General features: G+C 43.3%; 1 long non-coding RNA gene across 1 annotated transcript; it reads left to right on the top strand.

Annotated features, from left to right (window-relative positions):
* Positions 1-17,244: 17,244 nt before the first annotated feature.
* Positions 17,245-53,796, top strand: LOC130611787 (uncharacterized). The gene is made up of 3 exons (XR_008975315.1): positions 17,245-17,600; positions 21,426-21,482; positions 53,636-53,796. It is a non-coding gene; the product is annotated as an uncharacterized LOC130611787 (long non-coding RNA).
* Positions 53,797-60,726: the final 6,930 nt, after the last annotated feature.

Genomic DNA, 60,726 nt, shown 5'->3' with positions numbered 1-60,726 from the left:
TTTCAAAGGGACAATGTGAATTACAGTGCAGCAGGACCAGGATAGACTGCACCATGCCAGAGTTTTACGTGATGAGCGGTACTTAACTCCTCAGGAGGAAGTTTAGATTGGGGTATAAAACCTAAAGTGCTTGCATTCAGAGCAAGGCAGAGTGTGTCGTCTATTTTCATTTCCCCAAAAATACCATGAGAATTTCAACTCGCATTCAAATACATGTTGTGACAACCTAGATTCAGTGAGGAGCCAGCTTTAGCACTCTGCGGCGTCTGACTGGGAATCTTCTGACACTGGCGACTGAAGAATCCCAGCTGTAATCGAGTGAGGAGTGAAACAAAGTTGTTGCTTGCAAAGCAGTTTGAGACTCGTATACCTTTCTCCTCGTAAAGTAGGAGGAACATGTACCTGCTGCCATCAAAACACCTTGAAAACACTGCAGTATTGAACCCTGCATCCTTGGCAAGCTTTCCTTATCGGTGTCACTGTTCCTGGAAACTTTCTACACTTTCAGTGTCTGTCAAGAGACGCATCAAACGTCTACCTCAATATCTAAGGGAAATAAATACCCACAAGCAACTGCTGCCTAGTGCCATGTTTCTGGATGCTTGGCCAGCTGGCAGAGGAGGCATTGGGATGTGGAGCTTTTCCAGAAGAGCTGCTGAGGAAGAAATCTTTTTTGTTCCCGCTACAAATCAAACACTAAATATTGTAGCTGAAAACCCAAATGATTTAGCTTCCAGAAATAAGACATCATGGTGTCTTATGGACTCTCTTTGCGATGCTTCTCGGTCCCTCTTTATATAGGAGACGCTTTGGTCCCTTTCCCACGATGCTCCCCACTTCCCATCTCAGGCGTGGAGTGATGCAGTGGTCTATCAAATTGAAATGTACTCGGGATGTTTTCCAGGAGGGAAATCACTGTCATTGCAAATAATGTTGTTTGAAAGAAAGTTTCCTTTCAAATGAAAAAAGGTAATACAATTTTGGCAAACTCCCATCTGCCTTTCGTTCCAGATACCCCACCCTCCAGCTGTGTGGAGTATCAGAAACTACCTTTAATATGATTTTGGAAATCCAATGTCAAGTGAATGGGTCTCAGTTTTCACGGTGGAGAGGCGTCCCATTGTCAAAGAGCCAAACGTTTTGTCAGGTTTAAGGTTTTCTGCCCCTCTCTAAAGCCAAGGTTCTGTTTCAGGCAGGAGGCTCAGTGACTTGAGGAAGCTGATGCTATTCCAACATGTTGCTCATATCCTGAAGTCTTTTAATTTCCCCTGGCTGCTGTTGGAATAGTACCATTTCACTGAATAAATTAATCAGAACATAAGATTTGTTGAATATGAAGACTCAAAAAACCAGGGTACGCTCGTGACTCTGACAAAGCTGCTGTAGTTGGTGGTTAGTCATTATTTTTCCCCCTCTATGGGTGAAACGGTTACAAGAACCTCTGCTATTGTTGCTAGAAAAAGAGGCTTCCTGTGATATAAAGTAATTTTTTTAAATAGGAAACATATGGCTGGTCCCTAACAACAAAGTAATATTCAGGTGCTGATGGCATATGCCTGCCGTCCTATTACAGGAAGCTATCTTGGAAATCTGGTGGCAGAGGCTTATACGCTAATGTTCAGGAAGTGGGGGGGGGGAAGGAATCTGAAACTGATATCAGAAATACATTTGCATGTTTAATTTCTCTGGAAGGGCTTTGCTGTTCCTAGTTGTTGTGGTTCTTGCATGAATAGAGCCAGGCTTATGGGAAGAAACTTGGACTGAACCGTGGTTGGGGATGTTACTTTTATCCTCCACTGCTGGTATTTCTGCCTACCTGTTTGTAGTAGTTGATAATATTTACCTTTGTTGCCTTAACACTGAAGTGGGAGCCAAACTACAACCATTTCCCCCCACCCAGGGCTTTGGCTTAACCCTTATGATGTGCTGTTCCATCAAAGCCCAAATATTCAGGTCCCTTTTCAGCTGGAGCCTGGGTTGGGCTCACAGCCCAACGTAATGTTGGTCAGCAGAACATGATACAGATCTGTTTGTACTTCTAGAGATGTGGGAAACAAACGAGGGATGTATGAACTGCACGTGCTGGTGGTGTAACTCCCCTTGTGCTCAGTGGGAACTGGTGCTTTTGGTGTGGGGCAGTGTCGAGCCGCTGAAATTCATTGTGGTTTTATCTGCATTCACAGAAACTTGCACTTGTGATTGTTCAGTCTCCTTCACCCCCCCTTTCCACCAGCCCCTGTTCTTGCTTTCAGTATTGTTCAGTTATCCAATTAGTGCACTCACACCTGCAGCGTCCTCTTCATCTACAAATGTGCTATTGCTTTAACCCTTCGGAGGGCCACAGCTGGAGAAATGTCAATATGTGAGAAATAGATCCCTGGATTCGGAGCGATTTGTGCGTGAACAAGGGACGTTTGGATTTGGTTTATCCCTACTCTTCAGGAGCTGACACCTAAGCAAAAGTAGGGAGTGACTGTTGTTTGACAGCGAGCTCTTCTTAGGGGGCAAATAGCACTAGGAAACATTAACTCTCGGCATTAAAAAGCCCCAAGGTTCTCTAGTGAAGATTCTGCATTATGTAGGAATCATCTCAGAGTTGCAGCAAGTTGCAAAGAGGCGTAGCAGCTCAGCAGGATTGATTAAGTGTCTACAACTATGCGTCTAAGATAGTGCTATAATAAAAGTGACAAATGGGGAGGAATATTGTGTCTGCTAGAAACTTAGCATGACTGAACGGAAGAAATGCACAGGGTAATTTATTGTCAATGAAGAACCATCAGCAGGAGAGAGTGAACCTAATTCATCCCAATTAATTAGGTAAGGGACTTAAACCTTGGGCTTCCACAGCTCTAGCCACAGAGTCACTGGCTATCTCAGAGGACTTTGGGGTCTGCCTATGAAACTCTTCAGATGAGTTTTAATTGATCGGTTCATATGTCTGCGGTAAGAACCCTCCGAACGCCCCTCGTGTGGGGACATCACCATTGTCAGCACTTTACAGCGGCTTTCACCCGGGCTTGTTTCTGCATGGCCAGAGCTGGTTTAGCACTGCAGTTTTAAGTGTGTTGAAAAGAGCCGTGCTCGCCCTTGCGGGCGGTCAGCCTGCGTAGCCCCGCATCCCCGCTGCTGCAGGCAGCGAGCGTTTGCCACAGGGCTCTCATTGGCACTCATAACAGAGGAGATGGCCAGCGGGGTGGCAACAGCCTTCTCCAGGCTGGGCAGAGCTTTGTGTCCCCCGTGGATTTGGCTGCAGTCCACCCAGACCTGCAGGTAGTTTAACAACGGTCCCCCCCTCCCCAGTGCGATAAACAGAGCGTCCTGCTGCTAACAAAGAAAACTGTAGTCATTCCCCAGGTACTTTTCTCCCCAGCCTTAGGAAGCACTAAGTCTGTGCGGGTACGGCAGGATGGGGAGGGGGAGAACAGCACCTTTTGCATGTGCGGCCAGAAACCCCCATTCTCAGGCATAAAGCACAAAAGAAGATGTTTTTATGAGGCGGGGTGAGGCTGCTGCACACTGAAGGGATCCCACCACGCCGCCCCACACTGATAAAAGGCTCCTTTTTAAGTGATGTAATTCCCAAAGCGGTCTGCAACCCGCTGAAGCTTCAGGCAACATCAGTGTGGTCAGCCTGAGACTGGAGTGGCTGGGGGAGAGCGCAGAGGAGGAGGAGGAGGAGGAGGGCAGCAGCTCAGACCAGGAATGCTTTTACAAAGAAAGGATCTAAACACATTCCACTAAGGCTGTTCCTCCCCTGACAGTTTGTCGGCAGTGCCTGGGTTATGGGTGTGCAATCTCCGCATGAGCCAGTCGCTTGTCCTACAAAAATGATTTGTTAGACAAGTATAGCCGGAGCTGAGAGCAGGGGGAGGTGGAAAGGAGTCAGGGTGGAGGGGGAACCTTGGAATGGATTCAGGAATGACTGATGGGCTTGAGTGGAATTTTTATCCCGCTACTACCTTATGGGGGGGGGGGGGGGGGGGGGGGGGGGGGCTGAGAAGTGGAAGGGGGAGAAGTGAGAAAAGGCGAATGGAGGATGTCTGCTGTAGCATCATGAGGTTTTATTTTTTCACTGCAAAATGCAAAATTGCCTTTTTTTAGATGCATAAAAAGAAAAAAAATAAAAAGAGCCTTATACCACTCTTATAATTCCCAGACAAAGGCAGCTGAAGCAGACACCCCAGACAATGGAGAGCCCTTTCTCCCTAAAGCATTTGCCTTTCTCAGCAGTTAAGGTTAAAAGAAGGGAAAGGAAAAAAAAAAAAAGAACCAGGCAAACCTAATTGAAAGAATGAATTAAAAAGATGACCCCGGAAAACGTGGCAGCCTTTTTATTTGATGAGGAATCAAGTTCGTAGCGTGTCAGCAGAGGTGCTGCAGTTTGGTCTTTCATTTGTTTCCTGGCAATAAGAACATTCCTTTCTTAGGCTGATATCATCCTCTCATCTTCTCCCTCCCTCTTTCTGCCCTTCTCTTCCTCTCCTCGCATCCTTTTTCCTTCCTCCCTTTTTTCTCCCTCACCCCCTGGCCCTTTTTTCTCGTTGCTTGCCAGTTCAGGCATTCTCACATACATTACCCCTTCCTTTCATCTCCAGAATGACCTGAAATGACCTTTTGCCTGGCACTAGACGTGACTTAACTGATAATAGCAGATACTTGGGGGCCTCAAGCGGTGGCTTGTCTCAGCATGTAGAGGGAAGGGGGGGGAAATTCCCCCTTTTTCCTTTCCCCTCCATACGGAAAGCACGGGCTTCTCTTTGTAGCAGCGTTTCCTGCAAGGTAGCAATTAAGGACACTCCGTGCTTTCGATGAGCGCTCCTTCTATCCCAAAGCTGTTACAGGAGGGAGGGAGGGGAAGGGGAATCTGTCTGCAAGTGGTTAAAAAAGTGGTTTTAATGCCACTGGCTACTAGTGCTCTGCATTGCGTCTTGTGCTCCCGTCTCAAGGCAGAGACTTGTTGGAACGGCACAAATGTCCTTCTGTCTTCAATAATCCACACTTTTTAGGTGACTGATCTGGGCAGAAGGTTATTATTTTGCTTCTCAATGTCCCTCGAAGCCATCACGGTAAAGATTGCAGCCAGAGCCGCCGGGTTTCTGCTCTGAGTTTTGAATGTTAACTCTTTATTTGGCTCCTCGGTGAGGCTGGGTGAGTTGCCACAGCAACGACTCGAGTCTTGAACATGAAAGGGCTCTTATTGTGCCATGTGGTGCCTCAGAGATACAGAGAAAGAAGGAGGCGGGGAGGAGAATTCCTCTTTTAGAGAAACAATAGCGAGACATTATGTGAACTTTGGGGGCTTTATTATAAACTTGGGCCGGGGGGGGGCGAAAAGGGGCTACAAGAGTCTGCGGGGAAAAAATGTGCTGACTTACAGCACCGTGCAAAGAGAGGTGTGTGTGTTTATAGAAATATTAATTCACTGCCTGTTAAATAAAAGCTCAACACATACCCGTGTATTTAGTTCTTTGGCAGGTCATTTAGCGAGTCGGGCTGCCCAAGCAGATCAGAGCGCAGGGTCAGACCCCAAGATACGGGGTTTATTTCGTTTTCTTTCTTGAACTTTGTTCTGCCCTTTCTTTCAAGAGAAAAGGAAAGGGGTGGGTGTTAAAATGGCAAGAAAAGGTACCATAGTGCAGGCTGTTTTCCATTGTCCAGAATAATGGGGCGACTGAAACTGCAGACAATGGGAAAACGCAGATAATAGGGTTACTAAAGGATGCAGAGCAGAAATACGTGAATGGCTGCATGCAGAAGCAAGTTAGGTGCAGGGGAGCTCATTAGTTCAGATTTTCCACTACCTTGACCAGATCCAGTCTGAGACTGAAGATGGTACCGCTCGCATGTCCCTGTATTCCAAGTGGGCTTATTTGCTCCAGATGACTGCTGAGCCCTGCGTTTGGCTTTACCCCACCAGACCTGTGCTGGAATGGGGGCCAGCTCAGGGTGTCTCTGTTCCATGACACACCTGGATGACCATCCTGTATAAAACTGGGAGTGTGACTGTGTGCAAATGTATCCCTACGTATAAAGGTATTAAGCTCTTGGGCCAAGAAGGAGTTTCTCTCCAAGAGCCCCTGCTCTTGTGTGTACAGCTGTACCTAGAAATGGATGCTGCTCTGAGGAACTTACCATCACCACACCTCTTGTCATTAACCCTTCTCATTTAATGATTTGTAGTCTTCCACTGAAGGGTCCTTGTAGTTGTAAACCCAGTAAACAGAGTGGCAGCACTTTGCTTGGGTTAATATACTCTGTTTTCTCTTCCCTGGCTGTTTTGAATATGTATTGCAGAACTCATAAGCGCTGGCACCTTGTCACCTACTGTAACTGAGAGATAATGGATTTCCTTTTCCAAGAGCCATTTGCAAGTCAATTCAGATTTTTCTCCCAAGTATTCGATTCATCCCCAAGCTGAGGTTGTCAGTATTTGGGGTGATGGCAGAGCGGTAGGAAGCTGCAGTGGCAGAGCAGGGATGGACCTGCTCAAGGTGCCATCTCAGCAGCTTCCTCCGCTGTTCCATCTTACAAGGCTTGTTCTGCTTGGCATGAGTTAGCAGTGAAACGTTAACCATTGGTACTGGACAAACCTCAGAACTCCATGTGAAACTCGTCCATATCTCTTACACTTTGATGTATCTGGAGTGATTGTGCAGCTTGCCCTGAAATTCACGTGGTTTCCACGTTTCAATCACTACAACTGAACAAGGTTCTTCGGGTTCCCCTGAAATTTCAGAGCAATATCGCCTTTTGACAAGGGAAAAAAGGGAGTCATGGACTTCACTGAAAGTTAGCATTACCTTAGCAATTGGAAATCAACCGTGTGTCGTTGGTACAATGCTTCCCATTCCTCTCTGCCTTGTGGGATGCAAATCTCGGTGTATTAATTGTCAGTAATGTTGGCATCAGCCATCAGAGGTATAAAAATATGGCTGAATTATTATTGTGAGAGGAGCCATTTCTTTCTGAAGTCTTTGACTGTGGAGTGCTTAATCTCATAATCTTGTTACACATTTGTATGTGTATTGGGTGTGCATGCAATGCTTACTGTCCAGGGATGCTTTTCTAACAGGATTGCTTTTCCCCCACCATTATAGTGCATGTAGTTTAGAAACTTTAGATTTTGGATAATGTTGTACACCTACTTAGGATTGCTTTCCCTCTTCAGTACAAGTTCAAACTCTATTCTTAATGAATTACCTGGGTTTCCAGCTCTTCTTTGTATAGGATCATCACTAAGTGGATTAAATTACTGTTGCAGGTGAAGGACAAGGCAAACCATGGTTTATTGCCTGAAAAGCATGACTGCCTGAAGTGGTGATGATTGTATATGCCTAAGGATGTTGAAGTGTCAGCTGTCTAAATGTCTCCAGCAGTGTTTTCTTTCATATATAGGATGCCTGGAATTCAGGCTGAGATCTGTCAGGATAATATTGGCACTAAACCTTTCTGTAATTCTCAAAATACATGGGAGTGTGAGATTAAGAATAAAAGTTGGGTTAAATCTCTGATCTCTTTATCAATAAGGAAAAAACAATGCAGTGAAAATGTGAAGTGTATTTGCCTTTGATGGCTGGTCAGGTTAAGGAATAATGGCATATTATGTGTTAGCAGCCAATGGAGTTATGCCTGTAACTCAAGTGGCAGCAGCCTCTGCTGAGTGTTTCAGGTTAAAAGGCTTTTAATGGTGCGAGAAGGAAACACAACACATGAACACCTGTGCTTGCAGACTGTGGCAATGGCCCTGCACCGGAAAGGTCAGAGCCTGTGTTTCCCTACTGCCCACTACAAAGATAAGGTCTAGGCTCAGAAGCAGCATTTGACTGTTTCCTACACTTCTTACACTTCAAGTATGTCATCATCAATATCTTTGTCTTCCCTGCTCTTCTTCTTATGGTTAGACTAAAGGCCACATCTAGTCACCAAAGACCCTGAGGCTAGTGCCTTCTGTCAGCACCGGCTCCTCTGAACACCTGGAGCCAGCCAGCCAAGAGGTAACGTTAAACAGAAAGAGGATATAAGGCTTTGTGAATACCACTGGTAGTCTTTGCTCCAAACACATCCAGTCTGTTTTTGATTCTGTATTTGCAGAGTATCCCTCACTGTAGGGTAACAGGCACGACGCATTAGGAATAATAGCAGCATGCAGTGTATGTCAGAAATGGTTATAAGCAACAAAATGACCTGCTAAACTCTTTACTGCTTAATATTGAAATGCTTATGTGTTTAAGGATGGACCAATCAAGTATTAGCTGCTTGTATGTGGAGCTTTATAAATGGAGCTGTTCTCTAGCTGTAGAACGTAAAGGGAAAGGAGCGCAGCGTCCCAGAGAACTGAGAGGAGCCCGATACTCGGGAATTACCCTCCCTGTCTACCCAAGCCGTGGCCTCTTGGTGGAGACCACAGAAACCTGCCGCTCACTTCTGTTCTGATACAGACAGGAACTTGCTCAATACTTTGAGATCTGGAGGCTCGTTTCATATCAGACGCCAAACAGTTGTTTCCTCTTTAATCAAATGCTTAACTTCTGCAGGTTAACACCACCAATAAGTGATTTAGATAAGCTTGGGTTATTAGGAAATCTTTTCAGAGTACATGGAGCATGTGGAAATGGCTGTTAAAAGCATTTGTATTACCTAGTCATTTGAAAATAGAGAAACATAAAAAGGAAATGATGGCCACAGTGAGCTGGATGCTATTTGCACATCTCAGGAGACACGAGCTGGAAACTGGAGCATTACTTAAGAGTTTTGACCCCTGAAAGTTGTGTCTCCTTCCAACTGGCGAGTGAACAGTGCTAACCATGTAACAGCGTGGGTCTGCTGTGCTGAGTTCTCTAGCAATACTCTGCTTCCTGCTTCCTGCAGAGAAAGGAAGCTTTCCCCTCTACCTCTTCTCTTCTCATGTGTCTCATCTTGACTGTGAATGCTGTGGGCCTGACTGCTGTTGGAAGCTGGGACTCCTGATTTATGCTCTCATCTTTTCCATTGATTTCAATGCATAACCTTGGGTGCGTAACTGCAGACTCTCATTTGTGAGTGGGAGCAGAAGTATTTGGGATGTCTTGAAGTGAAGGCTCCCAGCTGTCTGTGTGCTCCTCTGCCCCAACCCTCTGGTATGCGTGAGCTCTGTGCTAAGCCACTTCAGTTAACAGCAGAAGGTGCTGGTGGTTCATTTAAGCCATGCTGCAAGCAGTGACATTCCAACACCTGATGCTCCACCAGCTCAGGTGAGGGGCAGGCAGACAGCCGGAGCATCCCCAGGAACTGGAGCATTCAATCTACACATGCTTTAATGAACCAGCTGGAGATGGTAAGCATTTAGGATAACACTTTCTTAACTGAGGTTTATGGAGCAGGCTGAGAGCAGGTACAATTTGTGTCGTACCTGAGAGGCCTGCATCACTGTGCTGTTTTAATTATATGGGTACTGATCTTGTGAAACAGATTCAGGTTGAAGGAGGCTCCTTTGGGAGACAGTTGTTTTCCCCTGGAAGCTTCAAACAGAAGGAAGATAAGCTGCTTATAAAGCAGGAAGGCAGAGATTTTTCCCCTCCCTGAAATCATTTTTCTTCTTTAAGAAGTTATTTGCGCTGAGAACTTCGGGTTTAAGCTGACTCCATGCTCTGCCTGCCTGCGGAAGGTGGTGTACTCTACAGAAGAGGTTTTAAAGGTCACTAATCCAGCAAGAGGAAATGTGATTCTTGAGCCAAGTGTAGTGACACTCCCCTGATGAGGGGGAGATGCTGGTGCCAGACCCCATTCCAAGCACTTTTCTTGGTGTTAAGCCATGGCTGCTTAATGCAAAGTAAAAAGAAGTATGGTTAAATTAAGCCTATTGCATTTTCAAATGCATATGGATGGTAAATATCTGCATTTTGAACGTGCATTCCCTCTTTATTGACAATTGTGCACGTCTCAAGTCTAAGATAGAAATCTGTTTTAAACCGCACCGGTGTGTAATACTGTGTGCTTTGTAAGTTGTTCTTGGTTGCACGTGGTAACTACCTTTGTGGTACCAGACAGGTAAACAAGGAAGCATACTATAGCAGCGCTTTGTGCCATGGAATTTGAATAGAAGAGCACCATCTATTGCTCTTGCTTTGTTATAATAAAATTGCATCTTGAGAAGCTGGGCTTACATTCGTAGGCGCGTTTCATTAATGGTTATAATTTAATTGCATAAATCTCTTGCATGCTGATAGAAGAATAAGCCCCCTGTGTAAGTATCGAAAGCATTCCGGAATGTTTTTTCCTCTCCTGCCCCGAATATTATGACTTGTTTCTCCAAACGAGGTTTTTATATTATTGTTTAAATGTCAAAAAGCTACAAATCCTCCAAACATTTACCACTAGGTGTAGCACTCAATACCAGCACTTTTAGTCCTGCTGACTCTTTTACAATCACCTATTTATGGCAGAAGTACATCTCAAAGTGGTTTCCAGGTAAACACAAGACAAAATTCTGCTTGCATGAAAGCTTTGCAGACGTCTGTGTATTCATTGCATTTACCTGGGTAACAGATGAAAGGCTTTCACTGCCCTAGCAGGTACTGAGGTAGTTGCTTCAAGGTCTGGAGTGATGTGGAGATATGTGAATTCATTCAGACACGTTGAAAACTACTAAATCACTAAAGGGGCTGATCAGAAGAAAAAATGTTATGTGCAGTGGAGTAGTGCATGGTTAAAGCAGTGATGATAGCCACATAAACAGACAACAGCATTTGCAGGACAGAGTACTTCGGAATTCATGGGACATAAGGCAAACATACCACGACTCTCGCTTTGACCCTGCAAACTACCTAAGCAGGATAAGCTAAGACAAGCTGCCAACAGCCAAAGAAAGGCTAAGGGAGACATTAAGAAGAAAGGAGAGTTCTTGGAATAAATCAGCTCTCAAGCAGTGGCCTGAAAAGGGAGGGAATGGGCATTTGATGGCAAAAGAACCCAACAAAACAGCGGATGTCTTCAGGTGAAAAATAAAAACCAATTGGTGCAAGCTAAAGCTGGGAGGGAATTTCTGGATAAAGAAATTTGGATGGTAAAATGTCAATATATCCAAAATTAAAGTTAGCTTCAGTGATGTTTTCCATGAGCTCTTTCGGGTATGATGTGCTACTGTAGAGCTTACAAGACTTAGGGACCCCCTAAATCACTTCTTGGAGGCGTCTGCTGCCTTTTGCATTGTTCCATGCTTTTGCAAAGTGCTTGGGGAGCCCTTAGCAAAGCAGTGACATCCCCAGAGGCAAGCTGTTACAATCCCAGATATGTGGAAAACTGCAGCAAAGCCTCATTAAAAACAATCAAACATTGATATGGGTCTGTTCTTGCAAATCTCAAAAATGAAGTGAGAGAATGAACCTGTCACCTTTTCCCCCACTCTCTGCCACAGACTGTTCTGAGTCAAACACAATGATACATCAAGAAATGCAGTATAAAATCCAGAGGTAAAGCTTAGCAATTCTCTAGGTGCTGCAAGATGTGCTTTATAAATGACTTTCCACTCCTCTCGCCCCACTCTGATTCCAGAGCACTGTGCCTGCTGGCAGGGAAGACTTCTTCTGTTGGAGTGCCAAAGTTGAACTCATCAGCGACTTTGAAGTGGAAAATATGAAATGGATCCATTTGATTCATGGGGATGATGCGTATCCTGTGAAAAGCACTTGGAGCTGAAATTTAAGGCAGACTGTACAGGCTTTTAGCTGAGGGAGGTGATTAAGGAGATGGATATTATTGCCTTGTTTTTTAATGTCTTGGCTCTGTTGTCGTGCATATAGACAGTTGTCATTTTAATCTGAGATGTTTATGGACTCACTTTTACTGCTAGCTCCTGCAAAGTGCCTGGGAAGTGCTAAATCTGGAGGTTTGCATGTGGGAACTGGTAGACTGAGGTTCTAATTCTGGCTAACCACACGTGTTTAATTTACGTTGGAAGAGCCCGTCAGAGGAGTGGAGCAATTGCTTTCAAAGAAATCTTCCATCTTTGCTAAGGTTGTTTGATCAAGGGGACCAGAAAAACAAACACCTGACCTTGTCTAGGATTTGTAGGAGCTACAGTTAGATTTAGCATCCAGCCTCATTCCTATGCCTATTCCTATGACTGAAAAGTCCTGCTCTTTGTGGTGGTTATCTTAACTTTATGTTTAGATGCTGATATGCACTGCACTGTGTTCTGCTCAAGTGAAGCATCTTTACCAGACCGATGCCTTTGCTGGGATTAGGTACCAGCAAACTCATTAATCCTGTAGGGATTGATACATGGCAAGTCTTTTTATGCTGGCAAGAACACATCCAACCCATCCGGTAAGATGCAATGGCTTTTAGTTATACTTGATTAGAAGCAAAACTCTAAACCTTTCTGCTTTACATCAGAAACCAGTAACAAATCTTTATTTTTTCCTTTTTTCCTCTCATTTTAAGCATCATGTCTTATTGAAGTTTAGCTGGTTTGAGGTTAGAGACATAGCACAAAGGATGTAGCTCAACTCCTTCAGAGCAACTGCACTTCAACATCTCTCTACAAGTATTTATCATATGTACCTACGCACACAAAGCATTTAGCCTTGAGACAGCTCTCTCCTGTGAGAGGGGAAACATTACATTCCCTGAGCTCAATGCTGTTGCTGGTGCAGTTTGTCTTTTCTCCTCCCTCAATCAACTTTATCTTGCCTGCAATATAAAACCATAGGTTGTCAGAGGAAATGCTTGCTGTTGTTTTTTATCTTACGGTAAGACTCTGAAAAATCATCATTAATCTAATTCATGGAAATGAAAAGTATCGTAGGCCAGGAGGACACAATCAGTCCGGATTCTTGGGAAATGCAAAGGAAAAGTCAGGAAGGGAACGTGAACCGCAGCTCCTGATTGCTGTGAAGTCCAAATGATGGACTGCTGACCAAGGCTGGCTCAGCTAGTGCAGCTGCAGCCACCCCCTTTGACCTTTGCAGAACTACACCCCTGTAGCAGGCTGAGCCGTGTGTGTGATGGGGTCATTTCTGGCAGGTAGTCTCCTGCTCTGTTGGGAGACAATTCACTGAGGTGGTCATTTCCCTTGCCCTTAGCTTGAATCGCTTGCTTGAGAACGCTTATGCTGCAAAAAAGGCCTGCAGTCAGTTCACCTGGAGCTGCAGAAGCAAAGGGTGAGTGGTATGAGAGCACGCAACTCAGATTAATGTTTCGTCAAAAAATAAATGCAATAACCCCTCACTTTTAGCACATTCTGAAGTTGGACAGGGTATTTAGACAGTTTGGTCACTCTTTGTATACAAACATACAGTTGATTTCATCCCTCTGAGTCCAGTCTCCTGATAGAAATCACATACCGGAGCAGGTTTATCCTTCAGGACTGCAGCCTCTGGGTGTCAACCCATGAGCTTTTTCATCTGACTTTTCTCCCTTTGTCCCTCGAAGAAGGAGTGAGAGGAGCAGCTGAGTGGTGTCTGGAAGCTGGCCAAGGTCCACCCTCTATGACAGGCTCTAAAAGTCACTCTTGAGTTATTCCCCATCTGCCAGACCTCCCCTGCATGCCCATAGCATCTCCTGGGGCTGTTAAATGGGGAGTGTCCGGTGGTTTTCCAGCTCACAGGCGGAATATGCTTTTCTGCAGTTCCAGCAGAACCTGGGAGCCCAACTCCCACTGAAACCCAATTGATTTGAGGCCTTTGAGTCACTTAAATCCTTTTGGAAAGCTGCTCTATAGCCAAAAGCTAATGTTACAGTTTAGGAGGACCAGAAATGGAACCCCACCCTTTACAGTCTTTCTTTCATTTGTCCTTTCCCATTAAGAGTTGAAGAATGGATGCGTCTGAACACCAAGAACAATGAAGATCAGAGCCAGCAGACAGCATCCCTTGGGAAATCCTCTTCTTTCTCACTGTAGTGCTTCAAATGGCCATGAGGAAGCATCGACAGGTAGGGCAGAATTTGCCATATAGTAGTGCTGGCACATGCAGTGGTGCCTGCTGCTTGCATATGGTGGAAAAATCATGATGTGTCTCCAATTCCTACGGGCAAAGAAGATGCTGTAAATAGCATGGCCAAGTTTCAAGCTCTCACAGTACAGTGGGAAGCAATCCAGCCTTTTCTGGTGTCAGGAAGGAGAGCAAAAACGCATTTTATGCATCCTACGGGGATAAGAGAAGCAAAGATGTCCCAGCTGGAGTTGTTAGCTCTGGGAGGGGCAGCCATTTGGCTCTCATTAAAAGTGGCAACATCTGAAGTACAATAGTTCCCTCTTGGATCTTGGTGAACGTGCACTGGTGGGCTCTGTCTTCCACCCTGGGAAGGACTGTTGCCACGCCAAAGTCTGTTTCAGGTCTGCGCCTTAGGGCACAGCTTACTGGTTAAACAGAATATGCGGGCAGCATCCCAAACCTCAAGTAGTTCCTCTGTCCAAAGCTTGTGCCATTCCCTATGGGCTTTTCACTTATCCAGGCTTCCCCCAGTCCTTGTCCTGACTCATGGACTGTGTTCTCCTCTCCCTGTTGCTGATGGTCCATCTGGGAGTCACCTAATAGCTTCTAGGCACAGGGCATCTTTTCTGCTCCTTTGCCAAACTCTTTGCCCTTTCAAGGCCCTAATTGCGGAGCCTAAAGGGTGTTTAAGTGCCTCATTCCCACTTAATTCGATTTGGACTGTTACCTTGCATGTCATCCTGCAGCTGAAGTTACAGGTAGGACTGATCCCTGTTTCCCTCAAAGAAACCAGTAATCCTGTGTCAGGACAGCATATATACATATTTTTATATATATATATATATATATAGCTGAGCTTGTCTGGAGGTACAGGCATTGCAGCTTTGGCATACATTGGTCCATACAGTTTTCCCTCACAGGAGGGAATAACTCTGTGGACTTGAATGCTCCACATGGTTTTTCTTTTAGGAAGGAAACTGGAAGTAGAGTGTTTTCCATTTGGACACAGGGCTCGTCTGAAAGCTAGGCCAACGCTGTGCTAAATAAATCGGCGTGCCAACCGCTTATGGGTAATTAGGCATGAAGGGAATCGGCAGTCTGCTCCCTCCGGTGTGACTCACAGACGGCATATTTGCAATGTGCCTTTTGCTTCCAGGGCTTCAGCGCTGTGGTACTCGCAAGGAAAATGGATCCCGAGCTTACAGCAGCCTTGAGGTACTCAGTAGCTCTATCACTAGGAGTACAGGGAGGAGATGTGGGGTGACAGTGTGGGGTTACGGCTTCAGTATCTGTCCATACAGCCAGGGAGGCTGAAACACTTGTTCGCTTTGAGGGCAGCTGTGGTGTTCATGTCTTACTATTTCTCTAGCGAGTTACCATCCCAGAGCCATGCCAAGGTGATGTCGCACACGCACATGCTCCTGAGGTGCACCAGTGCTGTGTCCTTTGGTTTGGCCCCTACTTCTGGTGGCAGTTCAAGCTTCTGGATGCCACGTTAAAGGATGCGCATCCCCTGCTCATCCAGCTGTGCTGCAGAAATGGTAATGAGCAACTGAGGGAGATACGGGCGTCTAAAATCACCACAACTGTTTGCTAAAGGAACATGGCTTCACCAGTTCAGAGCTTTAGGGTAATTCCTTTTAGTTATGAATAAGATGTACTACCCACTTGCTTTCAATGTCTCAGGCTCAACGAACACCTAATAGGTTTAGCTCATGGCACAGCCAACAAAAGTGTCTGAAAGATGGTGCAGAGATGGCCCAGAGATAAAATTCCAGTTTATCTGCCTCTTAGGAGCATTCCTGACTAAAGGAAAGCTTTGGGATATGAAGTGGAAATGAACCAAAGTCTTTTGGTTAGTGCATTTGGGTTCAATTAGCCTAACATGGCTGCTTCTCCAAACTGCAAGAAACTTTCTCTGGGGATTTCCAAAATCTCTTCAAGTTCAGGATGCTGCAAATAACAGCACGGCTTGTTTTTGTCATGCACTTTTGAGGCTTTTCCTTTTATGATCTTGAATGAAACCAGGAAGAGCAGGGATGTGTGAGCAATAAACTACTGGAAAAAAAACCCAAACCAAAACCACACCAAAACCCCAAACCCACTTGGTTGCACTTCGGAGCAAAGGACCCACAGTGCTTCTGAAACCTATCCACGTGAATGCAGTCCCAATGTGCACTATTAAAGTTTGCAACCTAAACTGCGTATATATTCTAAAGGTCTGGGTCGTTTGGAATCCAGAGATTTAATCTCTGTCATGGTCTGTCCTGTTCAAATCGGGACTCACAGCCTTGTGAAGTCTGGAGTTACTCAGACGCAGAGGTCACGATCGAGTTGTAACCTATTTTACAATGCAGAGCAATATTCATTATCTTAGAGGTCTTAGAGCGATAATGGTCCATTCAGTTGTAATTCTGCTTAGTGCTCCTTCCTCTGACAACGTTATGGCTTTTGTTATTTCATTATGATTCTTACAACACTTGGTGTTTTTATGAAGGCAGTGACACAGCAGCCGGGGCCAGCATAGGCTTCATTACAAAAAGGCTAAATTTCTAAGTCCTATTACGGAGGAGAATTGAGATGTGAGAGCTAAGTGTAACCTCAAGGAAAAAATTGGAAAGCGGCTGAAAAGCTCGAAATATAATGGAAAGCTTTAAAAATAACACATGCAATTTTGTAGAATTGCTTTTCTTCAGCAGCTCCTGTGAAGTCTCGGGGGGGGGGGGGGTCTGCTGGAACACTCAGACACAGCAATAGAGTAAATTGCAAATTGAAGTGCCAAAACCAGTCCGTCCTGTACAGGTCACTGAAGTAGACGCAGCTCTTGCCTGAAAGCATTTGTAATCTAAAACCCCAGCGCTATTCCCATTGAAGGTAATGACAAAACTCTCTGTGATTGCAAACGGAACAGGATTAGGCCCTAAGTAAATAAAAGGCACCTTTTTTTTTGGTCACCAGATACTCCTTACCTATGACAAATTCAAATCACTGTTGTTCAGGAATCTAGTGACCTAATTTTATCCGAAAAACTTCTTTCTGCAGCGTTCTTTCCTCACTTTCAAGCAGGTTTGGAAAGACAAGATTTGAAAGAGAATTCCCATCTGTTATTGAAGCATTTAATCATTCTTTAAAAGCCAGTGCAGTTTTATTTTCTCTGGGGAGTGAGCAGCATTAGCTGAAGCATAAAGCAAACTATACCAAGTGTAGAAAAAACTCACCCTGATGTCCTGTTTGACAAACTGACCTGCGGGTCACAACCTGAGTTTATTGATCTGTGGGGCCTTGTCTGGGTGTCGGGCATGTTTTCTGGACTTTGGTTACAGCCGCATTCCTGACTTCTGAAGAGTAGGGGGTGTGGATTTCTACTAGGAGTAACCACTGGGAAGGAAGTAATGTTCATTAAGTGTGCAGGCAGTGCAGGACTAAGCATGCTCAGTGAAAAAGCTTTTCTCCTTTGCCTGTCAAGCTCTACGTTTGAACTCATTCCAGAACGCCGGATTTACTTTTCATGAAGAAACAGTACCTGGCTGGAGTGCACTTTTCTTTCCCTCCTTAGTCACCGGAAGATTGGAAACACTGTTCTTTTGATGATCACTCTCAGTAATGCAGTGCGCCTGCATGCAAGTGCGAATCTTGCAGTGGAGAAGGAAGACAAACTTTGCTACCTGTGAAATGAAGACTTCTTAGGTCAGTAAAGGGGTGCAGAGAAACTAACTTTCCCAGCAGCTTTTGAGTTTGAACTAATGCTTTTGGTTCCTGCTCCCCTGTATCCCCTTCCCATCTTCAGCAGCGCTGAACTTTGCCAGAGTTTAGCAGCTTTCTGATTGTTCAGCCTCTCTGCTAAAGGTAAACTTGGTCGAAGTGAAAGCGTGATGAGGTTTGTGGGGAGCTGAGCTTAGTTTGTGAAAACCTGAGCTGCTGCTTAGCGGAGAGGCTCGTTCTCTTTCCTTTCCCTTTTCTTTCTTCTTTTTCAGTGGTTCCTATAAATGCAATCCTTTGCTTCCAGCGTGCGGGTATGTGCTTTAAAAGACTGCTCCCGCTTCTCTCCCCGCCCTCTCCCTTAGAGCTGAAAATGAGACTCGTTCTTGAATAATAAACTCTGTATGTTATCAAGCAAAATCTTGTGGCTTGTTCATGTGATCTTTTCCAGCCTCAGCAGAGATGGTTTGCCTTTTAATACATTCGCAGTTCTGTCTGGAAAATGAATTGCAAAACTGTGAGAGGGGTGAGAGAAAGCAATTTTTACTTGATAACAGCATGGTTTAATGTAGCAGACTATTGCGCTTTTAACTTTGTAAGTGCTCTCTACTTTTTGGGTTTGAAAGGCGTATTTCGAACTCCTGTCTCTTGAGGCTTTGAAATATTCCCAGCCTTAGGAAGGGGGGGGGGGGGAGAATAACTTTTTCTTGTGACTTAGTGCTGCCTAAAGAAGATTTTTCTGAGCATAGGCCAAATGGTCAAGAAACAAAGTGACCACTGAATAAGAAGTGAAATGGACTCAAATCATTAGAAACTGTCTGTAGTTAATGATTATTTGAAGTAGGCCAGCGGCATTTGGCAGTTTCTGGTGTTGAATTTTGTCCTGTGCTCTTCAGAATGGTTCTCCTGCTTATCAAAAGTTAGCATTTAATCCTGTAAGTGTGAAGACTCTATACAGCTTTCAGTATTTGAATTCTATGTGTGTTATAAACTTGAGATAACCAAAGGTAAAGCTATACATGCAGATGTATCAATTTGGTGTGTTGAAAAGCTCTGTATTTCTTATTTGGTTATTCTAAGCTGGAAGTTGATTTCCCATGCAAAGAATAAAGGGCATCAGGTTAGTTATGACGCATACTCCTCGTTTCAGGATTAGAAGTGCATATCTTCTCAGACTACAATAGGTTCTGCTGCTGCTGCTCACCGCTCTGCAAAAGAAAGCTCAGCATCTCTTTGCAAAGGGTGAGAACAGAGCAAAAGTGACTGGGTTACACTGGGTCTCTCGTGTGATTCCCACCGGGATTACCTGCGGCGCATACATGGAGGGACGGGGAGCAGCTAGGCCAAGCAGAAGGAATCTGCAAATGACCAAAGCTGAAGCTCTCTGATCTTTCCTTACGTTTATCCCCTGAGATCCAAGGAAGTTTTGGGTGAGAGGAGGCTGGGAAAATTTCTTTGCATTTTTCCTCTTTGATTTAGCAATCTGCAGGGGATTAAGGAGGCAGGCAGGGTTGTGCTGCAGATGGACAGAGTCTCTCCCCTCTTTGCATGCAGCACCTCCATTTCCTTAGCTGTGAAATGGGGAGGGTGACTGGGAGGGTCTTTTGTAAGGTACTTTGTGTATTTATGGAAGGAAAATGTCTTGTGCTTCCAGAGGAGTGATAAGCCCAGGCTGCAACTCTGCACATCCTGATTTGAGTTTTGAATGCTAACTTTTAGGCCCGCAGATTCAGCTGAGATCCTTTTAATGACATTAGCAAGGTAAAATATTGTCCTTATCCAGATGAGAACAACATGGCATTCCCTGTGCTATTGTTCATTTTCAGGTATACAAATCCAGCAGCTTTGCATGAATCCGCTTCACGTGCAAAATGTAATTAGGGACAGGAAATGTTTTTGGATTATTTCATTTCCGTTCCTAGGGTTGAGATTTTGCAGTTTCGACACTTGCAGAAGTTAGAAGTGGAAAACAACTCTTAAGCCATGGAGCCCAGATCGTAACAACCCTACCTGTGATGTATAAAATGGTCCATTAAATGAGTATTGGCCAGGTTTTGGCCACTAAGCTATTTAGCATCTCCCTGTCTTTGTTTTCATTCTTCACCTTCCCAGGTATTCCAGGGCAAGCCCAATACTGTTCCTTTGTTTCATTTACATCCTTCTTTATTCTTAAAACAGAGGAGGGGAATTCCATAGTTCCTGGAAATATCTGGGTCTGCCTAAGCTTTCATCTACCTCCAGAATGAAGCAAGCTGCTGCAAATGTGTGTAGCATGGTTTTCTCTTTCATTTGTGTGTTGAATCCTGGCTTTTTGAACAACTTAAATGGGGAAAAACTTCCAATGCATCTCCTCCAGGTCCCACGTGTGATCTTGCTCTCTGAAATGGAAACATATCTTCTGAAACCAGCGATAATCAACAGGCAGAGGTGAAATCTGAATAGAGAAAGCAGGAAGTGCAGGAATGGGATATGTTGTTGAGCACTAGGTTACCTTTGCTGCGAGTTTGTTCCTGTCTAGGACGTGCAGAGCAGAAGCACGATGGTCTTGGGTCTCTGGAGTGGTTAATCGTGGCAGCTTCCTTGTTTCAGTGCTTACACAGAGACACCCTGTCAAGGCCTCTTTTGAAGATGGTGGTTGCTCAGAGCGTTTTGAGTTATCAGGATGTCAAGACCCATCTGAAACACCCTGGCTAAGTCACTCAGCGAAGTAAGCCAGCTTGTGTCTGGCACTGCAGTAGAATAACAGACCCCAAATGGGTTTATCTGTAATGGGTCATTCTTGACCTAGAGATGCTAAACGTGATCTGTTCAGATAATGTACCCTTGTGCTTACTGGAATGTTCTCCAAAACTGTATCACTACGGGCAGTGAAGTAAAACAAATAGGGGATGATTTGTTTTAGAGAAAGCTACACTAGATGACATTGCTTCTCTTTTGAGGAATCACAGAGTTTGCACTACATGTGAGAAGGTGCAACTGTATTTTTTCATATCTAGCATAGAAGTGCAAGGCAGAAGCTAATAATGGTACCTCAGGCAGTAACCTGCCCTTGTGTCCTTGAGAAGAACCAAGGAACAGCAGGGCAAGTCACTGCAGGCTGTTCTGTCTAATGTTTGTTTTGAGGCAGATGATCTTGGGTCATTCTTGGGAAGATCTCGAATGTGCCTTTCTTTCCCTACTTTCCTTGACCCCAAGAGTACTGTGTGAAAGTAGCTGCAGGGAATGAGCCATGTGGGAGCTGAAAGCCCACTGTCTTTCTAAAAACATCTTTACACATTAACAGTAAAACTGATTCCCTCATCTATAAGTTCTGATGGAGGCTGCCTATCTACAAGTAACACCTTTCTACCAGTGGGGTTTTACAGATCCACTGCTCTGGAGGAATCGCATCTGGACCTGTCCCCTCGGTCACCACTTGCTGAGGTCTGTTCCTTAGCCAGTCACAGCCACAGGTGGAACTTCAGCACCCAGGGTTACTGTAGGGCCAGGGCTCTACTCTTACGAAGCGCTTAAGTAATGCGTCCTCTTCTCCACTGACCAAAGTGAAGCAAGCTCTTTCTTTTCTCTGTGTGCTGGTGGGTTCAGGTAGATGTCTGAAGATGCAAAGGTGTTCAGAGCAGAAGCAGCAAGACATGGATGATTTCTGAGGAGCACTTTTCCTCAAGCTGTTGATTTTAGTGTAATTTCTCCTAGATGTTGCAGGTACTGCCACATGCAACCATGCCTGGGATAGAGAAAAGGGACTGTAAGCAAAAGACAATCCTCCAGTGCAGCACTGGTATTAATGGTGAATTCCTCCATTTATTTTTGCAGGTAGCAGTGGAAATGAAAGCAATTCTATTTATCATATTGTTCACAGACTCCACAAATGTAAGTACAAACACGGCTGAACACTGCGCTCTGTTTCGCCATAGGTGAAAGTGTGAGTCTAATGATCAAATAAGCATTCATGTTGCGAGTGGTTTAAAACCAACCGAACAAGGAGCCTAGAGGAGACTTACATGTGCAACACTTTGTTGCTGGCTTTGCACAACATCAGGGTTCATTTGGATTTAGATCCTGTTGCACTGGGGCCAAAGTTGTCTCTGGAGAAGTGTGGGAGGGACAGAAGAGGAGAAAAGCTTTTAGCTCTGTCTATTGAGAACCCCCTGGGTAGCAATGTCAGAAACTCCTGCAGGACTGAGGTGTTGAAGTCCTATTATTAGGAGTATTGTGAGAGATTAGATCAGGCTTTAAGGCTTTCAGGAACCTGAAAACACAGGTAGGAACCCCGTGGGATCCAGGAAGTGTCTGAACAGGTTGTGTGCCTCAATCTGAGAGTTAATACTTAACTTACCGTAGGGGCATTAACAAAACCCACTGGACTTCTGCATGGATCTCCCTATGTCCCATGTCTTGGTATCACCTCATTTCAGAGGAACTGTGATTCGTAGATACTGAAGCCTGAGTTTAAGGTTCTCAATGGGTAATTTTGAATATATTACCCGTTGCTTTAAAATCACAGAGAAAGTGATGAATACAGCGCACAGTATTAGTGTCTGTTGGTGCCTCCTGGACTCGTTTCTGTGTTCACCGAAGTTCAGGGATTCTTTGTCTGAGTTCAGTTTCAGCCACTTAAGAGACTGGAAAGTGCTGCAAACTTTAAGCTGAAGTTCAGTGCAGATTCTGCTCTCTGTAGTTGGGAGTTGCAACCTGGGCCAGAACTCAGCATTTGGATCCCCTTCCTTCCTCGGCAGACATGCAAAGAAATAGGATTTTCTGCATCACTATGCAAATTCCCCAGGGAAATGGGTGCCTTTCTGAATCGCCTCTGTGTTGCTGTTGGGGTTCAGGTGGTTGAAGAAATGAGCTTTGTGTTCACAAGGCAGCAGGGACTAGGGTTTCTCCAAAGTGCCTTTGTTTGGGTATATGTAAAGCTATCAATGCATCATTCTTTCTGCTTCAGCTGTTAGAGACTCCCATCTTCTCCATTGATTTTACCCAGAATGCTTACTGCCCTTGAAGGTGTGACCTGTACCTCAGGCTAATTTATTTCTGTCATGGCTGCAGCATATTTTAGAGGGCAGCGGGGGTAGGAGAGAGAACAATGAATTCAACATGGAATATAAATCCCAAGCCTGTAGCTTTCAGACATTCCACTGCATCCCCTGCTCCATGCTCTCATTTGGCATTCTGCATGGTCTTGGATTAAGAGGGGAAAAAGAAGGGGGGGGGGAAGGCATTTGTATAACTAATCAGGTGAGCCATTCTGGGGTAATCCCTTTGGTCACACATACTGGCATGTGTATTACCATTTTGCTAGGCTTCTAAAGCATTTCCAATGACGTCCTAGTTTATGAGCCTGAATGAAAAGTCTCACCTTGATGGCCTAGAAGTGTTCTGGATCTGAGCACAGCTGCTTTAATCTGTTGAAATTTGTGTCGCGGAATGTGGATAGACAAAGACTTAGGGTTTGTGCTGAAAGCTCATTTTGGACCATAACGGTGGTGGGGCTGATGGATTCCCTTTTTTGCGTGTGTATTTTATTTTGCATCGTATTGCATGTTCTTTCCTCTTTGTTTTTTATAGACAATAACGTGAAACTGAAATGATGTGTAAGCACAAATACTAAGCTTCAGCACTGGACCCTTTTCATTATTCTATTGAAATAAGTGGGGTGTATTCTCGTGACCTGCTTGTGTAGCTGAAGTCTTCCCTGCCCCATGTGGTTCATCAGTAGCATAGGATTTCTTTAGGGCAAACATGTTGCTCCCAGTTCCCCCCCACAGAAAGGCTGAGCACTGTGTATTCAGTGGGTTGTGGGGAAATCTGTTGGAAAACCCTGGACTTAGCACCACGTCCTCGGGATGCATGCGAGCCCTGGGATACACTGTGCAGTGTTTTACAGACCCACCTCTTCCCACCTTGGATTTGTGAACGATAGCCAATGAGTCCCGTGAAACTGGAAGAAGCACCAAGAGGCGAACCCTGGCTCTCCAATATGATGCTACTGAATGGTTTCATAGACTGACTGTTTGGACTCTGCAGTTCAGACCAAAGTTTGGTGTTCAGGTCTGAGTTGATTTTGTCCTCTTGCAGAGGAGAGGCAGCTTTAAGGAGCTATATCAGAACACGAGCTTCACATAAAGCACAGTTACTGCCTTCCTAGGAAATTTAGGGCTCATACTTCAGCGCTTTTGACGCAGGAGTACCTGGCCTGGGGTTGCTGCTGTGGGTCAGGGCAGTGAGGCCAGCTGGGTAGGTCAGGCTTCAGAGGAATGCAGAGGGCTCTGGAGTTGAAGTGTATGAGATTTCCAGGTGATTTGCTGGGAGCTGCTGCCACAGAAAGCTCTAAATTAGCCTGGGATGGCTGAATGCAGTGAAACTTACACCGGTCTGGTCCGAATTCGAAGCTTATAGTTAAGTCTTGTTACTTGCTGTGTGATTTGGGTTCTAAGTGGGTCCATGTCACACAGCCGTAAATGTTGTTCTTCCCCCAAATGTTTTCTGCACTGAATCACTCGGAAGCATTTCTGTAGCACCTACTGCTGTAGAGACAAGAAGAACTGGGACAGGAGGTATCAATTCAAAGGAGAGCTGTGAATATAAAGAAGGTTTATGATTTGTGCAGGGGGCAGAGGGATGCTGTGCCATAGGAAATGAAATGATCCTTTGGCATAAAGTGTATCTTTTCGCACCTCCGCTTCTTGCACTGTGGCAAACACGTATATATATGACCTCCGCCAACGTGCTGGTTATTACTCACGGAACAAAGCAGCCAGGGCTGGGCATTCAAGCATGGAGGCTCCTTGTATCTTGGCATCTTTGTGTTTATAGGTCTCACTCTTTTTACTTTGCCCCTAATAGCAATAAAATAAAACAAGATCCGGTCTTTTCATAGCATCGCCACTCTCCTAAAACAGAGGGAGGGAGGAAAAGAAAGCAGTTCCAGCACAGAAGAGACCCTGTGCTCCTATAAATGACTTTTTGGGCCTCCAAGATAAAACTGGGAGAGAAAGGGGAAAAATACAAGTGCTTAACTGCAGTATGGTGCTGCAGCCATCCTGTGACTGAGCACAATACCTTGGGGTCTGATTTCTTAATAGCCCAGGGTGCCTGATCCATACTGGTTTGTCGCCAGTGGAATAAGGAAAGGAAAATCAGATGCTGGGTGGGAAGATGACTATGGTTTTTGGTTCACTATGAGCCTGTGATGTGCTGGCATCATTTTGGAGTCTGTCACCAGGCAGTGATGAAGCTCTGCTTGCTGTCTTCTCTGAGCCACTGGTGTTGGCAGCGCCTTCCTGAGGAGCTGCTTTGCAGTAGGAATTCTCCTCCTCTGGTTTTAGAAACCCCTCAGACCATCAGCACTGAAGCCATGTATGAATCCAGTTCATTTCCTTCATGTCTGCTTGCTGCTCTAGAGGTCTTGTGATGTTTCACCCTTTAATATCTGTCCTAAAAGGGTATTTGTGTGCCCAGTTTAACCCCAGAGGCAGCCTCTTGTCAGAAATGAGTCACAGGGCTAATGGCAGAGAGGACAAGCATGTCAAAGAAATACTGCAGATAAGATGCATAAGGTGTAGTGGGATATTTTAGGAGTGAAAAGCATCCCAGAAATGCAACTTGGTGGTTATTATTTAATATCTTATAAACCAAAAACATCAGTCAAATTTTCCAGCGTGCAAATGAAGGAAAAGTACCTAAAGCTGTGTCAGCGAGAGATGCTTTGCAACATAATTTTATATATGAGAAGACCTCTCATATGCTTCCCAGATGTACAATCCCATATGTCTGTTCTGTTAGGCTGATTACGGAATACATGCATTTATAGCTGAGAGCAAAGGGAGAATTGATTTCTTTCTAGCGTGGTGTGGATATCACTGTGTTCAAGATAATTAAACATTAGAACTGCAATACTCACACACAGGTCCGCCCTGGTGTTTTGGTGTGGGAGACCATGGATGGAGCTATTGGTTTTAGTACTGCATATGTGAGAATGTGTTTCTTGTGATGCTACGCAGCTTAAGGTTTTCATTTGTCATACCTGATGCTGCAGGTATGTGTGCGAATAACTTGACTCACAAGAGTAGTCCAAAGAGGATACTTACTGCTTACGTGCAGGAGCTGTATGGATCTGAATCCCAGCAGATCCCGGCCTAAGTGTAATATGACTTGTGTGTTTAATACAATTGCTCCGGAGAGCTCACTGTTTGAACTGACAAGACAAAGGGAGTATTATTACACATTTAGATGTAAAGAACTGTGGGCTTGTCTACCCTGGAACAGTCAGAAGTTAATTCGTATTAAACTAATGATGCATACATAAAATGCATTAGTTAAACTGCACTGAACCCCTTTGTGGTCACTCTTGTTCCTGGTGAAAGTGTTTTCCTTTCATTTAAACTTGATTCGCTTCCAAACTAAATTTAGTGCAACCTCATTAAAGCCACTTTGGTTGTGAAGTAACAAGCCTATACAGGGATTTAAATGGTGCTCAAGTAACTTACCTCAAAAATTGATATGATTTCAGGTTTTTTGAGTGCTCTGTTATATGTTACATGCTTTGTCCAGACTCCACTTTGGGTACTATCACTTGCTTCTAGTAGTAGTTGGATTTTTTTGTCTTTCAGACTAAGCTTCAAGATAAGGTGCTAATTTCAGCTTTCATAAAATAAAGGCATGATTTGGTGCAGAGAAGACCTTTGGGAATATTAACCCCAAGGGTGTCAATATCTGAATTCAAGTAATTTGAGACTAATTTTAAGAGTGTACTTGCTTTTGGATGTTGGTGTTTGTAAGTGCTGAAGATTGTTCAGTACCCCGGAGGGAGTGATGGATATTGGATTTTACTCAGTATCCTAACTGGAAATCTAATCTCTGTAAACTCGAGCTTGTGGCTTACCACTGAATTATTCCACACGTAGAGGGAAAATAGCTTGGCTGAGTGATGTTTGTGCTTATGATGAAATTCAGTTAGGCATTGGTTTGAACATGGCCAAGTCCAGCTGAATCTCCCAAAAGTGAGCACACGCAGGGAGCTGAGTCCAGAGCATGGGGAAGTTCAGGCTAAAAACAGGAAAAATGGAGCACATTCCATGGCTTAACATGTAAGCAAACTATTCCATGCAGTACAGAGGCTTTAGGCTGCCAAAAGTGGGTACCTGCAGCTTCTTTCTGTTAACACACGTCTTGAGCTTTAGAGGCAGCACGGACCCCATGAATCTGAACTAGCAGGCAGCAGCAAAGAGTGAAGGCACACAGGACATGGTGATGAGTGTTCCTTGCAAGTCCGTGTAACGGATATCTAAAGTTTTGCTCCTACTACTGCATTTAGAAATGCAGGTATTTGACAGACCTGTGATGGGTAGAGTTATAACAATTTTATATAGATTGGGACCAAGAAAAACAGAACTCTGTTGGGTTTCATTTCCACTTGTGTTGCTGGCTTCCTCTAAGCTGGAGGGGCAAGTAATTGAAGAGCTCAGTGTGTCTCTGAGTTTCTTCACCTGTCAGTTGGGGGAATTACTTCACAGGGGGACTGGAAGTATCATTATAATGATAGTTGCAATATGCTTTCATATGCTAGGTAGAAGAGCGGGAGCGTTAACATGTACAAGAGAGAAAGAGAAAAGTAGGTTAGCCTGTCTGAGCTTGTCATGCTTCTACTGTGTCAGCAAACTCAGGGAGACAAGAGAAGGAGAGGAAGAGAGATCAAAAGAATAGATTAAATTAAAAGTAAACAGGCAAAGTTAAACTTAAAGTGGCAAGTAAGGAGTTGCACAGGACCTGTTCTGTGCCTAACTGCGTTGACTTGGTCCTTCATGTGCCAAGCTCTTTGTCATCAGCAGTTCACCACCAAAAATCACAAGGCAATCCCAGTGTCTGTGTGTGGTTTTGGGCTCCCCTCAGCTCTTAGCTGGCCATGCTGAGGCTGCTCTGTATGTGAACAAAGGCCTTTTGAGGAAAGGCAGGGATTACTCCCTGATGGTGGGGAAAGCCAGGATGCATCTCCCTGGACTGATGTGGGACCTGGATCTTGGAGACCTTCACTTTGAGTAGGACTGTTTTTTGTGGCACATTAGGATGTGATGTACAGCTGCTCTGTATTGCAGCGGTGATGGCAGCAATAAGCAACGTGGTTTGCAGCACCAAGTCCTTGGCATTGGCAGTGGCATTGGCACGTGCTTAGGGAAAAACTGTGTAAAAGTGGGGTTTAAATCTCCTCTCGGCTCTTGGCTATCTGTACTTTAGGGACTGCCCAAAGCACGTGCTGCATCTGGTGTGATGTGCAAGGCTAATGTAGAACCTTATATATGGACATGAGAGAGTTAATTTACCTTGCTGTGCTTGCAGTGAAGGCTGCTAGTTGCACAAAGCAGCAGCACTGGGAACCTCTCAGAGCCTGCACTCTTTTCCTCCTTCTTTGGTGCAGGGGGAGTAAAAAGTCTCTATGTGGGATAGCTGTTTCCTCTGAGCTTTGTCAACACGTTCACACTAGGTTGGGCTTCTGCACAAACGTTTCCCTCTGCTTCAAAAGTCCATGTGTGAGGAAGGCAGCTCTGTAATGTGGTGCTGTTGTGCATCATGTTGCAGTAGCTCAAAACATGGTGCTGTCTCCTGTTGGAGGGCAGATCGGACTGACTGATTTGCAGCCTCCCCATTTGTGCTCTTACAATATGGATTCAGTTTTGGAAGTGGTGAATGTGTGGTGTTGCTGCTGTTTGGCATCTTTCAATGACACAGGCCACTTAAGTGCTCTCTCAGCTTTTTGGACACAAGGAAGAGACGTGATCTTTCCTTTTATGTCCTTTCCTCACCCTGTTTGTTTTCAAGGCACGCTCTCTTGGGTGGTTAAGATGACCAGGCATAGTTCTGAACTGTATCTCTATTCTATTTAGTACAATCTATTCTGTCTGATCGTGAAGTAGGCCAAGCAATCTTCATATGCAAATTTTCCTTATAAAGGAGACTTAAGAAAAACAGAAAGCATGTAGGGGAAAATTCTTGACAGTCAATATATGAAGGGGTTAGTTATATTTTTACAGCATTATAGGTCAAACGCTCAGCTGCTGAAAGCAGTCAACCCAGCTGTAATCTTCTTTAACTGTATCCAGTCAGAAAAGAGGAAAAATTGTTTTTCTGCCTTTGAAGAATGGAAGTATCTTTTTCCATATCCACTTCTACCTGTTCTACTGTAACAGACTCTGGACCCACTCAGCGAAATCATCACAAGCAAAGTTTGATGGAAACAAATTGCACCAGAAAGTTAATCCTAAAACTGCCTTTTGCATCTTCAGCAGCTGGGTAGGATTTGAAGGAAAAGTGCTCAATTTGCATCCTAAGCCTCCTCAGCCTGCCTTATCTGCGGCAGAGCTGGACTGCTTGGAACCATGGGCTATGAGCTATAATCTTATTTTTACACACGGTCAGACTGTTTTACTGTGTGTCATCTGAAATGCACCCTTCCTTTGTGAAAGCCACCAGTAACCACAAGCTTCCGCTCCAGTGCTGGAGAACAGTAAGTTTTCAAACGGACTGCTGAGTAAATAAGAGTGGAAGGAACATGGCAGGAACCTCTGGGAAAACAAAGGGGAAGATGGCATCTGTCAGAGACCTTATTAACGTAAGTGCCTATTCCCAGCCAAGTGAAGTGAAAAACACCTATGCTGGGATAACACAACCCAAATGCAGGAAAGCCAGCCACTTTAAGTGTGGAGGGCAGGACCTGAAGCCCACACATCTCAAAGACATTAGGAACAGAGCATGGAAAGCGTCATTTGCTTTGTGATCTGCAGAATCCTGCAGTGTGGGGGAGAGGAAGAGGGCAGTGGAAACCTCAAGCTGCCTTACAGCAGTTTGTGTGGCACTGGCAAAGAAATGGGGTATGGAAAGGTTTTAATGCAAAATCGAGCCACTTGGATGCATAGTAGCAAGAACATCTTGGTCATAATTTAGTAGACTTGTGTAGTGGTGGTGTTGAGGATCTGGATAAGTTCTGTAGAGAGATACAGTGATGAAGTAATGGGATGGTCTCCATCTTTCAAAACTTGCCATCTGCAGAAGGAGGTTATTTCACCCAAGAAAATGTTTTGGAAGGCATGGGGCTTCGAGTCATCCAAGTGCCTGAGGATTTTGATTACTAGTTCTCTACGTTAGAATCAAACGACCTGATGAAGCTGATCATCATCTTTGATGCCAGTGAAATAAGGAGATTACATTGCACAAATGCTCTCTTGCTGACATCTTCTTGCCCAGTATGGTGATACTTGTACTATAGCAGCATAAAGAGCTGAAGTGCTATTCTTGGTGGTACTGTACAGATACGTGGGGTGTTGTATAACAGATCTCGTGTTAGTCCCTTTTATTTTTGTCCTAGTCATCATAAATAACAATCTAAATCATGCAAAATGAAGAGGAACTTGAGAAGAAGGTTATCCTGAGAAAAGGGCTCGGGGGAGATAAAGGTGACACATCACTTGATACAAACCAGATGATTAATGGTGAGGTTTGTAACTCCTACTTTGAAATGTTAGCATTTAATGCAAATGTGAGCTACATCACAGAGGAGAATATTTTGGCTTCTAATTCAGAACTGTATATGGCAAGTCAGTAGTACCTATTGTATAGAAGAAAATTGGAGTTATTGAGACACCCTCCCAGCCTCTTTATTTCATGAAGGCATTCATTATAATGTGCTTAGTTGGTTGATTGTTAGTGATGCCATAAAATAGAGGCTATACTTGGTGTTTACAGACTTCTGCTAGTTTGGGTGATTCCCTGATTATGCTGTATGTCTGCTTCCCCTTTGTACCATCTTGTGAGGATGTCACACCATCATCAGTTGAACAGCCCGGTTCTTGTTCCTCTTCAAAGACTTTGTTCTCTTCTGTGCTTTTGTGCAAACCAAATGGCAGCCACTTTCCATTTTACTAGTGGTACCTAAACAGTAAGGAAGGCTGGCCACTAGCCAATTCATTTAAGTCTCTAGAATAATAGTTTGCTCTCTAATGAATAGTCTGGCTTTAAATCTCTCCATTCAATTGTGGTGGCACTCCTGAAGTTGACAGGTACTTATAAGACACTGAGGAAAGGTCATTTGTTGGGTGTTAGTTCCATTGATCTGTGCAGAGAACCTTCTAGTCATTCCTCTCTGCTCTTGGAAGGAAACAAACAAAAGGGACAAAAAAAATCAGGCAGAAAATTAATCGATTTTCTCATATTTGCTTCAGAAGTCACAAATAATCCATTCCTGGTAAGCAGTTTCCTTCTTTTCTGCCACTAAGCCTTGGTCTATCCAACATGAATGTATTGGTGGCCCATTACTTGTGTTGGTAGTGCAGCAGCTGAATCTGAGGCTCTGTCAGTTCAGTTTTGTACGCATATCCAGAAGGAATCGCTTTCTGGCCCTATGAGCTTGTAATGCCGGTAGCCCTGAGACAACAAAGCAAATGGGGAAGGATGGATTGGTTTTCTGTTGTACAGATGGGGAAGGATTTGATGATTTGCCCAGCCTCACACAGGGAGTCTGTACCAGAACAAAATAACTCATGGGCTAAGGCAGCGTCGTAACTGTAGGACGACCTGAATGTCTCCACGTTGGTTCTTCTCTATGTATCCTAGAGACATATACAGGTGTGTTGCTTGATAACACTGTCTCCATGGACACTTGTGAGTAAATGATTTCCTATTTGTATGTCTGGCAAATGTAATGCAATTCAGCTTCACAGTTAGCATCGTCTTATTCTGAGCAGGGAAACTGAGGCAAGCAGCAAAGGAAGGTTTTGCCCCAGACATCAGGTATATGTGCTCATCTTGGACTGCAATCTAGGTGCTCCTTGGGACTAGCTTGCAGTGAGTTGGAGTAACTCTGCTGTTACTAGATTTATTGCTTACTTCATCCTTTTCCCCCTGTACCAATAAATCAAATGCTACCATTTTCTTCCTGAAGCTGGCACTTAATGAACTTAAAAGCAATCTGAGGAAGGAGTCCTGTAGTATAAAACTGGCTGTGCTAATGCCCTGTTTCATTTACAAAAGAAAAGCAAGAGCAGTGGCAAAGTCATTTTTGCTCTAACTGATTTACTTTAGACTGCAGCCACACGCAGGAGCTGCCAGTCACATATTTCAAGACCTGGCTTCTTGATGCCCAGGAGAATAAAGCCTGGAATGACTTGGACATTCCTTTAACCATGCTGGCGGGGAGCTCCACGGATCAGGCTTTGCAGGGGTGAGAATGGTGGTACAGGAGAAGACGTGGGAAGGAGAAGGGGACAGTTTTGACGCTGTAGGGTGAAAGCTAAGCCTAAATTAAGAGGGAGGAGGAAGCAACTGGAATAAGGGCGTGCATGGGCTTGCAGGTGAGGCTGGGAAGTTTGAACCTGGAGAATAACGCAGGGGGAAAGTCAGTGAAGCAAGGAGTGCTGTGGTCAGAGTGGACCATGAAATGAATGGGAACATTTCCCACTGCAGATAAGAGCAGAGCATGCCCGAGGTGAAGAGTTCTCAGCCCAGGGAAGTTATTATGTGTCTGAATTCCTGTCAGCTGGCCTGAGGACATTGTTAAGAGAGGAATGAGGTAAAGTGTGGACCCCCACTATGACTTGACTGAGTGATATTTAATATTTAAGCCTTTTAAAGTGGAGAGAGCTGTTTAGGGAGCACCTTTTAAAGAGGAAGGAACACAATTCCTATTGATGAACTGTGTGCATTCTACATCATTTTTGTTCAAAATGATACTAGCAAATTAGCTTAGTCTGAAAAGAAGCTTTGGAGAATTGATGCTTTCCAGTTGCTTCACAAGTCCTAATTACTCCTTCTCTCTCCCCTTTTTACCCAGTGTGTTTTTCCCTCTTGCTTTGGTTTGGTTGCAGCCAGGGAATGGCAGAATGCACGGCTCTCAGGTGGTGCAGTGTGAAGCTGCTCAAAAGCAAACCAATACCTGCAGCAGTTTTAATTCCTAGAGGACAAAGCATTCGGTGTTATCCCTGTTTGACAGAGGGAAGTGAAGGACTGGGGAAAGGAAGTGACTTGTCACCCGGCAAAATGATAGTGTAACTGAAAATGCAATCAAGGTCTCTTGGTGGCGAGAAATTGGTCAGACGGCAGCATTTTCTCCAGGGAACAGAATGGAAAGTCTGCTTCAGAAATTGCTCATTTTAGACATCAGACAGTACTGGGAACTGGAGGTTATTTTGTAAGGAAGCAAAGCCCTAGTCCAGAGATGACTGAAGCCGCTGAATTGTTTCCATTGCTTTCTGTGGGAGCAAATCTTTGTTTAACAGTGGTTGGTAACAAGCAAGATAACACCTGATGAACTGTTTCCCATCTCAGTCCTCAGGCTCTGCAGTAAATACTGCTCTTCACTTAGAGCATGGTCAGCTGCTGGATTTTCCATGGTCAAGTGAGTTCTGTCTGAAGGAGGAGGGAAGAAGAAATGGAGGCGAGTGCAAATTGCAGCAACAGGCAGCAAAGAAGTGGAAGAAAGAGGAAGCAGAGTGTATTTACTTCTCACCTGCTCCAAATTACCCTGCATCAGAATGTGGTGAGGAGGAGGAGGAGGAGTGGTGGGGACAGGAGGTTGTGCAGCCAGCACGCTGGGGAACAAAAGGCTTTTCTGGCTCAAAATGCCATGCACCAAGGTGGAAGCCCTGCTGCAGCTCTCTGTCTCGGGGCTTTGGTTACACCAGACACATGCGCACTATGGAAAGGTTCAGAAAAGGCTGCCCCAGAGATGTTTCTCTCCCTAACGACACTCAGGCTGCGTCCTGCCATTGCTGGTCAGCGTTTTGCTTGCAGGCTAATGTTACAGTTGTACCAGAACTCGTTCCATATTGGCTTTTGATCCTGGGAGAACGGGAAAAATCTGGTCAATGCGGTTCTCATTAGCCAAAAAAGCTGTAACATGCTGGAGTCATTAGTAGTTTGTTGATTGAGTTAACCATGCAAGGCGGGCTGCAATTGATCATCTGCATTCTCATTAAATATGCCATAGTCCAGGAGAGTTTGTTATGAAACTAGTTGGAGTACATGAGGAGTCTTGCTTGCAGCCAAGAGCGCCACTTTATATCTTTCGGTTTAAATCTCAACCTATGTAATTAATATCAGAGATGGGACTGAGGTGTAACATAAAAACAGCCTTTCACTAAAGTCTTACTACGCAGGGTCTTGTTTCAGCTCAACATGGAGAGAGAGAGATTGGGGCTGAAACTTGAATCCCAATCTAAACTTAGTGCTGCAAGAGGCAAGGGAAGTGGTGAGGGTCTGTGGCTAGAGGATTTCCATTTGGAACTAAGTAGGTATTTGAAGGAAGGAAGCATTGCTGTGCTTCATTTAAAGATAATGAGGCATAATAAACCCTAACCAAAAGTCAAATTCACTTTGTCTTTGCATTGTTCTTAAGACAGTCAATATCTTAGAAAGATAGATATAGAGAGAGGTGACAGAATTTCGTTTTCAATAAATGGGTGAGCAGGAGTTGCTGAAGAGTGTTACCTTGAAAATATATCGTGATCACTTTAAACCTTGTCTATGTCTTTCAGCTTTTGAAATGCTGAAGATCACATCTTGAGGGAATTTGTTAGAGCCTTTGAAGTATTTTTATGTTAGGCCCCTATGGCAGAAGATTGTACAGATCAAGAAAGTCCCGAGTAGATTTATTCACAGAAAATGCATTTAAATTACCCAGTTATACGGGCACACATTCTTCATTTATAGCCTGGTGTCTGGTCTCTGAAATCCTCCCAAGAATTGAGGTCATGGAATCTGAAAACGAGCTTCTGTACACCATACTTCTGGCCTTTCAGATGTAATGTAGTCTGTACTGTGTGGTAAATTGGACACAATTCAGAGAAGAGCAACAAAAACAATTAAGGGAATAGAGGAACTGACTTACATGGGAAGATTAAAGGCATTACAAATTTGTGGCTTGGTGAAGTCAAGACTACTGCAAGTTATTGGAAGTTTCTGGAGAGAGGAATGCAGCTTCAAAATCCCCGTTCTTGTCTAAACCTGTTTTTGTTTGTGTGTTTGTTTTAAAGCAAAACCTTTTTAGAGCAATATCCTCCTCTGGTGTAACTTACCACAGTTCCAGTGAAAACAATGGGGCAAAGGGATCTGTGCCGAATGAGACTGTCTGAAAACGCAGCCCTTGTGCTTTTAAAAACAGGCAACAGCAGGAGTGGGATCAGTAGTTTGGTGGTGTAAATCCTGGAAGTTAATTCCTGGTATATTCAGAGTACAGAATGCATAAATGAAAAGGATATTTGGACATCTTCCTTCTGTAGAACCTCTGCCTTTGCTGATGCTGTTCTGGGGCAAGAGTGGTAAGGAGCGGAGCTGGTACTAGAAAGCTTAAAATTGAGTTTAATGCTTGAGCTCAATATTGGCAAAAAGATGGACTGACAGGACCCTCTGTTAAATTTTGATTCACATGCTCTCACAGAAATACAGGGAGCTTTTAAGTCAGTAAAGTCTAACATAGTCCCAGAAAATGGAGGGACATAGCCGCAGAGAATGGAGGGACAGAGAAGCTGCAGGTGTAATCCACCAGTGAATGTATACGACGTGCCTCCTTCTGTGCACCGTTTGCACAGAGGAGCAGTCTATAAATACCCCAATTAGTGAGTGCAGCTAGTTGAAGTAGAGTATAGCAGCTCATGTTTTCAGCCCTAGAAACCCTTAGTTCTGTCCTTGCTGAGTTGATCAAGATGGTGGCCACTTTGCAGACACAAGGAGCGGATTGTTCCCGATGGTCCATGGGGATTGAATTACAGTGAGACTGAGCAATTAAAACCGTGGGCTGACTCTTAGGAAAATTAAGTGTGAAGCTCATTGTGCTGTGAAATAGTCTCAGAAGGGAAGTGATGGAGGCCCTGTTGCTTGGGATGTGGTACTTTCCATAAGGATGGAGTGTTAATTGAAGCATTATGGCCAAATTTTAACAGTGAAGTTAATTTCTGGCTCCATTGCATGCTCCTTGTTCCAGCTGGGGAGGGAGTTGTTCTGTCCCAGGGCTTAAGTGCAGTGGGACTTGGCTGCACATGATGTTCAGGAGCTCACACCTTTCACATAAGTGATTGCTTTTATGAGATAGATGAAGTTGCCAGGAGCAGAAGACGGGAGTGTGGTAGCTTCTGGATGGAAGTTGTTACAGATATTAGTTTCCATTTTAACTTACGTGTGATCTTCACTGAGGATGAAAGTGGCCAAAGCTCTAAAACATAAATAGGACTAATTTGCAGTCTTTCCAGTTGCACCAAAAAAAAAGCAAAAGCCCTAAAAAGGAGTCACCTGTGGAGACTGTGCTGCTCTGTTGCCTTCATCCTGATTTCTCTGGGTCAGGGTGGGACACAGTGACCTGCCACATCCCTCATCATCCCTTTGATATCCAGATTGATGAATGAATAGGAAAAAGAGGAAAACACACCCTCCTGAAATGAATGTTTGGAAAATGGGGATTTTGAGTGTGTGAATGAGGCGAACAGACAGGAATACCGAATGTGGACCGAAGATGCCAGGGGAATTGTTTCCATAGAAACACAACCATGGAGGCTCACATGGTTCCCCCATCTCAGACTTACAAATTCACATGATTATCTTAATGGTCAACATAATGGATTGAAAAGAGGTAGGTGATTAGTAAAATTTGATCCAAGTTTGTTGCAGATGTGGGGAGCATTGTGCTGAAGTCTCTGTCTGAGTGCAACTTAGAATGGCTCATATGCTGGGCGCGTATCGCTCTGATTTGCTGCACTAAATCAGGATTAACTCCCCAGCAGTGAATAGTGTCCTACTGGTATCAAACAAAGGGAATCAGACCTGGTTTCTTTTAATTAACTTGAAGAAAAAAGGTCTACATTTGTTTCTTGATACATTGTTTGTTCACCTTTGTTGTCCAGGCCCTTTTGCATGGCTGCAGACATAATCTTTTGCATGTAAATCAATACCATTCAGAAATGCCTCAGGAAATATTGTTCTGAAATGTACTCAATGGAAGCACATGCCTTTCTGTGCCAGAATTTATGAGGGGCCCTGGGAGTCTGTTTTCTTCATTTGCCCATGGAAATATTTCTCCTCAGAAAATCCAAGATGTTTAGGACTCATTTATGTTGTTCCAGCCCCTTCAAAGCAGCTGGAAGTGGTGGTTTTGCATTGTATCGGTAGGCTTCTGAGTGTAATATGGATGATGGCATGTTTAAATGAATAAGCTTGAGTAACATTAAGAAAGGGCATTTATGAAATGAAGGTGTTCTAGGTTTTTATGTGTGGCACCTCAAGGATCTGTGCATGATCTGCCTTCTGGTGTGTATAGGGTTGCCAGCTGAGGTTCCTGTGTGGCACTGTCGACCAGTCCTGCACAAGCAGAGTGGGTTGCTGTGATTCTTTAGAAGCTGCTGTTAAGATGGTAGGTATTTCTGACATGCTGGAAAGCAGGAAGGATAAAGAAACATCCTGTGGGAATCCTAAATATTAGGGGTTTCTCACCCATTAACCAAAATGTAGCCTGGTAGCTCCCATAAACCCCCCCCGAAGCAACACCCATAGAGCAGTCAAATTCCATGTGGGAGAAGAGGCTTAACCACATAATCTAGGTGGGAGCAACCCCAAATGAAACAGTGAGGATTCAAACCGTAGTGCAGATGTGTGTGAAAGCCCATGGTGGCCTGGCCATCTCCTGTGGTTCCAGGGTTTAATTTGGGCTGAGCTGACTCGGTCTGTCTGATTTTTAAAGCAGCCAAAGCTTCACAAGCCACAAGCTTCATCTTTAATGTTAGTTATTTGTGCCCTTTTTAGAAGAGACTGTGTGGAGTGGAAGAGAGGAGCAGGAAGTGGAGACAGGACAATTTTGTACATGATTTCCAGTAACTGATGATGTTGGTAAGCAACAGTCCTATTATCCAAGCCAGTAACAGCTCTACAGCCAGAAGAAAGTGTGGTGTTATCTTTCTGGGTGCATGTGGGGAAGAAAGCACAATAAAAGCTAACATTATGGGGAAGATGGCTCCCATCTTTCCTCCTGGTTTCCCAGCTTCTCAAAGCCAGAAAGTTGCTAAAGACCCTCTAAACCTTAAAACTAGCCCAGCTCCAGGCTGCTCTCTTGATAAGCACACGTAATGCTCCCGCAGCTCCAAGAGGAAAACATCTGAGGTTTGGGAAGGGTCAGCCAGAAATGACATAGCTGCAAATACGAAAGGAAATCAAAGAACTGCAGGGTTCCACCCAGGAGAAGGGAGAGCAGGAGAGGTAGCTGGGCCAGCCAGCACTGAAACAAGACGAACAGGAAGAGACGCCCAGAGAGAAGCATTCTTCCTCTCCGACTTCATGTGTGTGAATTCACTGCTACCCTTGACCCGTGCTTTCAGTTACCTTGTTTTGACATGCCCTTCCTTGAACTAATTTGTGAGACTGCTCTTCCAGTGCTCCTCATTCACGTGGTTTTGTGGTGAATTGAGTAATGCTTGGTATTAAGAACCTGGATTGCAGAGCGAATGTGTCAGTAGCACTGAGGCACCCTATTTTAGTTGGAACCTCTGCATGACGCCACCATTTATAATGGAAAGTGGAAGTGTTTCTGCATTTCCATACATTAAACCTGCAAAGTGTTGCCATGCGGGCAGCACATTGATTCCCTGATGGGTTTCCTTCGTTTCTCCCATGCTGTTTCTTTTCCATGCTGTAGTCTTCTAGGACTTTGCTTGAGAGCAAGGTAGCATTTACAAGAGCATGTAAATGCCTTGGACTTCCTATTTTAAACAAAACAGTGCTGAAGGGTCAGAACTTGAAAGGTATTCAGTTGATAATGACAGGGATAGGTTAAAAATGAGGTGAAAGCAAACACAAAGGAAAGACTTCTGAAATGAACAGGAATTTAGTGTTTCAGTGTTGCAGAACATTCAGTGAGGTCCCTAGCATGATCTTTAGGACCCTAAATGCCTTTAAACTGCTGGTGACTTGAAAACCCATTGTGCTGGTTTTGGTTGGGAGAGAGTTAATTTTCTCCTTACTAGCTAGTATGGGGCCATGTTTTGGGTTTGTGCTGAAAGCACAAGGATGTCCTACCTCCGGTGCTGTCATTTTTGGGCACATCTCGCCACTCCTGATTTCCCAAAACAAGGAGAGAAGAGGTGCAGTCTCTTCAAGAACCCTATCTCTGAACTAACATCCACTCTGTCATCAACATTATTGGTAAGCAGAGGTTGTTAATTTACTCAAGGCTTTTTGTCCATCAATCAGTGAGGAGTGTAGCTTGGACCAACTTCGTCAAGCTTTTAATCTGAGGTGACTTCCTGTTACTGAGCTCCTCTGCGTACGAAATGTAATGGGTTGCCAGCTCACACTTCCCTGACCCATTTCCAAAGCTATTTCATTTGATTGTGTTGGGTGATCTTTCTGAAATTATGTCTTGATTTTTATCTGAAATCCATTGATAATGGTTATTTAAGCTCTTTCTGTGCTATCTGGTTGTTTTAATTTCAGGGAGTACATTGAGGAGTTTAAGTATGTATTAGTTATCATATTGATGGATCAGCCAAGCAAGGAACATTTGGAAATTCGCATATTCCTTTTCACTGACCTATGATATTTGAAAGATAAGCCTCTTGCATGCCATTAGCGGTTTGCACATCTATAAACATTTCTCAGTATGTTTAGATTTTATTTTGGAATAGTTTGAGGATGTACGTGTAGATTTTTCCTTTAATCCATCCAAGAATATTAATTGCCCATTTGGTTTGCTGTTTGCCATTTATTTAATACTTTTTCCTTTAAAGCAGTATTGGTTTAGTTTGTGCTGAATCAAATACACTGGAGAAAGCCAGTAAGGTCTAATGCACTGAGGACTTAATCTGAGCAGTTGAAACTGGCTAAAATTTGGTAACTTGATGGTGCGTGATCCAAGGAGATCTTGCCAATCTTTAGCATAGGTGACCCAGATGTAGAATCAAAAAGAACTGTATTTCCTTCCTCTCCAGGAGTGTTGTGAGGCTTAATTCACTGAAGTTTTGCAAATCACCTCATGATCCTTGGATAAAAAAAATGCAAGAACACAGAAAAACAGGCATAAGAACACAGAGCTGTAGGCATGTAAAGAATATTCTTCTCTTTAAAATTTCAAAAGCAAGTAAGGTCTCCGTACGCTACCTCTCTAGATTCCCAGTAACTGCATTAGGAGTTAGATCTGGTCCTTGGGCAGAGAATTAATCTGGATCCTTGTTACAAAACACATCTCTCAAGTGAAACTTTTGCCTATATTTTTCCCAGAAGATTCTTCTCTTTCAGTCCAGAATTTTATCAGCAATTCTTATGCTAACAGGGGTCAGGAGATGAGATGTTTCTCACGTTACACTTGAAGCTTCTCATGAATAATGGCCTGTATCACCTCTATTGTCTCTCCAAAACGTAAGCAACCAGACATAAGGCCAGAGGAGAAATTTAAAGAGTCCTGAATACGCCAGCAGGCCAGACCCAGAACCAAGATAGTCAAAGAGTGAAACAAATACAAGGTAGAGCAGATGGTTATTTGGGGAAATATCTGAGCAGATTAACTACTAGGCAGCTAGAGAATGAGTCAGTCTCTAGTTAAAAAGTATCCTGGAATCTTCAGAGTGAGATTAAGAGAAGCACAGATGAAGATCACTGTAGACAAAATAAATTAGAGGTCATTATTCCCTAGTGAATTTTCTACAGTGTTAAGTAGAGCACATCAGGCTTTTCACACGAATCTGAGGGGGGTCGCCATACTGAAGACTGTCACTTACTCCTGTGTAAGGGCAATCTGTCCATTTGGAAGCAATTTCCCCCATCAGGATTGTCCTTCTCTTCTTTCTCAAATGAATTTGTCTTTTTCATTCTCATATATATATATATGTGTGTGTGTGTGTGTGTGTCTATATTGTGTATGGAATAAAACCAGCTGCAGTTTGAGAAGGATGGTAATGCCAAAATACATGGCATTGGCAATTGCCATCATGGAAATCTTAATTCCCCCCTAGCCTTCCAATCTTTTTGTTTTACTTCAGTAAGACTGCAGCTGCCATCTGATTTGTATTTATATATGCTCTTTATAGATATTAATGCAATAACAGATTAAACCTAAAGTAACTGTTACTACACACAGAAATCTCGGGGTCTGATCTTGCAAACACTAATGCCTCTGAATAACTATAATCTTGTGCATTGTATATTTGAATTTAATGGGGACTCTTGCATGCCAAAGTGTCTCACATATGTGAATGTTTGCTGCAACTTCAGACTTTCCCCATATGTTGATGTCAATTTGTTTTTGCAACCTCAATACGGTTTAGAAACCTAAGTCTCTGATCACGGTTTGTATATGTTTTATCAGTTCTGCAGGCTTCATTGTACCCGATTTTCAATTGAACCCTCACTACTGCTAGTGAAACCACCTACTTCTATCAGGCTAAATTTGGCTTGCAAGGGGTTCTTCAGGCACTTTCTTTGAGGTCTGAGCAAGCTCATAGGTAACAGGAGTTACAGAGCTGTGACGCTATTTAGGCAGTATCATCTTCTCACCATGCATTCTGAAGGTGGATTCCTAAAAGAAACTGGATTGTAAAACTTGGGAAATCAGATGAGAGGCCAGTAGCAATTTTGGTGCTTGTAAAACCAGCTGAAACAGTCCAGGAAACAGGCAGTGGAGTTGTATCAAACTTCTCTAGTGTAGCTGGCTTCTGGTCTCTGTGTAAGGGCTCAAGGTAAACTGAAGAGTTCAGACTCACTGTGTATGTTCTGTAGGGTCTTCTTTTCTGTCTCAGGAGGGGCTTAGATGCCAAAACCTGTGTAGAGAATATTAGTTTTCTCTGATTTCCACTACAATATAAAGCTTTGATAAATCCACTTCAAGACCGAATGTGGTTGGTCTCAGAATACTTTGGGGGAAGAAAAAAACCCTGTTTCTCTGGAGCAATAATACACAGGTATTTAAACTCATGCACATCCTACAGTGAGCTAAAGCAGCCTGTAATCCTTATATTCTGCTTTTGAAGGTATGAATAACACAGTGCATGGTCAGCCTGTCGTATTCTGCCACAGAAGGCTGCTGAGTCAAAACACCAGTGGTTAGTTTTGAGTTCAGTAATAATGGTAATTTTACAAGCTAATGTAAGGGTAATAAAGTCTTCCATAAGGCAACTACTGTGACCATCAGGAAAGTTTTATTTCCCCAGGTTCAACAGTTTACATGTGACTAATGTACTCTCGGAGAAGAGGTGACTTCCATTTAAAACACGCAGCAGCTTACTTACAGGAACACTGATACGTCTGTGTTTGCAGTTAAGGCTCGCTAACCATTGGCATAAATCTGATCAGCATCTGATAGTACCTCAAATTATCCCACTTCTCAGCTTTTGCATTAATAACTTATTTCTTAGCTCACGGAAGTGTAAAGCGATTTCTTCTTTTCTGTATCCTGGCATTATTTAAGATTAAACTCCTTATAATAGTCATCTCCGTATCTTCCAAGACCAAATGTACATATGAGTGTGTGTGTGTGGTAGAGGTAGAAGAACAATAAAAAGGTAAGAACAAAGGTAACAGACACAAGAAAATGATTAGGCACTTGACATAAAGAAGACATTTGCTTAAGTAGCATAAATAACATCGTCCATAACCTCTTTCTCACAAGTTTCCACTCCTGAGATATTAGAGTAATGCATGAGACGTTAGTCTGTATGTCAGAAAATTGTGTGGGACAGTTGAGATACTGCCAGTTGAGATGTTTTCTTTTCAAATTACATAGGATATGAAAGAGTTTTATTAGGTTTGGGTTGCTCCATCCCAGTGTTAGTCTTACTAGGGAGAGGATCACTCTTGTCTAATTTTATATGCCTAAAAATTAGTAGTTTAAGGCTATGCTGGTCAGTCCAATCTCTTTGTAACCAGTGGGGAGAAAGGGGCATTTCCAGAGCGTGAATGATGTTACCTCTTTTAGAGCTAGGAAGAAGTCAGTTGCCTGTCGGATATGTTGCTCTTTCTCTTCACCGTAGAGGGGGACTACCTGAAACATGTCAGCAAGTGGCTTTTTTGGTTAAGAGTTATATGAGATAGTGCAATGCTGCTGTTTTGAAAGTTGTTCAGCTGTTGAAAGATGCAGATAAAGGTCCAGTCTTGTTGCTGTTAATGAAATAACTGAGAAAACACCCCTGAGGAGGGAGCAAGAGCTAATTGCTTCTGTCTGGGTGATGATGGACTAGTGTCTGCTCCTTTCTGAGCTGGGTGGGACTGATGAGTGGGTAGGGTGGTGGTTATTGCTCTCTGCTATGGAGCAGCCTCTGTATTGCTGTGACCTGTAGAGCAGCTGGGAGTCCTGGTTCAGTCTGCTATACCTCCAGGAGGCGCAGTGGAAAACTAAATCCACTGGAGAGCTTTCACCAAGCCCCATGGCTTTGAGTAGAGATCCCAGCAGGGACATCAGGAGAGACCAATTAATAAACTCCTTTCTTTGCCTGCTCCCTCCGTGTGTGTTCTTCTCCTGTTTCAGATGGGCCTGAGGACCGGAGCTTGTCCTCAGAGCACCACGCGTACTGGAAGCTGCATTCTTGTATAAATTGGGAACAGAACTGGCCACCAGAGATTGGGAATCTGGCAGGCAGAGCTGATTAGACATGCTCAGAAGAGCTTGCAGTTTCCCTGCTGCCTGCCCTTTGGGCTTGCAATGAAAAACAAGGCTGAGCGCTGCCAATATTTGTATATGCGATTCTATTGTTTTATCTGAGGATGAGATCGGCCCAGAACAAAACTGAAGTGCTCTGTTTTTTTTTATTCCATGGCATCATGAGGAATGTGAAGCTGGGATCACCCCACTCCACCCTGATCTTTGACTCCTAAACCAGTGCTCCTCATCCTTTTTGCACTCCATTGAAACACACTGTCCTTTCAAAAGGATCCTGTGCCTCTGTCTCATTTAGGTGCCTGGGAAATGTACAATTGTCCCGATACACATCCCTGCCTCTTGGAAAACTCCACCCTTACTTGAGAAGTTAAACCATGCCTGACCTCTTCCAGCCTTGTAATCCCATATGCATCCTCAGAGGATTTTATTACCTAGACGATCTTTAAAGGTCCCTTTCAACCCAAACCATGCTCTGATTCTATGATTTCACTTACCTTCATGTTTTTCTTTATCTACCTTTTAATAATACTGTGTTGTCAGATAATCATTTGTGAAATGCAGGCATGAAATATACCTGCTTTCATTTTGATGGAAAGGAGTGATTGCAGTGCTGCGGTTTGAATAAGGATTTGGAAACAGCTAAGGGTAGGATTCCTAGGTAAGGAGGCACAGGGGAGTTTTTATAGGTGGAGGCTGACTTGCAGCATCCTTGTTGAATTGATTGTTTTAATGCTGAAATGTAATTGTAGAATTAATCATGTGCCGGAGCACCAGGAGCGTTGTGGAGGTGTCTTTTTAGTTACTATTTCAGGAGAAAGAAGGAAATTGAATAATGACTATTTAAACGTTGTAATTAGTAGGGATTGGACCCCGGACCATGGTAGCTGAAGCTCTGTGTTTCTGTGGCTGACTTTTGCATCCCACCTCATGGGAGAAGGTCTGACTCCCAGAGCTCGGATTTGGTCACGACTTTGAGCAGCACAGGTGGAATTCTGTGTGCCTGCTTGTACATCAACAAGACAGGTAGCTGACTTTCTCTGGTGACAGGGGCTAACAGAGGCTCTGCAGCTTTTGTAGACAGATGCATTACCACAAGGCCAGATGCTGGCACTGAACAAGACAAACAATTATAGAAGCCTTCTCTTCATCAAATTCATTTGCAGTGGTCACTCCCAGAGCTCCTATGAGAGGGATGAGATAAAAAACCCTAAGGATACCTCCTGAAAGCTTGTACAGACCCATTCCAAAGAAGGAAAATACCAGTGTGTAAGTCTGTCTGCAGCTACAGCAGAGGGAAGCAGATGTAAGCAAGCCTGCCCGTGCCTTCTGAAGCTCTATTAGTTCCTGGAAGGCAGCCAGCACTGAAATAATGGCTCGAGGCGGCACCCCTTTCTCCTCTCTGCCTGACCTACTAGCAGACAAGACATTTGTATGTTATTAAGCTGTGGAGCACATACTGTGCTTTGCAGCTGGACAGTGCAGGGCACTGTTGAGAGCTGTAAATCTCCAGTCACGTATTTGCTGTGAGGCTCTTTTATAATGTCAGAAATGTTCCCCTCAACTCCCGCAACCTCCCTGGGCTTTAAGACACCTCCCTGGGCAGAGATGCTGACTTATGCACAAAAGCTAGTTGGGATTGTTGTCGATGTAATGTGTCCTGCAAGGCGAGTGAGGTGACCTGGGCTGACTTCTAGCCTGAGTGCTGGTTGCACTCTGAAACCTGCTCCTCTGAAGTGTGGTGGGATCCCAAACACTGATGCCTGTGTGCTCTATAGAGGGAGGGTAGGATACAGCGACATACAGTATAAACGCTTTGCATTTAGCTTCAGTCAAAGCTTTGAGTTTTACAGTTTTCTCATCCTAGATTTCTTCTTTTCTTATTTCTTTACCATGCATTCAACTCCTACGTTTTAACTGTAAATGAATTGTCTTTGCTTCTACATGATTGAGTTATTTATTGTTCTTGTGGGCATCTCTCACTGTGCTTTAGCTGCAGCTGTTTTGCAGCTCAGCTCATGGGTATGGTCCCATTTCATTTTTTCATAGTGCTCTCAGTTGCCCTTCTAGGCCCACAAGCTTACAGCCTGTGTCTGACTGCATGTGTGGCATGGCTGGGTATGTTCAGATGCAGCATTAACAAGGCATCTGTTTATCAAGGTGCTGCTAAAATTCAGAACTGCTGAGACTTGATCATAGATGATGTTAAGAGGCGAAGTCAGAAATGATCCTTTACAAGCACTTTCTGATATTTGAAAGGTTTGATGAAGTGAACTTCAGAAAACTCCCTTGTTTTCTGTGGTTCCATTTCTTGTTTTCTGTCATACAGATTTCTTTTCATTTGCTGGAGACTTCCAAAATACACAACCTCCCTGAAGGTCTGCTGCTCCCAAAAGAAGGCCTTTTTGTAGGTTTTGACCTGGCTCCATCCCCTATCACAGCTGCAGCTTCTTTCCTTTGAGGTAAAGCCAAAGCTGCTAAGTGTCAGCGCTGGAGATTGAAGGCTTCATCTGATCCAAAGGAAAGCTTAACGTTGGTAGGGGCAGTTTATGGCCAGTTTCCTGTCCAAGGCAACACAAGAGGATCTTTCTGTAGGCAAGATGTGTGTTTCATCACTTGTGACCCACCCTTGTCTCCTGCAAGATCCTCCAAATCACTCCTTCCTTCTAAACTGCTCATCAGGCTCAAGGTGGTAAAGCCTTTTGCCTTGAACTCATTTCCCTGCATGACTCAGAAAGGGGAGACCTCGTAGCTTTTTAGGAAATGTGCGGCTGAGTAATATTCCAAGCCAGGGTATTCTGTAAGTGCAGCATTTTGAGGCCAAAATGCTACCTTTTGGGAGAAAAAGACAATTCCAAATGAAATCCTTTTAATAACTGCAATGTTCTGGTTAATTGCAGTTTTCTTTTTCCTGTAGTGTTGGGCTTCCCCAAACAATACCCACAACGTTAGCAGCATAAGGGGATTGCAATGTGCTCAGCAGCTCCGTTCTGCAAAGCCTCGGTGATTTTTGTCATTGATCCAAGCTCTGATGCCAGTTCACTGGCGTGAGGTCACTCTAGTTTCATCCCATGGCTGCTGGTAGGCTCTTTTTGTCCCAGCTGCCCTCACCCCCTGCCCAGCTATATCCCCCACCTCGTTTTGTTGGAGGTTAATCACTGCGTGAGGTAACTCCATCCTTGGCATGTTCTGTGATCTGGAAATGTGGTCGCTAATTACAGGCTTCACACCAGAGGACCAGTCTGTGGAGCCCTGCCCTGTAAGTGACTGCTCTCCTCCATGGCTCGCATTGCAGACAGGACATTCTGGCTAACAGGAGCATGGTGGCGGTTGACCAGCCTGAGCCTGGAAGAAAAATGGAGTCCTCTTAATAATCAAGAGTGTCTGCTGAGAAATCACAGCAGAAATACCTGCCTGGGAGAGAGACTGTCCTGCTTTTAAACAATAAAGCCTATGTGCTTTTTGCTTTGTGCTCTCAGGACTTATGGTGAGAAGGGAATGTAGCACTGAGGCTCATCCAGAGTGGCTTAAACATCACCCAAAATCTTGCTAGGAGGATGAAATTTTCTTTTCTTTTCCCTTTCTGGTCACGTTTTACCACTGGAGTTACTCAGCGAATTAATAGGTATAGAAATGCAAAGCTCTTTTCTTATTACACGCCATCGATCTGATTGCAGTGTCATTAATTGAAAGACTCGGGAAATGTGATGGATGGTTCAGTTCAGGATTCCACATTCGTTTTGGCATAGCCCTGCAGGAGAAAAGCTGCATGAAGCTGATTGAAGGGCTCTTTTTGTCTGACATGAATTATTCTTTCATTGTCAAACCTTGTAACAGCATTCAGACATAGGGAGATTTACAATGTGAAATCCTAAATGGGGTCTATTCTTAAAATAAAATCAGAAAAAAAGAGGAGAGCTTTATCTTGCAACGTTGAAAATAGCTACGTTTAAAAAAAAAAAAACCCAACTATTTCTACAAATTAAATCTCTTTAGCAAAACCCAAGGGGCTGATGTTTCTCACTTAATTTTGAATTATTCCAATGGTAAGGCCTTAAATGAAGAAAACAATTGCTTTAATCACATAACTGTTGTCAACGTTTTTATTGCATTCAAATATATGTGTTTGTATGAGAGGGTTGGTTTGTTCTTTCCACTGTTGTCATTTACCTAAGCAGACTGACTTGTTTGTTAATCTGTGCCCTGTAAAATAAGAGGAGGTTTTCTTTTTCCAGGTAGATGTTGTTTAAATGCTTGGTTTTAAGGAGCTCATTCTGCATTTTAGAAAGCGTAAAAATGGATGAGTGTTGTGTGCGGACAAGGTTTCATCTATTCCTGCTTGTGCCTGGAAGCAGATCTTATCAAATAGCTTTGCGGGTTTCATTTTTCCCTGTTGATCCTGGGCAGTTCTGTTGCTAAATTCCTGTTGCTCTTTTGTCTGTCTCAAAATTTGTGCCACGCTCTGAGGCTTGCCTGCAACCTTATGAAATGCAGCAATTAAAAAGGAGCAGAAAGGTGCAGATCAGCTTAGCTTTAGACATGCTAGCGTGTGGAAAGTTGATGGCGAGTTTTGAATGCAAAGCAGCCACCCAACTTGTAGTCTCATTTAAGAATAAAATACTGAAATAACATTATACGAGATCTGAATCAATGTCATGCCTATTACAAATGCTGGAGCTAGTAGAATAGCTAGATTACACAGAGCAGACAGATTAGATGAAGAAGAGCATTCGATTACATTACATCTGATTAGTGCTGTCTATTCATCTGTGGTTTGGTTTTGTTAAAGAAAGCTGGCTTATTTTATCAGAATGTGCTATGTTTGAAGGAACAGCAGTATCAGGACTCAGCCTAGGAGAACTGGGCATAAAATACAGTGGTAAAAATACCCAGCTCTCTGGTTTAACCACCTTCCTCCCTTAGCTACCATCTGACGGACCTGCGTGCCCAAGCGCTGCTAGCAGATAGATAGCCACGGGAATGATTACAGCCTTTACTATCCAATTTAACTACTTCTCAACCCCAGATAAGTATCGAGCGATTAGTTTCTGTTTGAACTCCTAAACAAATGCCCCTTTTCACCTGGGATGTACATTTGCAGGCAACAGACTGGCCCGATAAAAGAGATGAGTAATTCACATTAAAGTGGGAAACAGCCCTTTCAGACACCAAGAAATAAAACGCATTGATGGGAAATGTTGTTCTCATTCCACCACCCCCCTCCCCCCCCCCCCTCCCCCTGCCTATTCTGCATGTAATATCCTGGCGTACATATATTTTAAGGTCTCATTGTTCAGCGAAGGGTGAGATTATTTGGTAGTTTTTGTTATGCTTTTGTCTGCCTGATAGGACCTCTGGCAAAGGGACCGCGCGCGTTGGTTGTGTCTGGTGGGAGCTGCAAAGCCGGCCACTGCTCTCCGTGTTGTGCTAGTCCTCTATGCGGTGCCTGTCTTTGAGAGAGCAAAGAGCCTACGGTAAACTCAGCGCTTGGCACATTGGAAATCTTCTGTCTCCATAGCGCCTGCAATTCCCAACAGCTAAGTTTTGCAATGAAACTGCATGGCGGGTCAGCACAACACCCATTGAGCGCCGCTTCTTTTCAAGCCCGTTACTGCTTTATTTTACGGTGTACAGTCAGCTCTGGGACGCTTGCACTCAGGGCTTCTGTGGGCAAAGACGTTGTTTTGCTGCAGCTTTGCTTTAATCTGGCTTCATTGTGAGCACCTTCTATGTGGCTCGCAGTGGCCGGCTGTAATCTTGTAGCCACTAGCCTGTTCTTAAAAGGTGAGGGAGCTGGGGAGTGATTTCTTTAAGGAGGTATTTCTGTTGTATTAAACGTAAGATGGTTTTTTTCCTCTTTATGCTGTCTAAAGCTAAATAAACTTGACAGTTTCTTGGAGCCCAGTATTGGGAAGAACGTTTTTCCTTTGGTGTCACTAATTAGCCTCCCATGGAAGCTGATATAAGTAGAAAGGGAGCTAACGATAGAGGGTTATGCAGCAGGACTCTGAGCATATTGAACGTGGGGAAAAACTGCTTACTTCTCAGCTCCAAACTCTTTCTGTCAAACCGCTTGATTTTTGGCGTTCCCTGCACTTGGAAACAGGGGGTATAATTCCTGAGAATTGAATTGCAGTTCGGAGCCGTAGTCGCTCTCCTCAAATCTGTGTAAATAACATTGTCCTTAGACCGTGTTGTCACCTTTGAAATGCTCTCTGCTCATGGACAGCAGCCTAGCTCTGTCTTTGCTTGTGGTGGAGTCAGGGTGGAGCTGGATTTTGGAGCTTATTTCTTTTTATTGCTTCTGATTTTGTTCAGGGCACTTTTTATCTTTTTAGTTCATTTTGATTCTGATGGTTTTTAAAGGCTCTTTTTTTTTTTTTGGAGGTTAATAAAAAAGGAGGGAGTAAAAGGTACCGTATCTTGTTTCTTAATTGTTTGGTTTAAGTCTAAACCATCTGCAAATACACCCTTAAAATGATCTTAAAAGTAACAGTCGCTTAATTAAAACAAATAGGAACAGAATGAGCTTACCCTCTTTATGGACTTAACTTCAGGAAATTAGGCATCCACTCTGTCTGCTCTGGAATAATCAGTTTCTTATCTAATATATATGAAATGACCAAATACATCTACATCATTTGCATCTTTAACCCAGGAACAATTGATCAAAAAAAATGGAAGCACTGCTAGAGTGCTTTTATTTTAAAGCCTTTAAGTCACCATTTATTTCTATCTAGTTAAGCTTAATTTCCTTCTATTGTGGTGTTCAAATGAAAATATACAATGCCATGTCTAATTGTGTTAGTATTCACATTAATAACCTGTAACTTTACATAATAATGAGCAAGAAGCACCGAAAAGGCAGAAACAGATGCAATTATTTGTTGCGAGATAAGTTACTGTACGTGACCCAGGTGCTGTAGTACTATTTGCATGTGTTTCTCACCTTTGTTCACCCAGACACATGGGGATCTCAAGCTATTGCTGACTAATTGATAGTTGTAGTAACTGCTATAGGCTCCTTAGATTAGAAATGCATGCGGACGTGTGTCTTGATTCAAACATTAAGGAACACACACTCTCACTTACTTACATGGGCAGAAAGTCTTCATACTATTAGAGGTGTGTGATGGAGATAGCAGGACATAAAACAGAAGAGAGAGAGACACAGAGAGAGAGAGAGAGACAGAGACAGAGAGATGGCATGCAGCATATATACCCCTACAAATAGTTCTAAAATGCGTTTGCAAATGCAGAAGTCTTCAGAACCATCCAACAGTTCAGCACACCCTTTTTATCTCTTCTCTGCGGGACGTCTCCATCCAGATTACTCGAAAAAAAGCGGAAAAGGTGAGAGCTCTGCCATCTTAGCTCTGAATTCATCTGATTTCCTTCTTTCCTCTTTTTTTTATCCCCCCTCTCCCTTGTATTCCTCATGCCATTGTCCATTCTTATGATGGCAGCCGCCCTTGCTCTTGAATGCAAGTGTCACAGCGGGAGCAAAAAGGGTTCAGGGCTGCATTGTCAAAGCCATGGTTGCCTATTGTTTCTTAGCCTTTCACTGCTCTGCTTTTCCGAGCCTCTTTCCCTATCAGTGGCCCCTGTCAAGGGGAGGAGTAGGGAGAAAATTGCAAGAGTTAGTCGTCCTTTTTATTGCACACTGTTATGATAAACAGCCCAGCAATACATCCCACAAAATTAGGAATTATAACGACGGGACGGGGGGAAAAAATTCTTTGTAGGTTTGCGTTTGTCGCTGCCCTTATGTCAAAAGCTTGGTTTCTTAGGAAAGACTTTTGTATTGGTGTTTTTTGCCCAGCAAAAAATAGAGGCAGCTGCAAAGTGAACAGTGAGCTATTTAGCCACAAGGTAAAAATTTCCTGTTGCTATTTGGATACTGATGCTTTTCAATTTTAAGGCGGGGGGGTTGGGGTGGGGGGGTGTCGGGGGGAGGAAGCATGACTGAAAGCATTTCTCTAGCTGTCCATTCATTCATCCATCCATCTGTATTTTCTGTTTTAAAGCAATGGAAAATGATTTTTAAAAGGGCCAGAGACACTGTTTGCAACTTGGGTTTGTTCGAAAATCTCTCAGTGCAGACTGAGGTTTGTGTTTCAGATGATTGAATCTTGGACTGGGAAATGAAGGGGGGGATGACCGTCCTGCTCGTGCCAGGAAGTGCTGGTGTCAGGTCATCTAAAAGTAAAATCTTGTCACAATTTCTTCCTTTCATGGGGGGGAGAAATAGATATACAGGACATGACTTGATGCTTAGGTATGTGTTTGATTGTCTTGTGTGAACAGGCCAGCTTTTCCCGTGTTCAAAACTTTGGGGAGGTTACAAAGTCATGGCCTCAAAAGTTTTTTGTTTTACTGCATTTGATATTAAATTGTCTAGAGAAAGAACTGATTTCTAAGATATGGCTTCCAAGAAGAGTACAAACATAGTTACATATCCAAGGTGTAAATAATCGAGTAATTGCACTTCTAGGATTTTTTTGGTCTTAAAATATCTGTCAAATTTAAAGGGAAGCAAATGTAATTTGGTTTATGCTTTTAGCTGCTTTTGTAAATAGGAGCATCTTTTCAACCCTTAAATTTATATTTACTTTAACTGTACAGTATATTTAGCAGGTTGGAATTTCATTTTAAAAACCTATTATTACATTATTTCCACTGAGTTATTGCATTATCAGAAATTATAAAAAGAAAACACTACAGACTGCTCAAATGTGTGCTTCTAGAGTCTGAATATCTAAGTCATTGCAAATGTCTAGTGCTATTTTCTCATCTCTAATAATAACAGGCAGAGTGCTTCCACAGATGTAAATATGGGTTAAGTCTCAAAGAAGCTAACAGTGAAATACTTCTTAAACTAACGAATAGTTAGGCTACTGTTCTGCTTATGTTTAAGAATATTTAGTTGTCTGAGCCTCCCAGCTTATAAGTGTTTGCTGTGAATTTACTTTGAAAGAAATGGGTAAAGATATTTCACCTGAATTCACTTTTAACTCTCAGAACACTGAAATAGAAGTGATTTGATGAACAAATTCTCTCAGTCCATCCTACAGGCAACTTGCTGTGCCTTTTATTATCCGTATTAGGCTTTTTTACACATATATGTTGTCTTGCATTGCCAAGTTCTAGGTCAAGTATGTGTCTGTTTGGAATATCTTTAAAATTGAAACTTTGAAGAAATGATGAAAGAACTCTGGCCTTGTTTTAAATCAAACTGAATGCAGCCGAGGCCACCCTGGGAGCACAATGTTTAATTTCCATTCGACATCTGCCTTATATTTGCCATTGCAGACCAGTGTCTGTGTGCAAGGAGCACTTATCGTTGATAAAAGTTTGGAATCTCTTTTGTCAGAGGTTGTCATTTCTGTGCTCTCAATCTGGACTGTCATTTTGTAAAATCTTTTGTCACTGAAGCTGAATGGAAAACCTGGAATGTGTAAGAGATTAAAGAAATGGGGAAGAGGATTCTAATGTGTAGAGCAGTTCTGGTCGCTTGACTCTCCGAGACAGATGGTGCCTAATCCTGATTTTCCTTACTCCAGTGTAAATACCGAGCTGCCCCACTGAAACCACTGCTGAATACTGATGCAGCATCAGAATCAGGCCTGGCTCATTTCTTTGCTTTTTGAGACTGTGGGCTTATCTTGCAGTGCTTTATGCATGCAAAGCTCTCATTTTACACTTCTGGTGAGAGATGCCCACTGAGTGACTTCGTGCTGATTGCAAACACACGGGTGTAAATCCTGAGTTTCAGTCATTGCTCCAGACTCACGCCTGTAGAAGTGATATCAGTCTGACCTCCCAGAATCTAGGGATAAATATTTGAATAACTTCATGTGCTTTCTTTAGGTAGGTCTGGGTTAGGGAAATACTATCCTCTCCAAAGAGCCGGGGTGGAATTTGGCATGTCTGGACATTCCACAGTGTCAGTGGGAATCCGATGGCTGAGATATTAGGTCTACCTGGGAGGAAAAAGTAGTTTACTCAGAGCAAAAGCAGACATGTTTGTCCCCACAGATGTATTCTGCTGTAGAAAGAGTGATTCAGGGGGACTGACTGGGGAGCTGTTACAGCCTTGGGACTGAGAGAGGAGTGTTTCAGGTAGTGAAGGGAAAACTTTGCTGTGTGTTTAATTGTTTTGAATGGATTTTATCTCCTTGCTTATCAACAGAACTTGTGTTCATGTTGCTTTTAATGTTAGAAAATACAAAAGCTTTTCCCCTCCTGCGAGATCCATTCTGTGATCTGAGGTTGAAATGCTGTGTGTGTAGTGTCAGCTCAAGAGCCAGGCACCTATTTAACTTTTCCCTGTGGGATTTCAATGAAGCTCAACCCTTCTATTCCTGCTCTACATAGGAATAAATTTCTCTCTATTTTTTTTTCTCCCCTCTTATAGGATTAACACGATGACTTCAGTGGGAATTGCTCTCAGAAAGAGAAAAATCATCTGGATTCTTCTGAAGGTAAGAGTCAAGGACAGAAGTCTCCATGAAAGACCTACCCATGACACAAGAAGAGGATCTCGCCTGCTGCTCTTCTTCAGAGACTCCATCCCACATTGAGGTTCAGGCAAGTATTGCTTTCCCCTGCTTGGAAGTTCACTGGTGAGTCCTTAGAAGTGCTTGCTTCTTACATAAATAGTGTCAGTAAAGTTTTGTCATGAATCAGAGGGCAGGTTCTTGTAAACCAATGTGTTCTTTCACACCTTGCCACTGGTTTATGTGACTTTACAGGCTTATGAATCTGACAGGTTTATATAAAATGCAAGAAGAGCTATCCCTAGTGAATCAGGAAAAGATGAGCCATTGGATTATTAACATTTTATTAATTCCAAATCCATATCCTGTTATGACCTGAGGTGCACGTAGGTAGAGCATTGTCGCTATAAATCACTGATTAGGTAATCCACTGCATTTACTGGCCTTCTGAGTTTTACAGACCAACAGAACCAAGCCATTGCAATGATTTCTGTGTCCAGGTAGGCTTTGCATGTCATGGGCAGCATCTTCCCTGGGGATTGTCACTGTTTTCCATGTGCTTGTTTATAGAATTAGGTATTATTGAATAGGGGTAAAGTGGTTTCAGCTTGACAGGTAGAAAACAGGATGGTCACAGCCCTGTTAAAAGTGAAGGCATCTGAAATAAGACACAGAAGAACACATTGTCTTCCACTGGGAAAAGCCTGTTTGGAGGGACTCATTTAGCCATAGGAAGCTGGGAGAGAAGTGTGGAGTGAAAGACTAGCCAGGCAATTACTCTGCTAATGGGTAAGATTATGTTGGTTTTCAGTAAATCAGTGCAAATGTGTGGTTAACTGTGTCTGTTGAAAAGATTCTGAATACAGAGAGTGTAAGGGGACAGACCCTTATCTGATGAAGTGTTCAACATCAGTTGGAGATGTGTTTCCACCGCAGGATGTGAGGCAGATTGAAGTTCTTGTGTAAAACCGGCAGGGACTCTGTCTTGCTTGGTCTGGTCTTCCCTGAGGTTAAGACAGTTTTGTGCTGGCAGATTTCATTCTTCCTGATTCAAAACATGTGACATAGTTTAGCAAAACCAGAACTCTGAATGCCATTGGGATGTTAGCACAACAGAAAACTTTCATGTGACAATATTGGCAAGAAAGAGCAAAGAATCTTTTAATAACTCTTCCTTTCTGTCTAACTCAGGGCAATTGCTATATTTTGATGTTGTGTCAGCAGTGCCTCATGTGCTGAAACATCAGCCTTAATTCAGATTTCGGAACATAATTTCAGCTTTGCAGGATATTACTTTGCCACAAAGTGATTTTGGTAGGACAATTATACGCGCTATAACTTCAGTTTTATTTAGAAGCTGAAAATCTACCCAACTGCTTTCTCCAATCTGTATGTGGAATTCCCACCTTTATTGATGTGAATACATTTTTCTATGGGAATACTGTGCACATGCCAAAAATTGTGGGCATTGTTTTGTTTCTTTACCTTGACTTTGACTGTGACGAAGAACTTAACCTGGGTATGAGTTAGAGCTTGAAAAAGGGCAATACACAGCTTGTGTTTCTGCCTGCCTTTTGTTCCTTTGGGTTTTCAACTTCTGTCTGTGGTTTGAGAAGAGACTGAAGTCTAATGGAAGGAACTTGTCGCTTTGTAGGTCCTGGTCTCTTTTTCCAGTTGCTGCAGAATGTGCAGTCATTTCTGTAGGGTTCAGGGGCCTGTTCAAGCTTTTATTGAAGGAAAAATCAAGCTCTGCACTGCTAATAGTCTTCCTGTCCTTCACAGGTTTTCATTGTCTTGTCCCGCTTCATCTTGTATTGGTGAAACAATAAGGGAATGAGATTAGGAGACTGTGTAATATGCTGTTGTAACAAGAGGGTATAATCAGCTGAGAGGACACTGTACGTGGGTGTGATTTGGTCTGAAGTGCCTAAAGAATGTGCCAATGTTAGGTTTAAATGCTGATCTGAGCAATAAACCAGTTGCAAGTCATGTTCGTCCTACAGAATGTACCTCAGACTGTTTCTGGTTACGTCTCCCCCCGTAATACCTACTTTAATACCCACCTCTGGGTCCTATTCCTGCCTGTGCACAAAAAATCCTTCCAGTCTTTGCCAAGTCATCACCTTCTCAACATGCAAATCCCTCCTAAAGTTTCTTCAGTATTGACCACACGAAATGATTTATTCTTTGAACATATCAGCGAATTTGTCAAGGCTGTATATAGATGAGCTAGGCAGCAGGCACATATCTAAGCTGTGTGAGATTTTCACTGTAACCATGGTTCTTTCCCTCATTTATTTACCATCCTCATTTTGCTTGTTTTGTTGTGAAATAAGCTGCTAAACTGCTTGAGTTAGGACATCATGTCAAGTGATTTCATTTATTCTTGTTATACATTCTGAATTCTGTATAAATAATAGGCGAGTGGCAAAACAGCCCTAAATATTAATTCAGGTACAAGCTGCAGCTCAGAAAACCGCCTGGTTGGCATTAAGATTCAGCAACACACAGTGGGCGATGGAAATCAAACAGTGGTGATGATTACTAGTGTAAGATTGTCTTGCTGAAAGCAACAGTGTGGTTGAGAGACAGGACTAAGCCCTGAGTAACTTGGTTTGATCTCAGAGCTGACGTGTTGAATAGGAAGTCCCTTCCAGCCTGAATTATCCTATGATTTGGTGAATGTAGGTGACCCGATGCTCAAAAATCATGAACGTCCAAACCCATGAACTCAGGACAGTGGAAGGAGCAGATTTCTGACACAGAGCCTGTTAAAGAAGCAGATAGGTTTCACCTGTGAGCTGAATTAGTGTATAGTGTCAGTCTAGTGTACTGAAGAAGCAGCCTCATCTTTTTGGTATGAGTGGGTGATCCAGGCTAATACCCACAACTGTAGCTGCACCTGCTGAGGTGAGGCTGAACTGTTGTGGAGGTCAACTGTTCATTAGGCTCCAGGTTGATGGATGCAGTAGATGGACAAGCAGCTGATGCTATTGTGGGTTCTGTTGTGGGAGGTTGAGGTCAAGCCAAAATCCAGTGAGATAAGCTGTAGATTCATTGTTCCTCCAGGAAGAAGCTTGCTCAATCTTTCCCTTGCATGATCTATATTAGCCAGACTTCTGGAAATAGGCCTAGATCATGGAACATTTCTTCACTGTAATAGTTTTGCAGGTTTTAGCAGTGGATTTGGTATAAGCCCATGATAAAAACTAAGACCTGAATTTAAAGCAGAAGCTGATCAGGAGTTTTTCAGGAGTACCTTTTTCTTTCAGAAACCATAATAGGTTAGTGAATTAATTCCTGGGAGAGATTTTACTATCTGCTTGCAAGGAAAGGAGGAAGAGTTCAGTTTTGATTAAGTTTGTAAAAAGCTGGGGAAAGCACACATAGTTACATGTCATTTACAAAAGATGGTTACATAGCTTTGTATATGTTCCAGGATGGACTTAACTATTGTAGGGAAAGTGGGCAAGATGCTGTAAAAGGAAGAATTAAATGGGGAGAGAGACAACTGAAGAAATGCCAGCATGAGTTTAAAGGCAGTAATTAATCCAGTTTACTTCAGCAGTTAATAAAATCATGTTGTGAGTGCTCAGCAATTATGTACAGTGATGTAGCGCACATATTCCTCTGTTTGAGTGCTGATAAATGGGGATTCCTTAATGTTTGTGTTCCATATATTGACCTGATAGTTTCAGTCTTTAAAGCAGTATTTGGTTTCTGAGGACACACATCCCTGTTTTGGAAGCTTCTGTCCAGAAGAGAAAACTAAACCTTGGTAAATGATCTTTTGGGCCATCTGCTTCTTACTTGTTTAGAAAGCTGCGTTCAGAATGAGTAGATCAGACAAGGGGCTCAGTGACAAACCTTCATTGTTCTGAGGTTTAAAATAAACTTGTTGTGGCTAAAGATGACAGCGTTAGTTTCCCAGAATGCATGTTGTCATTTCAGTGCAGTATGCTTTATCAGCCAAGCTGTGATTAATTGCAGCAGGGCTGCTCACGATTTGAAACAGACATCAAATGCTAATCTTTCCCTTAACGTACAGATCATATGGGGGCTGGCTAGGCACATAATTAGTCCATAATCCTACAGATACTTCTGCACACGTGTGACTGTGCTCATGTGAAGTCACTGAAACTCCATGTGAGCCAAGCTCTGCAAACACGTGTTTGTGTAACCCACTGGTATGCGTCTGATGTGTGTCCTGGTTTACTGGCAGCTTAATAAGTGCTGCTGACCTGTGCCTTGCCCTTTCACGCACTTAAGCAGGCACACAGAAATAGGAGTTTGTCTGGCCTGTTGATCAGCCAGCCCTCCCCAGGGACCACATTTTCTGCCTCGTGAACTGGATCTGGCCCCTGAACTCACCAGCTGGCTATTCCACTCTGTGGGTATCTGTAACAGAGAGAGAGCTAACTGCAGACAGGTTAGTTCGGATGTGTAGAGTAGGACCAGCCTGGCTAACACAGGGGCTAATTGTGCCAGCTTAATGTGGCATTGTACTTTTTAGGTCCTGAGCTGATCTCTCTCCCTGGAGCAGTGCTGAGGTATGCAGGCATAGTTATCTCAGTTATCTCAGATACGTGACGCAGAGTTGCTAATGGAGACTTACTCGAAGTCTCCTAACTCTAGGTCAAGTTATAATTCCTTGCGTGTTCTTGCCAACACTGTTGCCATCATAATTAGTGGAAGCTCAACAGAGCTTCCCGTGCCAATCTCTACTGATCAGAGAAGGCTATATAAATCTGTTGGTCAGTATGCATTTTGCATCCCTTGAGTGCCAATATCCCAGAGGAACTGAGTCTGTCTTGGCTCTTGGACTTTGGTTCCACAGCTCAGACTGTAAAGGATTACTGCTTTAACTCTGGAGGTCCTCGGTGCAGTCCCAAGTTAGCTGGACTAGGTAACTTGCAAGCTAAAAAGCCTGAGGCTGCACATTTGTAGATAAAAAGCTTATGAACTATTAATGTAATTTTGTTTCTGTGACATTATAGGCTGACTATAAGAGAAGAGGTGACTTTACATGTCTTCATGAACTAATCCTCCATAAAGATGGGCATTGATTATGATGTTAACTGGTTTTATTACAAGAGAAATAGAAACAATAATCCTAATTCTCGTCTCTCAATGCTTTGTTTCTCATTGTAACATCATTTCAATTCAGTGGGATTCTCCACTGCAGGCTATAAAACAAGAATATAAGAGCAGTTGCAAAGGAATGTATGATATTATGGAAAGTGGATCAGAGTGACACACAGCCCCCACAAAGGTTATGGGGAATTTGAAAATGGAGAAAGAGCTCAAGAGACAGGATGGTTGTGCAAGCTGGCATTTGCCTAAGTAGGTTTAAAGTCTCTGCTCTTACAGCAGACACTTCTATAAATGCATTATTCATTGTCCTGTTACTGAGTCCTTCAGTTAAAATGCAGTGCAGATTTTGCTCCTCAGTTTACGTGTTGAATAAAACACAAGATGCTCAAGTTAGGAAATTACTTTACGTTATGAATCTGTTCTTGATGTCTCCTGGATGGATTTCAGTGAAGTCCAAAGCTTGGTGTGTCTGCTGGGAACCGATTTTGGCTTTAGTGAAAGATAGACTGACACTTGCAAGAAGTGCAAACCAGAAGAATGGGAAATCTATGTCAAGATCTCTGTAAGGTACAAGTTGTTAAGCTGTGATGTTGCAGTAGGATGGCATGGTTTGTGGAGAAAGCTCAGCAGCATTACGCCGTAAGAGTGTTGGGCTGGATGCTCACCCATGATCTGATGGTTGAAATCAGCTGAACACAGCTGACTGTCTGGTGTATGAGGTTATTGAGGGGAATGACTCTACTTTCCATATGTGTCACTGCTGCCAATAGGACGGTTCTGAATAAAAGAACACGAGATTAAACATCATTTACGTCAGTCAAATCCAGGCAATCTTTGCTAAGAAATCTATTTCTCTCTTAAGGGTCTTAGCTGAGAAGGGTTTAACTTCATGGATGATGATTCAGCATCCAGCAAGCTAGTAGGAGTCTCTCGGGTAGCTCCAATGGATTTTGGATCAAACTCTTCCCAATACGTGGATTATCCTATATCTACTTATTTAGAGCGGGGTTTTCACCCCTCTAAAGAAGAAGCTGCTGGCTGAAATCAGCCACCAAATGGTACAGCAGACTAAAAGTGAGCTCCCTGTGATAATCTTGTTATTTTAGAACACACTGGACTCCTTGGAATACTTCTCAGTAAACTTATACTGCATTTTGCATCACTGTTACTCAGTGAGCCTATTTCAGCTATGCCAGGAAAGTCATTGTCAGGTCAACAGCATTCATTTCCTATTGAGTTTTCCTAGAGAGTTGAGCCACATTTCGATTTAGTCCGCAAAAGCATTCACAGGAAGAGACACAGGAATACCTCAGCCTGTTCCCTGAGTTAGTCTGGTCCAGACAGATGGTGGTTAATTCACTTAGCACTTAACTGAAATCATGGAGGGCTTTCTTATCATTTTATTTAGTTTACAGAATGATCTCAGTGTAGATAATCTCCTGAGCTCAGGGATGGGGCTGATTTCAGCAAACGGCCTTGAGTACTGAAATGTCCCTCCTTCCCTTTTAGTTTCTGCTAATGCTCTTCTGGTCCCCTTTGGCTCAATAGCTTCCATATTCTTCAGTATTAAGAACTAGCCTCGTTGATTTATTTCCCTGTTTCAGTGGCACTGGAGACAGATTAGAGCAACCTGTTTTAGAAGTCAGAGAAGAAGGAACCCAAAAGCAGATTTTGCTCTTCATCAGCTTGCATCTCTCTTCTTTTTTTCAGATAAGCTGTTTAGCTATAACCATAACAGAAGATACGGGTTCAACATAATATTCATAATATAACTTTTATTCTCATTATAGTCCTTATTAAAAAAAAATGAAGATTTTGACAAAAGGCTGTAAAGAATCAATAGTTATGAAATCATTTGATAGTTTGACACAGAATAGAAATGTGCTCATTATTCCTTGACCATGATGTCAGTCTT

Source organism: Pezoporus wallicus, unplaced genomic scaffold (assembly GCF_028554395.1).
Source record: "Pezoporus wallicus isolate ANWC-B61680 ecotype Strahan unplaced genomic scaffold, APGP_CSIRO_Pwel_v1 contig_11829, whole genome shotgun sequence".
In the NCBI taxonomy this organism is placed as follows: Eukaryota; Metazoa; Chordata; class Aves; order Psittaciformes; family Psittacidae; genus Pezoporus; species Pezoporus wallicus.
This window is presented reverse-complemented; position numbering and strand designations above follow the sequence as displayed.